At 40.6% G+C, this 72,089-nt stretch overlaps 1 protein-coding gene and 1 non-coding gene across 2 annotated transcripts; one reads left to right on the forward strand and one right to left on the reverse strand.

The window, feature by feature from the left end:
* Positions 1-38,194: 38,194 nt before the first annotated feature.
* LOC133779771 (uncharacterized) lies at positions 38,195-57,128 on the forward strand. The gene is made up of 4 exons (XM_062219686.1): positions 38,195-38,454; positions 52,654-53,152; positions 55,310-55,436; positions 55,572-57,128. The coding sequence occupies exons 1-4, from the start codon at positions 38,195-38,197 to the stop codon at positions 56,561-56,563; spliced, it is 1,878 nt and encodes a 625-aa protein (XP_062075670.1). The 3' UTR covers positions 56,564-57,128.
* On the reverse strand, positions 51,728-51,834 carry LOC133781166 (small nucleolar RNA R71). Its single transcript, XR_009869959.1, has one exon. It is a non-coding gene; the product is annotated as a small nucleolar RNA R71 (small nucleolar RNA).
* Positions 57,129-72,089: the final 14,961 nt, after the last annotated feature.

Below are 72,089 nucleotides of genomic sequence, written 5' to 3' on the forward strand. Positions count from 1 at the left end.
ATTATATTTTAAATTTAAATTATTTTCACTTCCTTATTCTTTCTCAAAATAATAAAAAAAATCATTTAAGGCATGAACCAATGAGGGTTATGGGTTGATATAGTTAGTAAGCATTGGAAATAAAAAAATTTCAATCAATACATAGAGTACTCATAACAAAAAAACATAAAGGAATAAAATGTCATATGTAAAAATTGTCAAGTACATGGTGCCCCACCAATGGCATGAAACGAAAGACATGATAAAAGACCAAGAGAAGACTAACTAGGGCGAGGAGTATCATCTGAAAGACCACCCTGAGCCTCGGCAGCCTCACGAGCCAGACACTTCCTAAGCTTCTTTGCTTGCGTCTTCTCGTGAAGGAAATCCAAGTCCAGATCTTTGTTGGACTTCCAGATCAAGTAGAAGCAAGAGAAATTTGTCTCTAAATACTCCTCTCGAGCCTTGTCCCAGGTAGCTTTGACCTCTTGCTCCTTCTCAACAAGACCATCCTTCCGCAATTGGTCCATGTACGCAATTAGCTTCTCTTTCTTAGCTTCAGACGGTTGGATCTGATCGGCAAATTTCCCCTCCATCTGGGTTATCCTGAGAGTCAACTCGGTCACTTCCTGCTGTTTGAGCTCCACGGTACTAGAGAGGGTGTTGATCTCTTCATCCTTCAAAGCAATGTCAGCATCCCTAGAGCCAAGAATGCGCCTAAGGTCCAGCACCTCTTGGCAGACAACTTCAAGCTCAAAACGAAGGTTGGAGAGCGTAGAGTTATACTCCATAGACTTATCACGGACATGAGAGACCAGCATCAATGCCTGCAAAAAAAACATACAGATAAACGTCAGCACACAAGCTAACGAGATAAGAAGATAAAGGACTCACACTCTGAATGTCAAGGAGTGACTTCGTTAGGATGGTGCTCAAGTCCTCATTCTTAATCCCTTTAAAAGTCATTGTCGTCTGCTCCAGATGAGACGCTCGGTCCATGATGGCGCCTAGGTTCCGTATAGCAGACTGGGTGGCTCAGATAAGTGAGCAGGTGCAGAACAGGAGGCACCCGCATCAATGAAGATGGGAGGAATCGGTGTAGGCAAAGATGGCTTTACCTCTGCAACAGGACTAGACGCCAAAGGATTCGAAGGAGGCACCTTGGGAGGAACCTCCATTATCGACTCAGCCTCAACCCTGGCCTTTTTATCCACTCGGACAAAATGACTGGCCTCAGTGGGAGTCGACCTCTGCTAGGTATGAACAAAACCGAACATGTCTGAACCTACAAAAGAAGATCAAATGTTAGAAGGATATTAAGCATAGATGAATCATAAAATAAAGGTGATAAAGTGTCGAACCTTCTTATTGAGATTCGGGCTTGAACATAGTCTCACCAAAGTCATCTGAAGCAAACGATGAGTACGCGACAGATGCACCCACCTCATCACCCTCTTGTCCAGCTAGCTCAGGCAAAGAGGGTATCTCCTTGACATGAATAGGTCCTGGGGAGTCTATGGCGTTCACAGGCTCGGGATCATCGTAATTCGGAACATCGACTATAGTAGGAGGAAACAGCCCGACCTTCCTAAGGTTCTCTAAAGTAATGAGGGTCTTGACATTCTTCTCCTCAAGGGTCATGAAAATCAATGCCTTGGCCCTAACTGTCATAGTCTGGGTCAAGAGTGGTCTATAAAAAGGCCCAACGTGCTTAAACTTGGAGTAGTTGGCCTCTGCGTCCTTAGTGAAGAAATAATTGTCAGCATATCAAAACACCTTGCTATTTCCAGAGATCTCTTCCAAGAAGGTTTTGGTACCCTCGCTCATATAATGGTGGAAATGGAAATACCCCGAGTTGCACTGAGAAGGGTCCGTCTTCAGGTCAAATAAGTAGTGGATCTCGTGAGGCACTAGAGCAGCCCATTTTCTATGGTGATAGATAATGTACACCGCAGATAACACCAAGATCGCATTGGGAGCCAATTGAGAAGGACTAATACCAAAATAATCTGCAATGCTACGGAAGTATGGATGAAGAGGAAGTAGGGAGCCAGACTTGATGGCTGAATGTATCCAAGCACACATACCCAAAGGGAGGTCCTCAGGTCTGTCATTTGGACCATGGATAGTGTTATCCAAAAAACAGGCACGAATGACATGGCAAGTGATTCCCGGACATGTGGCTGACACTTGGCAGAATTCTGCTAGGGTATCGACCAGAAGACAAATTACAAGCAGTAGGCAGCCGAAACTTACCTGCGACGAGTATGGTCGCAGGTTCCGCATGCCTCATGATATTTTTATAAAGATCTTTATCAATTCTGAAATTGACTCCCATGATTTCCTGAGTATCCGATTATTTAGGAAAGAATATCTGTAACAAATTCATGTAATCCCCCTTGAGCCTATAAATAGATAAAGATAGCTCAAGGAAGGGACTTTTGGCTTTCGAATTATTTGAGACTAGAGTGATTCTATTTGAGATATTGTCTTGTTCTTCAGAGGTTGGTGAAACTCATTGAACCACTAGTTATTTGATCACTCCTTTGAATCATATATCAATAACAATTCAAGTGGATGTAGGCTATTACCAGATTCTGGGGCCGAACCACTATAAACTCTTGTGTTCTTTATCATTTCATCATCACATTCTTTCCAACGTGTCTTTCCCCATCAAGCAAATTTGACTCTATGTCAGTTGGCCAAAATCAAGGTCAACATTCTGGTGCTTTCATTGAGAGCTTGATACAACATTGTTGAGAAGACCAATGGCGAAAACTACCAGGAAAACTAGACAGGCGGTCGGCGCTGCACCATCTAACACGCCTCCTCCTCCTCCCAACGTGGCTGAGGATGAGCCACATTTGGAATTTGATGAGGAAGAAATGGATGATGCGACGCTGAAAAGTACCCTAGGGGTATTGCAGGAGGAGCTGGCCAATCTAAGGGTTGACCAGGAAAGTGCTGCCGAAATCATGGCGAGGCAGCAACAAGAAATTGAACGGCAGCACTTGGAGCTGAGTGAAAGGCAGGCGGAGATGGACCGTCGCCAGAGCAAGGCCATGGCAGCCCTCGAGGCAGCCTTACAATTTGCTAGGAATCAGGCTGCACCTACCTCGCAGCCTGATCAACCCGCGAATGGGCCACCCCACAGGGGTCCCAATCCTAGCCTGCCTATCCAACCCTCGAGCCCCCAAAGGCCCGAGCAGCCACCGGTGCCTCAGGATGATGTCCCGCTAGGAGACCCTGAGGCACAGCCTCTGTCCCAGACTGGTCGCGGAAATCCCCCGCAGCAGAGGTAGAATAGGACCGGGCAGCAGCCTCGCAATCCTAGACGCCATAAGGGCGACGAGCCAAACCCTCCGAGCAGAGGACAGTATCCTCCTGGCAACAGGAGGAACTCAGAGTTAGGCTCTGCGGTCCGAGGCCCCCCACGGCATGGTAATGCACGGGGACCTAACGACCAACGCAGACCACCCTCTAACGCTCGGGAGGTTCCAGCCCGGGAAGACAATCGAGGGAACAATCGATCCCACCATAGCCAATCAAGATTCAGAGACGGCCATGGTTATAATGAGGCCGACTCAGGCAGAGGAAAGGTCGGTCGGAGGAATGAAGAAAGAGGAGGAGGCAAAAGCCAGCCACCTCAGGATGACCAACCCGACAGACGGGACACTGAGGGGCAGCCCAGACAAAATAACGTCTTCAACCGGCTCGGAGCTAGCGAGCAGCGGAGAAGAGATGAGGACTTAAGAGATATACTCAATGATCGCCGCGAGCGGCACGGCGAGTATGTCCCCCTAGCACCAGAGGCCACGACGATTCCTAGCGCTGTGCAGGCCCAGATAGATGCCCTCAACTAGGCAGTGCAACAACTGGTCGGGGGAAGAACATCTTACATCGACCACGACAGGAGGAAAGGCACTCCTTTCATCCAAAGGATAGCTATGGCAGAAACTCCTAGCAAGTTTAAAATGCCTACGCTTCCAAACTTTGATGGGTATGGTGACCCGGTATCTCACATCAACAAGTTTGAGATACAAATGGACATTCAGAAAGTGTCTGAAGACGCTCGATGCAGGATCTTCCCTGCAACACTTTCTGATGCCGCACAGGAGTGGTTTTTCAAATTCCCTCCTGCAAGTATAGTTTCCTGGGAAATGTTTGTAAAGGAATTTTATGGATAGTTCTACGCGGGTCGTGTGCACCCGACTGAAGCAAACCAACTGGTTGAAATACGCCAGCAAGATGGAGAACCACTGAAGGACTACGTTTAGCACTTTATGCGAGCAGCTGCTGGAGCAAAAATAGTGGGAGACGAAGGAAAGATGATGGCCATAACCGCAGGGGTTAAGCGCCGCACTCCTCTTTGGAACAGCCTCTAAAAACATGGGGTTAGAACTACCCAGGAATTCTTGGATCAGGCTGATCGCTACATCAAGCTCGAAGATGCCATCGCCGACGAAGGAAAACCCCCAGGCAAAGATAAGGGGACCGCTGAGGCTGCCAAAGCCGCCAATGGGTCCAAGCCAACGGAAATGGCAAAGGCAACGGGAATGGCAATGGCAATGGCAAGAATGGGGGGAAACGGCCACACAATGAGCCTTCTACTTCTGACAATAAATGAGCCAAGGGTAACCGTTATGAACCTCGGTTCACTAACTATACTGCCCTAGTTGAGTCTCGGGGAGAAGTTTATCAGGCCACGAGTTCCAGCGTGCCTTATAAGAAGCCTGCCCCCATTCGAAAGGATATTTAGAAAAGAGACACTACCAAGTTCTGTCGTTATCATAACGACTACGGACATGATACCAACGAATGCAACCAGCTGAAGGATGAGATCGAGTTTCTCATTAGATAAGGACACTTGAGAAGATATATACGGGCCTCGAGAAATTCCCAACGAGAAGCTCCAGGTGGCAACGAGCAAGCGCCCACGCACCAACGCTCGCCATCTTTGCAGCCTGACCCCGTAACTGGCACGTTGTTAACCATCTGTGGAGGCCCGCACCTCGCAGGAAATAGCAGAAAGGCCAGAGAACGATATGCTGGGACTCTACGCCACGACCAGGACATCGAGATGATGACTGTGGATGACCGCGCGCCGAAAAAGGCTCAATCAGAAGAAGGCGAAATAACCTTCTCTGATGGCGATGCCCAACATGTCCGGTTCCCACATTCCGATCTGCTGGTCATGGATATCCAAATGGCCAACATGATGGTAAAGAGAGTGCTGGTTGATACAGGAAGTTCGGTGAACATCCTATATAAGTCTTCACTGGAACGCATGAAGTTGTCCGTAAAAGACTTGGAGCCCTGCAACCAAACGATATACGGCTTCTCTGGTGAGGGGCACTCCCCCGCAGGAGCAATCAAACTACCAGTGATAGCAGGTACAGCGCCTGCTACCAGGACATTACTCGCTACTTTTATAGTAGTCGATTGTCCTTCGGCGAACAATGTCGTCATTGTGAGGCCTATACTGGTTGATCTACGGGCTGTCACCTCTCTGTGGCACTTAGCCATGAAATTCCCGACAGACGCAGGGGTAGGATGCGTGTTGGGAAACCAGAGGGAGGCCAGGGAGTGCTACAACGCCTCAGTCACAAAGGCGAAAAAGGGAACGTCAAAGAGCACTCCCTCAGATAGGTTGCAGATGGCAATTGATACACAAGCCCAATCCAGTGATGAAGTCACCAAATAGGGTGTTGCCCAAAGTGAGGATAGAGATTTAGATCCGAGCTTTGGGGATTTTGAAGAGAACGTTGGACCCGTCGAGGACCTGGAAGAGGTCCAACTTGACGAGAAAGACCCGACCAGAGTCGTAAAGGTCGGGAAAAACCTAGAACCAACCACGAAGCATGCACTGGTGGAATTTTTGCAGAAGAACCAGGAAGTCTTTTCCTGGTCGCACAAAGACATGGCTGGGATAGACCCTGCAGTTATCAGCCATGTCCTGAACATAGACAAGAGTTTTCCACCCGTGCAACAAAAAATAAGGCTGCTCGATAAGGAACGATCGAGAGCCTTAAAAGAAGAAGTTGAAAGATTAAAGGAGAATGGGTTCATCAGGGTGGCGTTTTATCCATCATGGGTCTCTAATCCAGTACTGGTTCCCAAGCCTAACAGCAAATGGCGAACCTGTGTGGATTTTACAGATCTCAATAAAGCCTGCCCGAAGGATTGCTTCCCACTCCCAAGGATCGACCAGTTGGTCGATGCTACTGCAGGACACGAGATCCTCTCCTTCATGGATGCATATTCTGGCTACAATCAGATTAGAATGCATCCCCCTGACAAGGATCACACCAGCTTTCGGACTGATACAGGCTTATACTGTTATAAAGTAATGCCCTTCGCACTGAAAAACGCAGGTGCGACTTACCAGCGGTTAGTTAACCACATGTTTAAAGAATTGATCGGAGTAAACATGGAGGTGTACGTGGATGACATGCTAGTAAAGTCAAAAAAGGCGGAAGGACATGTGAAGGATTTGCAAGAGTGTTTCGATGTATTAAACAAATACCAGATGAAACTAAATCCACTCAAATGTTCCTTCGGAGTTGGATCAGGGAAGTTTTTGGGGTTCATTGTTAATTCAAGAGGAATCGAGGCCAACCCCCGACAAGATAAAAACCCTGATCGACATGAAATCTCCAGAAAAGATCAAAGATGTACAAAGTCTAACTGGGAGGATTGCAGCCCTAAGTAGATTTATTTCAAAGTCAACGGACAAGTGCGTCCCTTTCTTCAATCTACTTAGGGGCAATAAGAAATTTGAATGGACGGGGGACTGCAAGCAAGATTTTCAGACCTTGAAAGCCCATATGGCACAGCCTCCTATTTTATCGAAGCCTATCGAAGGAGAAACTTTGTTCATCTACCTGGCGATCACTGAAGTCGCTGCTAGTGCGGTACTAGTACGAGAGGAAGAAGGCGTACAAAAAGCGGTTTACTATGAAAGCAAAAGGCTGATCGGAGCAGAACTGAGGTATCCTCCCATCGAGAGGTTAGCATACTGTTTAATCTTATCCTCAAGGAAGCTACGTCCTTACTTCCAAGCCCATCCCATTACAGTCTTAACTGACCAGCCCCTTCGACAAGTCCTCCAAAAACCAGAGGCGGCTGGGCGTTTATTAAAATAGGCAGTCGAATTGGGGCAGTTCGATATTACTTATTCACTATGAGCAGCAGTAAAAGGACAAGTCTTGGCGGATCTTATTGCAGAGTTCATCGAACTCCCGGACAGCGAGCAGTGCGAACAGCCTAGAGCACCTGAGCCTCAAGCTGAAGCTCCTTCGTGGAAGTTATTCACAAATGGGTCGTCAAACGAATCTCACGCAGGAGCAGGAGTGATCTTGATAACGCCAGAAGGGCATCGATTTCACTACGCCATTAGGTTCGACTTCACCGCATCAAATAATGAAGCCGAATATGAAGCACTCCTCGCTGGATTAAGAATGGCAAAAGACATGAGCATAAAGGCACTGGATATTTACAGTGATTCACAGCTGGTAGTGAAGCAAGTTCTAGGGGAATATCAAGCGCGAGGCCTAAAAATGGTGGCCTACTTAAACAAAACTAAAGACCTGTTAGCCCAGTTCATGAAGTATACCCTCCAGCAAATACCGCGGGATCAGAATTCGAACACAGATGCCTTAGCCAAACTCGCGAGCGCGAAAGATGCTGATACTTTGAACATTGTGCCAGTAGAAAGATTGAGTGAGCCAAGCATACGAGCAATTGAAGCCAGTATGGAAATCCGAATGGAAGACACATGGATGGCACCTTACTTGGAGTATCTGACAAACGGTGTACTACCGGCAGATAGAAACAAGGCCAGAACTCTTCAAAGGCAGGCTACTAGGTATATACTGGTCGATAACATTCTCTACCGAAGGGGATATTCCATGCCACTGCTCAGATACATTACACCAGAAAAAGTTAAGGAGCTAATGAAGGAAGTACATGAAGGCTTCTGCGGGGATCACGCTAGGGGGCAAAGTTTGGCAAAAAAGATTCTAAGGCAAGGCTATTTCTGGCCGACTATGAACGAAGATTCAATGGAGTTTGTACGAAAGTGCGATAAATGCCAAAGATTTTCCAAAATCCCACGCGCAGCTCCAAACGAGTTAAAATAGATGCAGAGTCCTTGGCCTTCTGCAGTATGGGGTATAGACTTGATTGGATCCCTACCAACGGGAAAAGGCAGAGTGAAGTACACAGTTGTGGCAATCGACTACTTCACCAAATGGGCCGAAGCTGAACCACTCGCTACCATAACGACCAAGAAAGTTCTTGACTTTGTCATCAAGAACATTGTTTGCCGATATGGTTTGCCTCGAAAGATTGTCTCAGACAACGGAACCCAATTTGATAGTGACTTATTCACCGACTTCTGCGAAAGGCGCGGGATTATCAAAAGCTTTTCTTCAGTCCCGTATCCACAAGCAAACGGACAGGTCAAAGCAGTGAATAAAACGCTTAAGGACACCCTGAAGAAAAGGCTTAAAGACGCTAAAGGAGCATGGCCAGAACAGCTGCCTGAAGTCCTCTGGTCGTATAGAACTTCTCCCCAAACAGCGACAGGTCATACCCCGTTTTCCTTAGCTTACGGATATGAAGCCATGTTACCTGTCGAATTAGATCCCCCCTCACATCGACGCATTACATACGACCAGGGCCAAAACAGCCAACTAATGATGGAATCCCTAGACTCAGTTGATGAAATACGAGAAAAAGCCCAACTCTGAGTTGCTACGTACCAGCAAAAGGTCGCCCGGTAATTTAACTCAAAGGTAAAAGAAAGGAAATTCAACGTCGGTGACTTGGTGATACGACGAGTTTTCTTAAATACCCGCGACCCCACTGTTGGAGTACTCGGACCTAACTGGGAAGGACCTTACCAGATTGAAGAAGTCCTTCATCCGAGCACCTACAAACTTGCACGCTTAAATGGAGATCTCGTTCCACGCTATTGGAACGGTGAACACCTGTGCAAGTATTACCAATAAACAGTCCTTTTTAAAGGACTAGCTTGTATTAATTTTTACTTTTTACAAGTTTTGAAAAAGGGTTAGCCACGTTGTATGGATAATCGCTTATAAGTATAAGATCTTTTCTAAGATCACTCATAAAGACATGATTAGTCCATTTTTAATATGAGATTATAAGGGACTGTGCGCAGCCGGTCATTCTCGCCAACCTTTGTGAATTTATTTTTACAAGTATTTGTTTATTACGTGTGTTGCTTTGCTGTATTATGTTATGTTTACTATCGAGCAATAATGTTCGCACAGGTCGTGGTCAAGGAAAGTGACTAAGGACCTAAAGCTCCTCAATCACTTGGGGGGCATATATGGTACATCGATAGCAAAGCATACCAAAAGGTATGTAAACACATGAACAAAATGAGTGAAAGCATGCTACGGTACTTAGAGTATTTTTCAAAATCTATATTTTGTTAAATCAAACCAAAGTACTATGCTAAGTTCGGTCATACGGACAGATGTTATAGTAAATGAAAATATTATAATGTCAAGAGGCAGTCTTTTACACCGCGAGCATCACTGCTTGGATGTAATTGTTCGAAGTAAACGGAAAGTTTGCTGCCCGTACAGCAAATTTAAATTTAAAAGTAAAAATTGTCTTTACAGTACGACCCGTGGGTCGTGTAATCGAAGAAAAATAAAAAAGAAAAAAATAAGTTTAAGGAGCAGGAGGATCTTGCTCAACATTTTGGTTGGTTGCATCATCAGCAACTCCTCCTTCCTCTTCGATTGCGGCCTGCTGGATGCTTGGAGAAGCGGGGATCCTTGCTCTTTCTTCTTCTTCAGCCAATCGAGCAGTGCAGCGGGCCAACTTAGCGTTCCTGGCATCTTCTGGAAGGTAGTTAAAATTGGTACCCCGGTTGTGTTTCCAAAAGTCGTAGAAACACCGAAGCATCGCATTCTTGTACCTTTCCAGATCTTTGGCATTGGTAAGCTTCAGCTGCTCTACTTAGCTCTCAAGAACAGCTATGGCCTTGTCCTTAGCAAGAAGCTCCTCCTTAAGCCTCTTGACTTCACGATATTGGATCCGACTGGACTCCTGAAAGTCATCTTTCTGATTCTTCAAAGCAGCCTGAGAAGACTCAACCTCTGCCAGCTTTGCCGCCATAGCATCCTTCTGCTGGGTGACCACCTCCAACTCCCCAGCGTGCCTGGCTTCTGCAACCTGAAGCTCCTCGTTGGCCTTCACCTGGTACCTCTCAATGGCCTTTACCCGAGCCTGGTCGATGGTAGCCTGGGCACGGGTGCGAGCGGCCATTGCAGTCATCATGGCCTATGGTTAAAGGATGAAGTTAGGCTACACTACAAAAAGGAGAAGTAAAATTCAAGAGAAAAATTGCTTACATTGGCAATTTCGTTTAGGGCCCTGTTCAGGATTCGATCGACCCCCATATTCTCCGCCTCAGCCATCGCATCCTTGCAGCGGTCGTACCTCACGATGTGTGCAAGCCGGTCCTTTGCTGCTCGCAAGGTGCGGTGTGAAAGTTTGGCCCCAGGAACTTCAGCTGGCTGGGACTGTTCTTTCGTGGCTACAGGTGTGGGATTCGTAGCAGTGGGCAGAATTCCCTTTTCAACAGGAGCCAAAGGCTGAGCAGAAGCTTGCCCAGTTGGTGCATCCTTGGAAGGATCTTCTGTTCGACCCTTCTTGGCAGGAGGTCCTTGGCTCGATTCGCCATTATGCCTCCTGGAGGTCTTTCGTTGAACCAGGGGGACTTCTACCTCCTCTTCAGTCTGGTACAAATCAAAGACGTTGGGAGTGGCCATCTCTGTGTACAAAGGAAAATATGCAGATGATAAGATAAAGGCGGATGAAAACTCTTGATAAAACAGAAAAGAGGTCACAAAGTTTAATACCCGAGCTACAACTACTGGTCGCTATACTACTGACTCTATTAGTCATACACTCACTATCTGGCACGAAGAAGTCTGGCCCTAGATTTGGAGTATACGTAAAATTTCTGTCCCCGTCAAACAAGTGACAGGGAATTGGCAAGCTATTTAAAAGCGAAATAACAGTACCGTTTTCATCGCAGGATTCATCCAGGTCTATAACAGACTCTGTTGCCTTTTATTTCCCCTTGCCTTGGGGCGCAGAAGGCCTCTCTGCGGAAGGATCGCCAGTGGGTTCCCTGATTGTAACCCCCGTCGACCTCCTTCGGGGAGGAGACACTGGGGGTTGCTGCTCGGGATCCCCCTCGGCCGTGGCATCTGCTACCACAGGTCCTCTTGTTTCATGGCGAGGAGCCAGGAGGCCAGATAGCCTCAGATTTTCGTCAGTAACCAGGGACTTGATGCTTTTTTCTGCGTCTGTCATCCCGGCCAGTGCGTTGGACCTCAACACCATGTCTGGTATTGGGGTCGGACGTAGCCATGGTCCTGAAAGGCAAAGTATACTTTAAGAAAAATGCAGAAAAGTTTGCTAAGGAAAAGTATCGACCAGAAAAAGTAGCATTTACCTCCTCGAGAGAAGGCCAGGTTGTTGGCGGTCATGTCCGGTGTGAGGAAGTACTCCCTACTGTACTGCCCCACGTTGGAGATATAAGCAGTGTCACTCAAGAACGTTCGGCTCGTCTCCTGGTGACAAAGATGGAAGAAGCCCGTCCCGTACTGTTGATGGTTGGACTTAAGGTCGAAAAGGAAATTGACCTCATGAGGGGTAAGTTCTGGCCATTTTTTAAGTTTATACAGGATATAGAGTGTGGCCAGCATTCTATATCCATTTAGAGTAATTTGAAAGGGGGCGACACCAAAATAGTTGGCCACCCCCTGATAAAAAGGATGTAGAGGGAGGATAGCCCCCACCTCTATGTGATATCTGGACCAAGCACTGTATACACCTCTGGGAAGGTTAGCCCTTTGGTCTGCAGCTGGAATTTTGAGATTAACCCCTGTAAGAGGATACTTCCTACGATAGTTGGCAAGCATCCGAGGAGTCACTTGGCTGGTCGGGGAGAGATACCACTCGACATCAGGAAGGTTTTGATGCCGAGGGCGGGCCCTGACTTGGATACGAGGGTCTGGGGCAGCATTTTCTCGACTACTGGTCGAGGGAACCCTAGCCTGTGAATCAGGCTGGGCAGGAGAGTTTGGGCTATTTTCGGAATCAGGTCTTTTCTTGCCTAAGGACTTAGAGCGGGCCATTTGAGGAGGTGATGGACCAGGTCTAGGAGAAGATCATGAAAATGGAATCTCGTGAACTCAGTCTGTCGGTTGTTCTTCGCCTTCGAGCAGCTGGGCAAGAAGATTTTCGTCGATGGGCCGTTCACCTCCCCACTAATCTGGCATTAAAGTCTGCAAACAGAAGAATGGGGAGGTGAGGATAGAGAATTTTGAAAGTTTTTAGAATAACGCTGGTCGAGTATAAAAGTTAAGCTTTTATACAGCAACATTCTAACAAAAAACTAAATTTTTTCACGCAAACAGTTTGAGAAACAGATCAGAAATGAAAGCAAAAAGTTTTTTGAAAAAGCTTTTTCAACTCCTCTTAGGGTGGGAAAAACCTAGTTTTTCAGCTAGCATAAAAATCGAACCTTTACTTCGGTTTTATGTCCTATAAAGTATGATCTCGACTATCAGACTAACTCGTAACTTTTTTCACCCACAAAACCCTCTACTGACATGCATTTCAACCCAGAAATAGATGAACTCAACAGTCAGTCTACAGAAGCATGCACTGCAAAAATATAAAGCATAAAAGTTCCAAGACTTACCAGAAAAAGATCGTGGAGATTAGAGAGAGTTTTCGGAGTTCAGGGAACTCACGGACTGAGTCTTGAAACGCTAAAAGACGGTCTCCGGAAGAAAATGGAAGCTCTGGTTTTAGGGTTTCTTGAAAGAGTAATGGCTTGCGTAAAAAGAAAAGGAAGACTTCGGAGATGCTATATATATTTTTCTGTGGCATTAAAAGGGAGTAATCATCAGCTTCCCCTTTTTCGAAGTATGGGGAAGAGTGATAGCCGTTGAAACGTTACTGGGGAAGCGAAAAGTCGTGATTAGACAAGAGTAGGTTGCTTTTTCAAAGAACACACGAAGGGTTCTGACAGGTATGGTGGGGTAACCGAAGGGTCGTTTCCTCAAAAGTTTATTTATTGATCGTAATAAATAAACTTGGGGGGCAAATGTTATCCAAAAACCAGGCACGAATGACGTGGCAAGTGATTCCCGGACACGTGACTGACACTTGGCAGAATTCTGCTAGGGTATCGACCAGAAGACAAATTACAAGCAGTAGGCAACCGAAACTTACCTGCGACCAGTATGGTCGCAGGTTCCGCATGCCTCATGATATTTTTATAAAGATCTTTATCAATTCCGAAATTGACTCCCACGATTTCCTGAGTATCCGATTATTTAGGAAAGAATATCTGTAACAAATTCGTGTAATCCCCCTTGAGCCTATAAATAGATAAAGATAGCTCAAGGAATGGACTTTTGGCTTTCGAATTATTTGAGACTAGAGTGATTCTATTTGAGATATTGTCTTGTTCTTCAGAGGTTGGTGAAACTCATTGAACCACTAGTTCTTTGATCACTCCTTTGAATCATATATCAATAACAATTCAAGTGGACGTAGGTTATTACCAGATTCTAGGGCCGAACCACTATAAACTCTTGTGTTCTTTATCATTTCATCATCTCATTCTTTCCAACGTGTCTTTCCACATCAAGAAAATTTGACTCCGTGTCAGTTGGCCAAAATCAGGGTCAACAGATAGTAATAGCACGCCAGAGAGGTCAATGGTCTTCCTTAAGTTCTTTACCTTCTCTTCAGTCATGTCAGAGGCAGCCCCCTTGAACCACACAACCTCGTAGTTAGCAGGGTGAGGCTTCTCAAGTAGTTTCCATATGATCTCACTGGCCAAGGTGGCCCCAAAATCTGATAAATGGAATTCTTTTTGTCGTCTATTCTTCTATTGCACAGCTGACAAGACTGTCTTTCTCTTGGAAGGAGGGTGAACCACCTTAGGCCAGAATCTGTGAATAGAACACTACTGAGGATGAGTAGCATGACGATGAGAGCCCTCAGTATGTTCTCGCTGAGAAGAAGAGTGATGGGGAACCCGACTGGTATCCTAGTGCAAAGGGTGTTGTAATGAATCTCGCTGACCTAACATATCCCCCTGAGAAGAATGACTTCACTGAGATGTGCCTTGAGGGTCGTGGGGCGTACTATTCTGAGAAGAGATCTGAGAAGAGCCAGGTGAATAGCCTTGAGTAATGTGCCTGACAATATGAGGATCATCTTCGGAAGGTTGCCGAGTTTTCTATTTTACTCTCGCCATTGGGCTATACCTTTTCAAGAAGTCTTCCTCACTGAACAAATATAAAAGCAGAGCGAGGGAAAATCCTTTTTTTCCTCTCCAAGAACTCCTGGGGAGTACGCTCACTTACAGACTTGTCTGACGAAGAGGAGTTGGACATGTGCAACAAAGGAAAAATAAAGAGTAAAGCTAGTAAGTGAACATAATAAATCCAATAGCCAGGGGCATATCCATGAACTAAGGAGCAAAAATGAAGAAATTGGGGAAAAAATCTATATAGTGGGTCAGCCTAGTGAAACTAAGCTTGGGCCGACCACCCTGAGTCCCTAAGTTTACAAAACGTGAAAGAAGGGGCATAGGTGGTCGGCCTACCACCTTAGGCCGACCATCCTAGGGATGCAAACTTTAGAAAAATGCTAGAGGACTAAAATTCAAGTCTCCAATAAATTGTACAGTACAAGGAAGACCCCAAAGAGATCAGTAAAGGAGGAGAAAAAAAATTTAGGTCCCAGGTGGTCGTCTTATGCTTGAGCCAATCACCCTGGATCCCTAGAAGTTGCCCAGGGGTGTGGTGGTCGGCCCATGATGTAAACCCTAGGGTGCTCGGCTTATGATGGGTATGTAAACTTGGAAATCGCTAGAGGAACTTGATGTAAACCCTAGAAGAGCATGAGGAATACGATCTAGGCTTGGATTTAAGCCCTGGAAATCACCCAGCTAAGGAAACCTTAGGGGTAGTCGGCCTAAACTTTAATCCCCTAGGCCTGGAAATTGCCCAGCTAAGTAAACCCTAGGGGTAGTCGGCCTAAACCCTAATCCCCTAGGCCTGGAAATCGCATATGGCAAGGGAAATGCAAGGGAAGTCCTAGAGGTGGTCGGCCCATGATGGAAACCCTAGGGGTGGTCAGCCCATGATGGAATTTACATCCCTAGAAATTGCCTATGCTAAGGTTCGAAACCCTAGAAATCGCCAGGCTAATGAATCTCAAAGAAGTGGTCGGCCTAGGGTTTTACAACCTGAAATCACCTATGTTAGGGTTTGGAACCCTGGAAATCATCCAAGCTAAGGAAATTATAGGGAAATCGTAGACTTGATTCAGACAAGTCAATTATTTTGGATCAAAATAAAACAAAACAAGGAGATTCAGACAGATTCCTCAAAGATTCAAAGTATTTCTTCTAAATCTCTGCACATTTAAATTAAATGATGTAAGGATTAGGAGAAAATACTTACCCAAATAAAGATTTGAGTTTGATGAAAAATTGGAGAAAACATGCTTGGAGAATCCTATAGCTGAGGCGCACAGAGCAAAGAAGTGATAGTTGAGGGCCTACTTATATTTTGAATACCATATACTTTTAGGAATTCAAAATCCTTGAAAAATATCTGGTATGGTTAGGATTTTAAATTCCTTGAAAAATATCTTATATTTTTAGGAATTCAAATTTCTTGAAAAATATTTTGTATTTTTAGGAATTAACATCCTTGAAAAATATATTGGTTTTTTAAGAAATTAATTTTCCTTGAAAAACCTAATTATTTTTAGGAATTACAATTATCCTTGAAAAACTCTTCATGAGCAAATTATCGATAGTTTTTAAAAGTACCACGTAATGTCCCGAGGGACATTGCTGTTAAAGAACTGCTACGATATGTTTCTCAGGCCATATCAAGTTTACCGTAATGTTGAACACATTACGATAAACTTGGGGGGCAAATGTTATCCCTCAAAAATCTAGAGATGACTTGGTGAATGAGAAAGCGGCACGTGGCATCACAAATCAGGGAAAAACAACGAAGTATTGAAAAAAGACTGATGAGCAAAAAAGATAGGTCCAGACCTATAAGAACTCGACTAGGCCTAAACCCCCTAAGGGTGGTCGGCCTGGCATTGTCCCCTAGGGGTGGTTGTCCTGACCCCAACCCCTAGGGGTGGTCGGCCCAAGCATTCCCAAGGACCCCTCAGGATGGTCGGCTCACCCTATCCTCCATAGGGTGGTCGACCTACAATCCCAGAGACACTTCACTAGGAAAAACTCACGCTCATTCAAACTAAGATCAAGGCCTAGCACCCAGAGGATCAACAAACATAGCACCCAAGCTCTAAAAGTTCGTCGAGCCTAGCACCTAAGTCTCATAGACCAATCAAGACTTAGCGTTTTCTCAAGAGTCTCAATCGTGTATTATCAACCACGATCCAGAGAAGACAACAGGAAGACCCACAATCTCATAATCATGGGAGGGTGGACATGTATCTCCATTCCAAATGATCGTGTACCAAACCACGATCCCCGCTCTTACTGATCATGCAACAGCCCCTGAGTACTATAAATAAAGAACCCATGGCTTCATTTCAAGGGATCTCTTTTTTTGGAATTTTTGGGATCGTTCTTTTTAACGAGTGAACTCTTCAGTTCGTATTTGTAATTGTCAATCGAGTGATTCAATACTAAAGACTAAGTGGATTAGGTTATTACTATTCATCAGAACAGGACTGAACCACTATAAATTTATGTGTGTTTGTTTAAGATATTTGTACTCTGTGATATTTTGTATTCATTCCGTTCAAAAAGTGTCGTATATTGTACATACGACCGTTGGCCAATTTCACAGGTCAACACACTTTTGTATCCAAACTTTTTTTTGGCAGCAAATATACTCACTATTTTTAAAATGTTGCACTATTATAGCAATTTTTTTTATTATTTTGAGAAATAATAAGAAAGTAAAAGAAAAATATAGGATTTTAATTATATTTTAAATTTAAATTATTTTCACTTTCTTATTCTTTCTCAAAATAATAATAAAAAATCATTTAAGATTTTCAAATTAATCAAAATAATTAAAACTTATATTTTTCCTTCACTTTTTTTTTTAAAAAACTTATATTTTAATTGGATGGTAAAATATTTTTTAATTATTTTAAATCATTTTTTTATTAATTTTAATAAAACATTTGTTAATTTTTAATTTAAAATAGTTATTTTGAGGAATAATAAGAAAGAGAAAATAATTTAAAATTTAAAAAATAATTAAAAACCTATATTTTTCCTTAATTTTATTATTATTTCTCAAAATAATAATAAAAATATAGGTATTAAAGTGCAACATTTTAAAAAGATTGAGTATATATATCGCCAAAAGAAAGTTTGTGTATAAAAGTGTAATATTTTGAAGACATTGAGTATATTTACCGCCAAAAAAAAAAGATTGGGTATAAAAGTGCAATATTTTGAAAATTTTAGGTATTTTAGCCGCAATTTACTCTTTTATAACTGATTTTGGAAGTTGTAGGTTATTAGATTTATGTTTTTCAAGTTAATTGTGATAATTAATCATTAAATTGAATTTAAATGAATTAATTATGAAAATGGGTATACTCACTGTTTTAATATTTTTTTTAGGGGCTGTAAAATAATTTTTAAAATGTGGGAAATGATTTTATTTGGGTTGGGTAATTAATCTATTATTTTTTATGCATTAAAAACATGCCTTTGCTATAAAAATCTTAAATATGATGCATGATTAGTATTTCAATATTTTGTAGTAATTTAAATTGATTTTTTGAATCATTTCAGTGTATAAGAAATGTCATTTTGAGTGTTAAAAATGATTTTTGGGAATTAATTGGTAATTTGTGAATAATTGGGGAATTATGAGGAAACTTTAAATATAATTTAGTTAATTATATTTTAAGGCTTAAAATTTACTTTTGAGAATAAGATAAGTCTTAGAGGTGGTTTAAAATAAATTAATTTGGCATGAGAAAGGTACTTTGGGCTAAAAATGGCATTTTATAATTGTTATGTAAAAAGTTTATGTATGAACACATGTTTTACATTAGAATGATTATTATTATCTAATTATAGGTTAAATGAAAGTCATGCATGATAATTATGTGATTTATGATGTGCTTGTAGATCTATTATCAAAATTAGGTCATGTATTGCTTGAGACTGTGTTTGTTTTGATGCTTGAATGCATTTTGAATTTCGATACCATCTTCTGAGTGTTTAGGGCCTCGGTTGTGGCAAGGAAGTTCAACAAGAGGGTTCTGAAAGTGGAATAGATTGTCATGAATAAGGTAAGAAGAGTGGACATCTGCGTACAGGGTGTATGTCTAAACATACAACCTTGTTTTATGGTTTGTTATTTTATGAACTTATGTATTGTGATTGGTTATATTATAATAACATTGTTAGCATGAGAATAATGATAGGTTGGCTCGATAGTTGATATGCTTGAATGATAGAATATAGGAGTGTTCTTTGTAAATGTTGCTTGTGTGAATACATAACTTGCAGGTATTATCATCGATGAGTACAATTCATGGTAACGAGATGCCCAATGGGAATGCCAATTGTGAGTATAACACAAGGCAGAGAAAATTACATTTAATGTCTAATCAACATGGATGTGCGTTGATTATCGTATGTGAGTACAATGTGCGATATGAGAGCATAATGTATGTATGTGAGTACAACACACATTGAATTTTTTTACTGTGGTATGGTGTTTATATCGTATGTGGTTAATTGTGAAGTTATTATTTATGCTTATGTTATCTGGTAAAGGGGGTTATGTCCTACATAGCTCTACTTACTGTGCGTTAGCTCACAGGTACTTTGTGTGCAGGTAAAGGCAAGGCAAAACAGTAAGAGGTGCGGGCTTGAGGCGTGGATCTTACATGTTCATGGCGGGCGGTGTTTTAAGTTCTTAAATGATTTTGGATTTGAATGTTTAATTTTTGGCTTTGGACTTTGAACAAATTACTAATTTCGTTATTGTTTTTATTTAAGTGCCAAACATTTTTATTTTAAACAATGAGATCTCTTGCCTAGTTTTATTTCAATAAATAAGTCTTTTTTTGTCATAAATATTTATCGATTTTAAAACGGACTTGTAAATAACGTCTCGGGAAATCGGAGCGTTACAATCAATGTATGCAAGTGCTAGGGCATATATTGAACTAGACAATAATAATAGAAAACTAGTTGCTACTATGATCAGGGAAGCAGCAGAAGAGACATTTTGGTTGTTCTACAATTAAGTTGATGATACATGTTGAAGAAGTATTATTTAAAATTAAAAAAATTTAAATCAAGAGGTTTGAAATGAATACAACAAAAGAAGTACTAAGTTTTTATTAATTTTGCAAACCTACTTCAAATTGCTTTTGTAGGAACATCGACCATATATTTTAAGTGTTGTGGATAAAGTGTAAAAAAAATGGAAGATTCAAGTTTATGTAGATCCATAAAAATAAAGGAGAAGAAATATAAGCATTTATCCTCTCTATTGAGGTGATGCAAGATGATAAACATGCTAGATTGTCAACCTAAATTCAAACATGATCTCAAACAACTTTTATCAATTTATGGGCAATGTTTTTATTATTATTAAATTATACATTTTATTGAATGTCTTTCTTCATAATGTATAATAGTGTTTAATTATTTAAAAACTACACAAACACGATATAGTTATTCAACTAACTAAAAATATTATGTTCATATTAATAAAGAACAAAAAACTTACCAAATTAATTAAAGAAAAAAAGATTTTAAGCAAAAAACGTGTATTAGACATTGTTTTCATATAGTATATATATATATATATATATATGCTTTATTGTTGAAGTCATTGATCTTTTTGCTTGTGGATTACTAGCGTGTTGCATCCGTATTCGCGAGCTTTGTGAATCGTTGTTTAACTTCTCTTCATGGTTTTACCCTTAATCTTCTGATCGATTACATGTATTTATTCATTATTGAGGTTGATTTGTCATTTCTCTGTTTAGAAAGGAAGCTTATAGTTTATTCCACGTTCATTGGAAACTGAATTGTTTTCTTTTATTTGGACTTAGTTAGAGTTTTATTGTAGGTTTGTATTATGTTGAAAATTGTAAAGTTTGATACTGATATTGATTTTTTGTGCTTGTAATGAGTTATGTCCAATGAATTTATTATGAAAATTGCTTAATCTTTCAAAAAAAAAATCGTTTTACATTTTTTTTTATAATTATATTTTGGGTATGTGAATATGAGAATCAATATCTAGTAAAAAAATTTTAAATAAGTTAAAGTCAAAGTTGATTTTCTTGTATTTATGTAAACAATCTAAAAAAATCTCATATTTTAAAAAAAAATGAATAATACTATGCTGCACCCTTTATTTTTACTAAATAGTCATTTGGCCCCTTTATTTTGAATTTTTTTTTGTACATGTGTTTTGTATATTGATTCAAAATAGTTCATGAGTCCGGCTTTGGTCAAAATATTTTTATTTTAAAAGGAAATTACATTTTATATGGGATTTTTAATAGAGTGTGCAAAAATATGGATTTTTTTCAAAAAAAGTTAATCTATGGCTTTTTTTAATAATTTTCACTTTTATGGGTTTATTTTCCCATATTTTTGTATAAAAGTTGGTTTATGCCATAATTTTACTCTTAATCAAATTTGGAAGGGTGTGTTTGTAATTTGATTATTATTTTTTTAGGTTATTTGTTTTTTTTTATTGTTTTTATATTACTAATTTTATATTAAATTTTTCTTTGGTTGTTTTGCAAAAAAAATTTGTAATATGAATTGTTTTTAAAATTATTATTTATTCATTATAAACATGTTTTTTTTAAGATTGTACGTTTTTTTTTTCAAATCCTGGGTAGGGTAACCAGTTACTTGATTGATCTTAAAAAAAATCCTAAAGTTAGGTTAAATAACATGCACTAGGAGGGGTAACCAGTTACCGAAGAGGGGTGACGAGTTAGTCATATTAAATATGAAAAGAAACATCAAATTTGAATGAAAAAATAGAAGAACACTTCATTAAAAAAGGAAAAAGAAGTAATAATGATTTTAGTAACATAAGTAACTAGTTACCATAAAGAAACCATAAATATACACACACCAGAGCGTGAAAGTAACAAGTTACCCTCAGAAATATACACACAAAGAACGTGAAGGTAACCAGTTACCCATTCGCGTTTTCATATTTTTATTAGTTTTCTTTCCAAATTTTGGTATTCCTATAAGTGTTACAGTAAAAAGAAAATGCTGAAAAAATTGATTTGAATTTTTTTTACATATATTGGAAAAAAACTATAAAAAAAATTACAATAATAAAAGATAATAAATAAAAAAAAATAGTAGAATAATTATGTAATGTTAAAATATATGTGTGAAAAAAAAAAAGAAATAGAATGAGAAAAGAATAAGTACAAAAATGAAAAGAAAAAAAACAAGAAATGATGAATGAAAAAAAAATAGATGAATAAATAAGAATGAAAAGAAGTAGAAGAAAAATAATGGAAAAATGAAAAGAAAAAAAGTATGAATAAAAAAATTGGTAGAAAAAAATGAAAAAAGAAGGAAGAAGAAAAAAAAATGAAAAAAAAAAACTCATATGTGTGAAAAAAGGAAAAAAAAAATGGAAGGAGAAATAAAAAATACAAAAATAAAGAAAAAATAGAATGAAAAAAAAAATACAAATGAAAGAAAAAATAGATAAATGAATAAAACTAAAAAAAATGAAAAAATGGAAAGAAAAAAAGATGAAGGAAAAAATTGGTAAAAATGGAAGAAAAAATAAGTAAGGAAAAAAAATAATAATAATAAAAAAATGATGGAAAAATATAAAAAAAATAAAAATAAAAATAAAATTACCTTCAAAATCAAAGAAAACATAACTATGATAAAAAAATGTGACATTTCTATATTTTAGTTAGCTACTAATTGTGTTTCCCATACTTTAATTTTTTCTTTAATAAATTTCCCATAGAAATTAAGAAAAGTATAACTCTCATATTTTTGCACATTGATGGTATAAAAGCCATATTTTTGAAAAATTCCCTTATTATAACCCTGTAAAGATCGATATTCATCGAAGATCCATGTGTTTCCCAAATTGATGACTTTATAAATAAAGCTTGAAGCATTTTTTCTTTTTTACTAAAATAGAGTTTACTATTTTCAACCAATTTACAAAAGGGAAATCTACAAAAATACACTAAAAGTTTAAAAAAAATCTGAAAAATACGGTGCATTACAAAAATACAGAATTTTTGGATAAAAACACGGAATGGCAAATTTGTAAATATGGAGTGGCAAAATCATAAATAAAAGCTGTAAAATATAATTTTTTGTGATCAACGTTTACAAACTTGTAAATATCTGTAACGTGTTTGTAAATAATATTTACAAAATCAGTTATAGAATTGTAGATTTTTTTTTGTTTTTTGGTAGATAAAACTTACAAACAAATTCGTAACTAAATTTTTTATTTTTGTAACTAACATTTACGAAAATATTTTATAGTTAAGAGATCATAAACAAAATATACATAAAAATAGTATACTTTTCCATATTGTTACAACATTGTACCAAAAAATTACATGAACCATCATATTTATGCTATACAACTTAAAAAAATTAATTTAAGATATTCATTATTTATAAAACACTTTATTGAATATAGTGGTGAAATACAATATTTTTTTTAAACAAGTTTTACATTTTTGTAACAACAATTTACAAAACTAATTTCACAACTAAATAGTTTATTTTTGTAACTCACATTTACAAAAATATTTATACATTTATTTAACATGATTATTACAAAGATTTACAAAACTAATTTTTTAACTTTAAATATATTTTTGTAACAAAACTTGGAACTTTGATTATATTATGATTTTGGTTTAACATTGAATGTTGAGACTTGACTAGCTATGATTTAAAAAATATATATAATATTTTTATAAAGAATAATAATATTGTGATTATCATTAACTGTATATTATAACATATAATTATTAATATTAATTTTAATTAACAGCATATTGTAACTTGTATAAATATTTATTTATTTTTTGAGTAATTATATAAATATTAATTTTAATATTAATAAATACATTCATTTTAAATAAAAATAAATTAATCTACTTTATTTTATTTTATTGAAGGTAGTAACTATAATTATTATTACTTTTATTATTATATTATTATTTTATATACCTAAATTCTTATTAAAAATTGAGACAAAAAGAAATAAAACAAAAGGTGAACGTATGTATATATATACACGGTTGGGGAAAGCTGTATTTTTATAATTTATTAAACATACCGTATAAAACGAATTTTTTTATATATTAGGGTGGGAGATGTAATTATTCCTTTACAAAATATAGATTCAAAAAAATATTTTTCTAAATGAAGATCCAAATAAGTATTTAGCACGAATTGAGGGTTCAAAATAATATTACCCCTTTAAAAAATACCATTCTCATGATATAATGAAAGTTCAAAGGCGAGTATTGGTGGAGTGATCAGGGACCATAGTCGTAATGTTGTAACAGATCGTGTTGGCAACAAAGCTTCAAGTGATTCTCGAAGGTTTGTGGTTGGTCATTAATAACAATTTGAAGAATATAGTGATTTTTTCGGACTCTTTACAAGCAGTGCAAGTAGACACTAACCTAGAAGACAACATTACAACCTTACTCCGCTGGGAGCCATTGTAGTCGATATTTAGAAGTGCTTAGGGTTTTGTTCCATATGTAATATGTCTCACATTTACATATCAGCTAATATAGTGGCTTATAGCCTTGCTTTATTTATTTTGTCTTTCCCTCCTCAATTGCTCAACTTCCCATGAAGGGTGTATCATGTTGTGAAAATTGATATGTGCAAGAGTTCTCAATCACAAAATAAGTAATAAAGTGATAAATGAGTATCGTCTCCACAAAGATTGAGCTGGCAATAAATTGTGCAAAATCAACACTTAACATCTTGGAACAAAATAATTGATAATGGTTTGAATTAAATTAAAAACTAAGCAAGAAAGTAAATAAAATAAGCAACAAAATTTAGCAAGAACATATTGATGAGCTAGAACTATCAAATCCTCCTAGAATGCAAATTTCAATGTAATGTCATAGAGGAATGCATTAACAATTAAACTTTGTTAACCGAAAATTTATAAATGAACATATGATTTTTCCAAACCTATATGCTATGGATTCTCAAAACTAAATTAGACATATTCTCATGCAAATCTAGAGTTAAAAATACTAATTAAGAATCAATTTCCCATGGGTCATGCAAGACAAATAGTATATCCCAATGTCATCTACAAATCATACTTAGCCAAGGCGATATTCATGCATCATTCAAGTATTTCCATTAATCCTATTGTTGTCCATGTTTTCACCAACTGACACGTGACAATCATTAGAGAATAATTAAGCTCCAAGGCAGCTAAGGAAGTCCTGATGAGCTCGCCTAGAGCTCCTCAGAAGGTAAGTCCTTCCCCACCTACGGTGATCCACCTCTGGAGAAGAATGTCCTCAAGTGAGTTACGCCTCGAGGACTATCATCGGGGTATTCTCGTCTCCTCTTCTAATCCAGTTCTTTAGGCTTGGAGTGTGGTCCTTAGGGACTGAAATAGAGTGGCAAGTATCATGCATAGCGACCCTGGACCATAAGCATCAGTATGACATGTTACTGTTCCCTCAAGTCGTGGTGTCGAGTCAGTACAGGCGACAAGCAGTATGTCTCACTACGCCGCTTGACATGGGAAAACATGCAGCTACCCTCTGACACTGTCAGGGGCTTGTTACCTCCAAAAGGTTGTGGGTTGTAACCTCGTAAATGGGCTCTGTGTGATACGCATGGGCCCACCACCTCCTTAATTATGGAAATGTGTGTTTATTGGCTTTTATGGCCCGATTAAGTGGGAATGTTTGTAATAAATCCCCATTAAGGGAATTAATTGTCCTCAACCTCTATAAATAGGGCTACGACACACATTGTAAATGATCCGAACTTTTTGTATTCAGAGCATTACCAAGAGATGCCTAAATTCCATTGAAGCTTGAAACCCTCAAGCTTCCTAAAATACTAATTCAATAGACTTGTAGACTAGTGTTAATTACTAACCTGAACCACGTAAAATATGTGTCTTCTTCCTATATTTTCTTTTAGTTTGTTTTAATTAGTTGATTGCGAAAAAGACAGTCAACATTTTGGTGCTTTCATTGAGAGCTTGAAAAAAGCTTCAAAGATTTAGCAATGGTGACTACTAGAAGAAACGCAACTGACGATGTCTCTCCTCCCAACGTCGCTCAGGAAGGAGAACCCAGTCGACCACCTCCACCAGCTAACTTGGAGGTGGTCCAGGAGGATGGCAACGACGAAGACGCCGAGTATGATGGTGAGGAAGGAGGAAACTATTATGAGAGTGACTACTCTCAGTACTTTTACACGGAGGAGCCACCAGAAGTGGTGGCCCTCAAGGGTCAAATTTCCTCCCAACAACAAAAGATCGAGGCCTAGGAGGGGAATATTACTGCCTTACAGGAGGTGGTTAACGTCATGAAGAGCACTTTGGCAGCTCAAGGGCTTCAAGTGGACCCTCATGGCGAAATACCACCTAGGAAGCCATCTGGCATGCCTCCCGTGCATCTAGCTGGAGTGCCACCTGCTCTGCCAGTGGGCGTGCTTCCCAGGCACCCCACTGACATGGCGCAAGACCCGCCAGCTAGCGTGCCACCCGTGAACCTCACTGGAGTTGGAGCCCCACTTGCGCCTCAAGATCTTGGCAAAGGGAAAGTTGAAGGGGATCCTTCTCGGAAGATAAAGAGGACTCGTCAAGACTCTAAGCCTAGGCAAGTCCCAAGAAGGGCCAGCGACCCACAAGGTCATGGTGCCTAAGGACACTGCCGGGCTGCTAGCGTCTGCAAAGCCCAAGGCCTTCCGCCCAGGTGCGCCACAACAAACCGTGCTAGGATTGGAGGTGGTATCCCGCCAGTGCCTCGTCAACCTCAAAGAAACCCCAGCCAAGGGGCCAACAGAAGAAACATCTTCGTCAACCGAGCACAAGGAATTAGCATCTCAGTTAATAATGAATACGTAGATTCTGAGGGGGAGACATAAGTAGGATACCCTGAGGATGGTGGTCACCACCACACACAGCCCAACCTCTGAGATGATCTGAATGCTTTCAGTCATAGAGCAACTCCCAAGGACTACCCCGAAAGGCGACAACAACTAGACCTCCGAGACAATCTTAATGCTCGAAGGAGAGAAAACCCGGCACAAAGTGCCAATCAAGAATACGACCCTCTCCACGCAGAGTTGGAGAGTTTTAAAGAGGATAATGTTTAAAATGGCCCGGAGACAAGGCCATGACTCAAACTCGGAGGATGAAGATGGGGAGCCTTGTGCTCCTCACATTGTAAAACCCTCGTTGCCTAGAGGCTTCAAGATGTCAGACATCACTCAGTACAGCGGAGGAACAGATCCCACCGACCATCTCTCGAAGTTCAACCGATTAATGTCAGTTCACTGCGACTCTGAGGATGCCAAATGCCACGTCTTCCCGTTGACCTTAATGAGACCAGCAGACGAGTGGTTTAAGAAGCACCGACCAAGATCCATCCATTTCTAGCAACAACTCTCCACCTCCTTCCGAAGACAATCATAGATGCTCAGAGGTAAATTTTGAGGTCAATGCTTTGGCCAATATAAAGCAAGGACCTCTCGAGACCTTAAAGCTTACATCAAGCGCTTTAAGGAGGAAGCAGCCAGGACCAAGAGGGTCAATGATGGCCAATTGTTGATGGCCTTACAAGTTGGCATCCAAGCAGGTTCTCTGCCATGGGATGATCTCTAGTGGAGAGGATGCCACAGGCTCAATGACTTCATACGTTGAGACTAAGAGTATATTAACTGGGAAGACACCCAGATCAGAGCACTCGAAGGACCAATTTCCTTTCCTGCTGCCAGCAGTCCCGAATGCGGTGGTTTCAGAACCCCAATTCTCGCCATACACTTCCATGCAAACGAGTGTCATGAGGGCACCACAATACAGCACGACCGTTCCAACAACTAGTTTTAGTACCGCTCCGTCCGACTATGGAGCAACTCCCACTAGATACAGAATTTTTCAGCCTGCATTCAGTGCTAGAATAACGGCTCCAGCCAAATCAGCAGCATCCAATGGGAGCAAACGGGGAGGAAAAGGTAAGGGCAAGAAGCCCAAAATAACTGGTGCACCCGAGGAAACAATACACTCCCAGTACTCTGAGTATACCGATTTGGTGGACACTCGGGAGAACATCTTCCTGGCCACGGAGCAGCAAATTCACTACCGGAAGCCTCAGCCTATCCGGAGGGATTAGGAGAGAATAGATTCTTTGAAATTTTATCGATTTCACAACGATGTTGGGCATCACACCTACGACTGCAGACAGCTTCGTGAAGACAGTGCGAATCTCATAAAACTAGGGCATCTCCACCCGTAACGCCCTAGTACCTTAGAGTCGTTACCATGTGATTTATGAATATGCCACTAGCCAAAAATTCCCATTTGAGTCACGGCCCAGCCCTAAAGGGCCACGACACGCCTCAAGCTGCGCTGCGGCACCTAAGCAAAATTCAAGGCTCCCCAAGCCTCAGAGTTCAAGAGGGTCGCAGTGCCTGATGAACAGGGTCGCGGCTCGAGCATTAAAACCTAGAAATCCCACCATTTTTCTGCATTTTCCCCCAAGCCTAAACCATTAAATCACACCCCAAACAACATCCAAACCTAGAATTAAATCTAGATTTCTCATCCACACATCCTAAGTATCACACCAACTCCAAAAATTATTCTACAAGCTCATCAAAACTCAAAACACATCTTAGAATTCAACCCTCATGCAAGCTTATGGATTATAGCACAATTCAATAGAAAAACAACAACTTAAAACCCTTACCTCGCTGAGAATTTCGACCTGGCCTAATCCTCAAGCACTTCAAATCTCCAATTCTTTAATCCCTTAGCCAAACTCCTCAAGAATTCATCAACATCTCCAACACACCAAAGAGAGGGAGAGAGAGGCAAAGTTGAGAAGAGTATAAATGTTTCCCGTTAGTTCGAATGTGTTGTTGGCTTAGGTCTATCCTAGCTGCCTAATGACCAAAATGCCCCTAAGTTTATCCTCAATCCTTTAATGCCACCAAGGGCAATCCCGTCACTTGCCACATCCCGCTAATTCCTCGAGCGTTCCTCTAATTCCCCATTTAATCCCCGACATACTTAACAATCGCTACCCGTTACCTGGTAATCCCAAATACACACTACCATTCCATAATATCCCTAGGCTCATCCCGAGCCGGGTACTCGACCCCGTTGTGACCATTTTACTATTCCGCTCCCTAGGAGCATCTCGGATCACATATCATAAATGTATCACCACAATATGTGGTATAAAGCATAACACACATATAATTCACATTTATGCCCACAACAAGCCAAAATTACAATTATGCCCCTATTAACCAAAATGGACTCACATGCATATTTAATTCACCTAAACATGCATTTCTAATCACATAATCATTTAATTCACATATTAACACAATTAAATCAATTACTGCCCTCCCAGCATGCTAATCAAGGCACTAAGCCTAATTAACGAATTTGGGACGCTACAACTATCCCCTCCTTATAGAAATTTCGTCCACAAAACTAACCTGAATAACTCGGGATAACGATCTCGCATATCAGTCTCAAGCTCCCAAGTCACCTCTTCCACTTTGTTGTTCCTCGACAACACTTTCACTAAGGCGATGGTCTTGTTCCGCAAGACTTTATCTTTTTGGTCTAGAATCTGAACCAGCTTCTCCTCATAAGGTAAATCCTTATCCAGCTCCATGTTCTCATAACTCAGAACATGTGTAGAATCTAATACATATTTCTGGAGCATGGACACATGAAATACATTGTGAACCCCCGATAAAGCTGGAGGCATTTCCAATCTGTAGGCTACCTCTCCAACGCGCTCCAGAATCGCAAAGGGGCCAATAAACCTACGGCTTAACTTGCCTCTCACTACAAATTGTTTCACCCTTCTCAAGAGAGAAACTCTGAGAAACACATGATCCCCGTCTTGAAACTCTATGCCCCTGCGTCTCAAGTCTGAGTAACTCTTTTGTCAACTCTGGGAGGCGAGCATTCGAGCTCTAATATTCTCAATCACCTCATTGGTCCTCTGAACTGCCCCAGGACCTAAATACTTTCTCTCACCTATCTCATCCCAATGGATGGGAAATTTGTACTTCCTCCCATATAGCATTTCATACGGAGCCACTCCAATAATTGCCTGATAGTTGTTATTATATGAAAATTCAATCAAAGGGAGATACTTACTCCAAGATCCCTCAAAATCCAGCACACATGCCTGCAGCATATCCTCTAGTATCTGAATCTTCCTATCAATCTGTCCATTTGTCTAAGGATGATAGGCGATACTAAACCGCAACTGTGTGCCCATAGCCTTCTGCAGGCTCTCCCAAAACTTGGAGGTGAAGGTGGGGTCCCTGTCGGATACTATCAACCTCGGAGGCCCATGTAGTCGCAAAATTTCATTCACATACAATTCAACATACTGCTCCACTATATAAGTTGTCTTAACAGGCAAAAAATGGGCTAATTTGGTGTATCTATCTACAATCACCCACACAGAATCATACTGTCCTACAATCTTTGGTAATCCAACCAGGAAGTCCATGGTGATGTCCTCCTACTTCCACTCCGGAATCCCTAAAGGCTGCAGCAACCCTGCTGGCCTTTGATGTTCAACCTTTACCTGTTGACGGGTCAAACACTTGCCCACATAATCCACTACATCCCTCTTCATCCCTGGCCACCAATACAAGGTTCTCAAGTCTTGGTACATCTTCATTGTACCCAGATCCAAGGAATAGGGAGTGGTATGAGACTCATATAAAATCTCTCGCTGGATACCAAAATCCATCGGAACACAAATCTGACCCTTAAACCTCAATAAACCCACCTCTGAAATAGAAAAGTCCTTAGCCACTCCAGCTAAAACATCCTCTGTGTGATTCTTCAACCAAGGATCATCCTTTTGTGCTTCCTTGATCCTCTCAAGGAGCATGGACTAAAGTGTAATATTGGCTAGCTGACCAACTACCAATTCAATTCCTGTTCTGGGCATCTCTTCAACTAACCTCTCTGATATATGCCTCGAACTAAATAGCTGTCCCGAGCCCTTCTGAATCAATGCGCCAGCCACCACATTGGCCTTCCCAGGATGGTATAGAATGTCATAGTCATAGTCCTTTACCAATTCCAGCCTACGCCTCTGGCGCATATTCAGATCCTTTTGGGTAAAGAAATACTTCAAACGTTTATGGTCGGTGTATATTTCGCACTTCTCACCATACAAATAATGCCTCCAAACCTTTAGTGCAAGTACCACCGCTGCCAATTCCAGATCGTGTGTGGGATACTTCTGCTCATACTCCTTCAGCTGCCTCAATGCGTAGGCTATCACCTTTCCAGCTTTCATCAATGCACACCCCAAACCCTACCTCGAAGTGTCGCAGTAGACTACAAACTTCTCATTGTCTGACGGAAGACTCAATACTGGAGCGGTGATCAGTCACCACTTCAACTCCTTGAAACTGTTCTCACATCTATCTGTCTAGACATACTTGGCCTTCTTACATGTCAATCATTGTAGTACCAAGTGAAGATGTTGCTCGTGCTCTGTCTCTGACTGAGAGTTTACCAGTATGTCATTGATGAATACGATCACAAACTTATTCAAATAATCCCTGAAGACCATATTCATCAAGTCTATAAAGGTTGTTGGGGCATTGGTTAATCCAAAGGACATACCAGAAATTCATAGTGTCCATACCTCGTGCAGAATGCGGTCCTTGGTATGTCATCTTCCCTAATCCTTAGCTGGTGGTAGCTGGACCAAAGGTCAATCTTGGAGAACATCGTCTTCCCATGTAGTTGGTCAAACAAGTCATTGATCCTGGGCAGTGGGTACTTATTCTTAATGGTCAACTTGTTCAACTCCCTGTAGTTGATGCACATCCTTAAGGATCCATCATTCTTCTTGACGAACAACACTAGAGCACCCCATGGAGAAAAATTGGGTCTGATGAATCCTAGATCCAGTAACTCCTGCAACTGAATTTTTAGTTCCTTCAACTCTACCGGAGCCATTCTATAAGGTGTCCTAGATACTTGCTCCGCCCCTGGGGCCAACTCTATGACAAACTCGATCTCTCAGTGCGGTGGCAACCCTGGCAAGTCTGCTGGAAACACATCAGGAAACTCGCATATCAATCTAGTCTCATTTGGTCTAATCGAAACAATCCTAGAGGTATCCACTATGTTTGCTAGGGATCTTATGCAACCTTCTTGCATTAGGTCTCTAGCCTTCAGTGCCAAGATCATAGGTACTCGTGGTCCACTCACTGTCCCCACAAATACAAAAGGTACCTCCCCTTTCGGTTCAAAGGTCACCATCCTTCGCTTACAGTCTATCGTTGCCTCATGCTTTGATAACAAATCTATTCCTAGGATCATATCAAAGTCGTCCATCGTTAGCTCAATTAGGTCTACAGACAACTCCCTACTATCTATCTCTACTGGTAATGCTTTAACCTATCTCCTAGAGACTACTAATTCTCCAGTTGACGACAAAGTACTGAATCCCATAGCATACAAATCACGAGGTCTACACAACCAATCTATCACTCTAGAAAATACAAACAAATGAGTAGCTCCTAAATCAATCAATGCAGTAAATGAAGAACCATCACTAGAAATATGACCAGCCACGACCGAGGGACTAGCCTTAGCCTCAGTCTGGGTCAAGGTGAATACTCTGGCTGGAGTGAGGCTGTCGCTCTTCTTCAGCTCTTCTTTTCTGGCTTGTGGGCAGTCCTTCCTCAAATGACTACCACTCCCACAAGTAAAGCAGCCTCTAACTCTGCACTCTCCCTGATGTCGTCGCCTGCACCGAGGACACTTTGGGAAACTCCTCCAGTTGTCTCCCCTACCCTAACGGCCACTGAAAGCACCCCATGCCCTCCTATCTCAACCAGGAGGAACAAAAGAATCTAGGGCCTTTCTCTTCTGCTTATTGGGGCCACTACCCCGGCTAGAACAAGTAAAAGGAGGCACCGTCCTCTAAGCTTTGCGCCCTACAGCGCCCTCTCTCCATATCTGATCTTCAGCCCCCTCAGTAGTAAGGGCCTTATCCACTACCTATGCATAGGGGTAGTCCTCAGATCTAATGTTATCTTGACGTCACAGGCTATCATGACGTTTAATCCTCGTACAAACCGATCCCTCCGTACCATATCAGTAGGCCCCAAGTCCGGCATGAACTTTGCCAACCGGTTAAACTTTAATGATACTCTGTAACCGTCATCCAGTTCTGAGTCAGGTTGACAAACTCATCCACCTTTGCAACTCAGACTACAACACTATAGTATTTCTCATCGAAGATGTCCTTAAATTCTTCCTAGGTCATAACTGCCACATCCCTCCTCTGGGACACAACATCCCACCAGATGAGGGTGTCTTCCCTCAATATGTAGCTGGCATAGGCCACCCTCTCATGAAATCCAGGATGGAAGAAGTCATATTCATCCACTACTCTGCCCGCAGTGGGTCTAGTCCGCCCTCAAAGATGGGAGAATGCTGCTTCCTGAACCTCTCATATAAAGGCTCCCACCTATATTCCATCACTGGATGGGCTGACACTGGTGCCACAGCCTGTGGAATTTGTAACCCAATGCCCTGGGGAAGGGCCTGTTGCCTCAACTCTTAGAGGTCATCTTCCGTTCGTTGAAGTCTGGCTTCCATTTCGACAAACAACTGTTGCCAATTCGATGGGGCATATGGAAGGTCCTGACCCTCGTTGTCGTCTTTGACCCTATGGCCGCGAACTTTGATCGATCGCCGAGGGATAACTGCAATATGCCTGCAATCAATTACACCGCACATTAGGCATGATAACAACATCCAAAAACTACCTCCCAATCCCATCACACATTCACAAACACAAAGTAACACATCGCACAAAGCACAAGCATATAGCAAATTAAGGGGTCGTGCCCTGACATCATGCATATATAAACACATTCATCATGCTCTATCTATACATTTAGGCAAATAGGGCAACTTAAAAAAGTGGTTAAGCACATGATTCATTTAATACCGACCAACCTTGGGTCGAGCTTGTCACTGGTAGTGAGCGACATGTTCGGTCAATCTCCAGGAACCATAAACCTTGACATGCTCTGATACTAAGTTGTAACACCCTACTACCTTAGAGTCATTACCATGTGATTTATAAATGTGCCACTAGCTTGCTAATCAAGGTTATAGGTTGAAAAGTGAAATTAAATTGAATAAAGACTCAATTAACAACATTGGTTATAAAAGATTTGGACATTCATTAAAATCATAAAAGTTATACATTTGGGATCCCAAAATACTATTTCAAAAATGTATTACAACTCAAAATGTAGATATAGTCGACCTAAGAGACAAACCAAATTACTACAACATATTTCCCCAAAATATCCCTGGCTGTGGCACCTAGGTAGGCCAAACATGTACACGCCACTCCACGCTCTCCAACTCATGGTTGGTCTACCTTTCACTTGCCCTTACCTGCACCATAGAGCACCCATGAGCCGAAGCCCAGCAAGAAAACTCAATGCATAACAAATTACAAATCAATTAAACAATATACAGCAAAATAATCAACAAACTAAACACATAACGGCCTAAGCCTACTCAGGTGCTTTACCAGACCCTTGGTTCGCGATCTTCACCGAGCGGGTGGATACAACACCCTTGGAGGGTCTCGCCCTAGAGTCCTGCACTCAGCATGCTTAATGTTGATTCTGGCCCTTGCTGTACCCGGCCTTCGCCTTTCCTAGCCTTCGCAATTATCAACCTTTGTTATTCCCAGCCTTCGTCGTTCATTCATAAGTATGCATGAAACAACATAGTATTCACAGATATTCACACATATATTAAACACAAATAATAGGGCCATGCCCTGTTCTATGGGCACAAACAATTTTCTTACATGTGTCTCGAGATGATTGACTAATGCGATCCTGAGCACGATCCCCTAAACCCGAGCCTTGACGTATAACCTAGTCACAATGCATCAATAATTAGATATCCATCAATCTCTAATCGATTAAGAATTTCGAATCATTATACTAGCCTTCGGGACCTCGAATTCTACTAAACCGGGTAGTAGAATCCTTCCAGAGCCTTAACATTTGGGTTCCTGAGCTTGAAACCCTCAAATAGCCAACAATTCCCATTTGAGTCGCGGCCCAGCCTTTAAGGGCCACGACGCACTCAAGTCAGAGAGCATGGCTCTCCCATTTGGGGAACATAGGTCGTGGCGCACCTCAAGCTGCGTCACAGCGCCAAAGCAAAATTTGAGGCTCCCCAAGCCTCAGAGTTCAAGTGGATCGCGGCTCAAGCCTCAAAACCCAGAAATCCCACCATTTTTTTGTGTTTTTCCCCGAGCCTAAACCATTGAATCACACCCTAAACAACATCCAAACCTAGAATTAAGTCTAGAATTGTCATCCACACAATCTAAGTATCACAACAACTCCAGAAATTATTCTACAAGCTCATCAAAACTAAAAACCAATCTTAGAATTCAACCCTCATGCAAGCTTATGGATTACAGCAGAATTCAATAGAAAAACAACAGCTTAAAACCCTTACCTCACTGAGAATTTGACATGGGTTAATCCTCAAGCCTCCAATTCTTCAATCCCTTAGCCAAACTCCTTAAGAATTCATCAACACCTCCAACACACCAAGAGAGAGAGAGAGAGAGAGAGAGAGAGATGGGAAAATATGAGAAGAATCTAAATGCTTCCCCTTAGTTCTAGTGTGTTGTTGACTTAATTCTATCCTAGTTGCCTAATGACCAAAATGCCCCTAAGTCTATCCTCAATCCTTTAATGCCACCAAGGGCAATCTCGTCACTTGCCACATTCCGCTAATTCCGTGAGTGTTCCTATTATTCCCCATTTAATCCCTGACATACTTAACAATCGATAAATCGCTACCTGTTACCCGGTAATCCCAAATATGCACTACGTTCCCCTGATATCCCTAGGCTCACCTCGAGCCGGATACTCGACCCCGTTATGTCTATTTCGTTATTCTGCTCCCTAGAACCGTCTCAGATCACATATCACAAATATATCACGACAATATGTGGTATAAAGCACAACACACATAATTCACATTTATGCCCTCAACGGGCCAAAATTACAATTATGCCATTATTAACCGAAATTGGCCCACATGCATATCTAATTCACCTAAACATGCATTTCTAATCACATAATCATTTAATTCACATATTAACTCAATTAAATCAATTATTTCCCTCCCGGTACGCTAATCAAGGCACTAAGCCTTATTAGAAAATTTGGGACGCTACACCACCAGTATGCCAGGGCAGCACACCCTGCTCAGGCGCCAGCCGCATTCATGCATCCGCAGCAAGTGGCACCACCTCAAGCTCCAATCCAAGTGCCTATAGCACCAAAATTGCAAGTAGCCCATGGACTTCCCCTGGTGAACGGGAGAGTATGGACTGTAACAACCCAAATTCACTAATAAGGCTTAAGGGCCTTGATTAGTGCGCCTGGAGGGCATAATGGGATTTTGTGTGTGACTTTAATGATTTAAATGCATGATTATGATTTAAAGCATGTTATATGACTATTTGACTATTTGAGATGCATGACTATGTGTATTAGTATGCATGTGGACCTGATTGTCTTACAAAGAGCATAATTGTAATTTGGCCATTTTGGGCATGACTGTGTTGATATCTGTGATCTGTGACTCGAGACGATCCTAGGATGAGTGGGTTAGCGGAAAAGTCAAAGCGGGAATTTATACCCGGCTTGGGTCAATCCTGGGGAGTTTAAATGAGAATTTGGAAATTATTAGGAACACTTGAAGAATTAGTGGGAATTTGGGTAAAATGACTAAAAGGGCCCTACATGGACAAAAAGGTTTAGAATTAGTGAGGAGGGCATTTTGGTCATTAGGCTTTTTAGAGATAAGTTAAATGAAGCTCAATACTTAGTGGGATTGGTAGAAAAGAGTTATAAGGCTGTGGAAAGAAAGAGAAAGGAAGAAAAAGAAAAGAGAGAAAAACAGAGGGGTTTTGTTTCAAGGAACGGTTTGTGGTTCTCCCACCATTTCCCTTCATTTTTCTTGGAGTTAAGCTCAGTGGAGAGCTAGGGTAGGCTGAGCATCAAGGATCCTAAGCTAGACTTGAGGATTGGCAAGGGATTAGCAAGAACACATCAGAAATTTGAGGTAAGTTCTTGGAAATTTTAGTTTTAGGGTTTGGCTGGTTTGAGCTGTGTATTTAAGCTAAATAGATGGGGATTTTTGGGAAATCAGGCCAAGATTGAGAAGGAGCAAGCTAAGGAGGTCTAGGGTTCAACTCAAGGTCGAATTTCCATCCACAGTATGATTTCTAAGTCCTTATCTTTGATGTTTGAATGAATTTCTGGGTTTAGGGTTCATTATGGTAGATCTTGAGTTTTGGGTTGCTTGAGCTTGGGGTATGATTTCTTGGGATTGGGATGAGTGTGAGGTGTTGATAAGTTTGTTTTTGGGTTTGGGAAAGATTTGGACAAGTTTGGGTTGAAATGGTTGAAGGAAATTGCAGAAAACGATTTTTGGGTGTGGCCTATCTGCAACTAGCGCTACAGCGCTAGTCTTTGGGTGCTGTAGCGCTAGGCCCTGTTTCTGGGGAGGTGTGGTTCTGCTTGTAGCGCTACAGCGCTCTCTTTAGGGCGCTGTAGCGCTGCACTGTTCAGAGAAAGGGGTTTTTGGGCTTTTGTTGAGGGATTTTGACCTAGGGTTCGGGGCTCGATTCCACCACTTTGTTTTGGGGATCTAGGACTTCCCGGGGGCTCGGGATTGGTCCCGAGGCTAGGTTTTGGACTTGAGGTTTGGTAATGACTTTGACTTATGGATTTTGCTTAGGTGAGCGCTAGGGCTCGAGTAGGATCGTGCTCGAGGAGTCAAGTGATCAAGGCTATCGAATTGAAAGGTAAGAAAATCGTAACACCTGAGAACAGGGCATGGGCCCACAGTGTTATTGCAAGGGCATGGCCCTAGATTGTATTATGTGTGAATTTATAACCTTAAATGAATTATTATATGTTTGAATGATTATTTCAAAATGTACTATATGTGTGATTATAATGAAATGAACGGCTGAGGCCGAGAGCAGCGAAGGCCGAGAACGGCCTTGGGGCCGGAAGTAACACTTAGCACATGGAGTGCCTATAGCCAGGGTGGGACCCAATGGATACATGAGTTATCCTTACGGTAAGGACCGAGACCCCAGGCTTTGGTAAGGCCTCTGGGGCGGCATGGCCGTGCTTGTTCAGTCTGATGGTTTTCCTATTTAGCAGTGGATTATATGTCAGTTATTTTCTATGCATATGTTATATATTGTATGAGTTTTCTTGCTGGGCTTCGGCTCACGGGTGCTCTGTGTGGCAGGTAAAAGCAAAGAGTCAGTCAACTGACCATGAGTATGGAGAACGTGGGGGCGGCGCGTACATGTTCGGCCTGGCCGACTGCTTTGGTTGGGGGCATTTTGTATATGGCTGTATTAACCTATTCTTTTGATAGTTAACCAAGTGTAAGTCTATTTTTGAGTTGTAAATATTTTGTAAACCTTATTTTGGGATCCCGAATGTTTGATACTTACTGTTTTCAATGAAACTAAGTATTTTCAAAGATTACAGCCTTAAACTCTGGTTTAGTCACACTTTTGGTTTTAGAAACCTCGTAGAGTCGGTTAGTTGCACAAATTTCCATTTTAAACTCACTTGGTAACGGCTCTAAGGTAGTAGGGCGTTACATGGACTATCTCTGGAGGACCCCACCTGAGGGGCACATCAAGGGGCTCACAAAATCTCTATGCACGGGCCTTGAACCGTGACGACAAAGTGTTAGCGTTAGCATAGCTCCCAGAACAAATGCATCAGATGACGGTTCAGGTCATCACCTTCTCTAAGGATGATGCTCAGAGAGTGCACTTCCCCCACCATGATCCTTTTGTGATCAAGAGCCAGGTTTCCAACAAGAACATCCTGTTCAAGTCAGCCTTCGAGAAGATTGGGATGACCATAAGTGGCATGTCCCCATGCACCTCCACTCTTTACGGGTTCTCAGGGGAAGGACTAAATTTGATGCGACAGATTAAGTTGGCATTTACACTTGGAGAAGTACCTCAACAGGCGTTCAAGTATTGCACCTTTGTGGTATGGACTTCTCCTCCGCTTACAATGCCATCTTGGGACGTCTAGCCCTGGTGAAGTTTGGGGCAGTCACTTCCATTCGCCACCTGTGCATGAGGTTTCCCACCAAGGAAAAAATAGGCACTGCTCTCAGGGACTAGAAAGAGGCCTGCCAGTTCTACGTGTCGCTGAAAGATCCAGTCATGGATATTGAACCAGTAGCCCTTGACTAGCCTCCTCCCAAGGAGATGGAGGTCCAAGTTGTTTAAGAATAAGGGGATTCCAATGAGTTGGACCCCATGGTTGGAGAAGAAATGGTTATCGAGCCCATGGAAGAGGTTGAAGAAGTCATCCTTGATGACTCATGTAACACGCTGGATAACCAAGGTCGTTACACCGTGTGATTATAAAGGTGCAAGACTTGCTAATCAAGTCATATAGTTGAAAATGTGACCCTAAAGTCGTAATTAGGTTAGGGTTAAAATATTTTGGTCATAAACAGGAAATTTCTCATTGAAATAAATGTTTAATATATGGGATCCCAAAATAGGTTTTAAAGGACAGTTTACAAAATTTCAAAGTTTATGTACAACCACAAGCCACTCTAATGGCAAAATGGGCACTGTAGGTTCTCCTGTCCCTGTACCATCCCTCGGCCATGGTGGCCGATCACCTGACTATGTACATTCTTCCCTAGAGCTCTCCAACTCAGGATTGGTCCACCTTGCCCTAGCCTTTACCTGCACCATGTAGCACCCGTGAGCCAAGGCCCACCAAGAAAACCATAATGCAAAGCATAAACTATAATCAATAGTCAAATAAATCATCAATCAGATACTTAGCAAACCACATTGTTCACATAATCAACGCTATCAATCTGCAAACCTATAATCAATCAACTAGGTAATAAACATGCCATAATCATCAGATTAATAACAGTAAGCATATCACACAATATCCAGGGTCGACACCCTTAGGCCGCACCCTCTGTTTATCCCACTCTCCGGATTGCTTAGGCCGAGCTCAGTGATTATTTACTTAACCTTAGCTACCAGTGGCCGAGCCGCGTCCTTGTGCGCCAGTATTAATTCTGGCACTCTTAGGCCATTTATTTCATGTTCACATGGCATAATACCATCGTACAACAATACATACAAGTATAGGGAACTCTTAGTCCCAACATAACCACATAACCGGGTGCAATTTTCTTACCTTTGATTCCGAGCACTTTAACTAATTGAGATGACCCTCGAGCACGATCCTGTCCAAGCCCTAGCGTACACCTAGTCACAACCGTAAAATAGAATCATCATTAACATTCAATTCTGTAACCCAACGTTGGAACCAATCCCAAGCTTTCGGGAAGCCCAATTCCACCAAACGGGGTGGTGGAATCGACCCCTGAGCCCCCAAGCAAAAACCCTAAGAAAAATACCCAAAACCCCTTCCTGGAGGCAGAGCAGCGCTACATGGTGGGCGCTACAGCGCTAGATTCAGAGACTCAAGCCCCCCAGAAGACGTGGCCTAGCGTTGTAGCGCTCCCTACCTAGCGCTACAACCAGCACATGCAAGATTTTCTGGGTTTTCCTTCGAACTTCCCCGAGCCAAAGCTCCAAAATCCTTCCCAATTTTCCACCAAACTCAAAATCAAGTCCTTAAACCACTATATCTCACCCAATACAACTTAACCACATCAAAAACTTAGCTAAAAGCATCATCAAACACAGAAACCCAAACTTAAACTCTAAAGCTCAAGAATACCATCTAAAACCAGAAAATCCAGATAATTAAGGTCAAAAATTATTACCTCTGATGAAAGAATCCGACCCTAGGTTGCTTCAATGTCCTTCCAAGCTTTAATTCTCAGATTCTCAAGCTTAGGTTCCTCACAACTTCATCCCAAACCCAGATTTTAGAAATCAAAATCCAAAACTCTCAAGAACATTAAGCAGTATTCAAAACCAGAAATTGTAGTTCTTCCCTCTTCTTGATTTCGAAATTCCTAAGGATTGCTAGCTGTAAATCCTCCTCCAAAGTTTGATTTTAGTCCCAAATTCCTCAAGAAATTCAGCTGCTCAACTTCAACTCCTACTTTCCCCTTTGAACCCTTGAACCAAATGACCAAACTCCTCAAGAAAAGCCTAAAACGTAAAAGCTAACTTCAGCTATGTTTATTTCATTTAAAATCTAAATGACCTTTCTACCCCTCCTTCTAAACACTTCCTTCCTAAACCTCAAGGGTAACCTAGTCATTCCACCCTTTGCAAAAATACCATTTTTCCTTTCTTATTTCACCAATACCACTAACACTAAGGTTACTAATAGTTACCACCTCAGCTAAACATTACTTGCCACAGTCGTGACTCTCAACTTGAGTCGTGGAACAGGATCGCTTCACGTCGGAAACACCGCACATAACATCAAAATCATACCCTCAATGAGTCAAAATTTACAAATATACCCTCATAAGCTAAACAGGGCTCACATGCATATTAATACTCGTAAACATGCATTTCACATATCCATATAATCATATAAGCATGCTTATCATATAATCATGCATTAAACCATATAAATCACACATAAACCAATTATGCCCTCCTGGCATACTAATCAAGGCCCTTAAGCCTTATTAGTGATTTTTGGGTCGTTAGAACTATCCCCTCCTACTGAGAATTTCGTCCTCGAAATTTTACCTGAATAACTTGGGATATTGATTCTGCATCACTGGCTCAAGCTCCCAGGTAGCCTCTTCGACCTTACTATTCCTCCATAACACTTTAACCAGAGGAATAGTCTTGTTCCGTAGAACCTTATCCTTCCAATCTAAAATCTGAACCGGTCGCTCCTCATAGGAAAAATCTGTCTGCAATTCCAAGTCTTCATACTTCAACACATGTGTCGTATCTAAGATATACTTTTGGAGCATAGAAACATGGAATACGTCATGAACCCCCGACAACGACGATGGCAAAGCTAACTTGTAAGCCACCTGTCCGATCCTTTCCAGGATCTCAAAAGGTCCGATGAATCTAGAGCTCAGCTTGCCCTTCTTCCCAAACCTCCTCACCCCTCGCAGTGGTGAAACTCGCAGAAACACGTGGTCCCCAACCTGGAACTCCACGTCCCTACGCTTAGGATCAACATAGCTTTTCTGTCTACTCTGCAAAGCAAGCATTCTAGCTTCTCGATAGCTTCATTGGTCTTCTAAACCATGTCCGGCCCTCGGCCCCAAATACTTCCTCTCACCCATCTCATCCCAATGAATGGGCGATCTACATCTCCTACCATATAACATCTCATATGGAGCCACTCCAATCGTTGATTGATAACTATTTTTTAACGAAAATTCAATCAATGGGAGGTACTTACTCCAAGATCCCTCAAAGTTGATCACGCATGCCCTAAGCATATCCTCCAACACCTGAATCATCCTCTCAGATTGTCCATCAGTCTAAGGGTGAAAGGTTGTGCTAAACTTCAACTGAGTCCCCATAGCCTTCTGTAAACTACCCCAAAACTTAGAGGTAAAGATAGGATCCCGGTCTGACACTATAGACTTAGGAACCCCGTGAAGACGTACGATCTCCGTTACATACAACTCTGCGTACTGATCCACCATATAAGTCATCTTCACTGGAAGAAAATGAGCTGACTTGGTGTATCTTTCCACTATCACCCACACTGAGTCACGAAGCCCCATTGTCCTGGGTAAACCTCCCACAAAGTCCATCGTAATATCCTCCCATTTCCACTCGGGAATACCCAAAGGCTAAAGCAACCCTGCAGGTCGTTGATGCTCAGCTTTCACCTACTGACAGGTTAAACATCTGGCCACGTGCTCCACCACATCTTTCTTCATCCCAGGCCACCAATACAACGTCCATAGATCCTAATACATCTTCGTGGTACCCGGATGAAGTGAGTACGACGTAGTATGAGATTCATCCAGTATCTCTCGTCTAATCCACACATTAGTCGAAACACAAATCCGATCCTGATACCATAGCAGACCAACCTCAGAAATAGAATAGTCCTTAGCTACTCTTGCTAAGACATTCTCTCTAACCTCCTGTAACTGAGCATCCACCAACTGGCCTTCCTTTATCTGCTCTAGTAGGGTCGACTGTAGAGTAATATTGGCTAACTGGCCCACTACCAACTCTATCCTTGCTCTAGACATCTCATCAGCCAACTCCCTCGAAATCTGAGTGGAACTAAATAACTAACTCGGGCCTCTCCGGCTCAATGCATCTGCCACTACGTTGGCTTTCCCTGGGTGGTAAACAATGTCACAATCATAGTCCTTTACCAACTCTAGCCAATGCCTTTGTCTCATGTTCAGGTCCTTCTGCGTGAAGAAGTATTTCAAACTCTTATGATCGGTGTATATCTCGCACTTCTCCCCGTATAGATAATATCACCACACCTTCAGTGCGAATACCACCGCTGCTAATTCTAAATCATGGGTAGGATACCGCTGCTCATACTCCTTCAGTTGTCGTGACGCATAAGCTATGACCTTCCCGTTCTGCATCAACACACAGCCTAAACCCAACCTCGACGCGTCGCAATAAACCACAAACTTTCCTTCCTCTAAAGGAAGACTCAGCACAGGTGAAGTATTAAGTCGCCGCTTCAACTCTTGAAAACTGTTCTCACACTTGTTTGACCAGACGAACTTCAAATTTTTCCATGTCAATTATGTCATCGGTGCAGCAATCTTTGAAAACCCTTCCACAAATCGTCTGTAGTAACCTGCTAACCCGAGGAAACTCCAAACCTCTGAGGCATTCCTTGGCCTCGGCCAATCTCTCACTTCCTCCACCTTAGATGGATCCACCTTAATCCCGTCTTCACCAACAATATGTCTAAGGAATGTCACTTCTGGTAGCCAGAACTCACACTTCTTAAACTTGGCGTATAACGGGTGCTCTCTTAACCTCTGCAAGACCTGTCAAAGATGTAGCTCGTGCTCTGCCTCTAAACTGAAGTACACTAAAATAGCGTCGATGAAGACAATGACGAACTGATCCAAGAAGTCCTTGAACACCCTGTTCATTAGATCCATGAATGTTGTTGGGGCGTTGGTCAAACCAAACGACATGACCAAAAACTCATAATGCCAATACCTCATTCAGAAGGTTGTCTTCGATATATCCTCGTCCTTGATCCTCAGCTGGTGATAACCAGATTGAAGATCAATCTTCAAGAATATCGTCTTTCCCTGCAGCTGATCGAACAAGTCATCGATCCTTGGTAGAGGGTACTTATTCTTGATGGTCAACTTGTTCAACTCTCTGTAATCTATACACATCCTTAGAGTCCCATCCTTCTTCTTCACAAAACAGAACCAGAGCACCCCATGGCGAAAAACTAGGCCTGATGAACCCCAAATCCAGAAGCTCCTGTAACTGTATCTTCAATTCCTTTAGTTCTGTCGGTGCCATTCTATATGGTGCCCTCGACACTGGCTCTGTCCCTAGCGCTAACTCAATGATGAACTGACTCTCTCGGTGTGGTGGCAGCCCTGGTAAATCCTCAGGGAACACATCCAAGAACTCGCAAACTAATCTGGTCTCCTCCAGCCCTGCAGGCAACACTCTAGTAGTATCCACAACACTATCCAGGAAACCTATACATCCCTCCTATAATAGGTCCCTAGCCCTCAATGTTGATATCATGGGTACGCAGGGTCCACATACCGTACCCATGAAAACAAAGGGATCCTCGCCCTCCGGCTCAAAGGTCACCATCTTCTTCCTACAATCAATAGTAGCTCTGTATCTAACCAACCAATCCATGCCCAATATCATGTCAAATTCCTCCATACCCAGCTCAATCAGGTCTACTGATAACTCCCTACCATCAACCATTATTGGTAGTGCTCTAATCCACCTCCTAGAAACTACCAGTTCCCTGTAGGAAATATAGTCCCAAACCCCGCAGTACAGTACTCACTAGGTCTACACAATCTATCAATCACCTTAATAGAAGCAAATGAATGTGTAGCACAAGAATCAATCAATACAGTAAATGGAGAGCCAGTGCTAGAAAGCTGACCTGTCACCACCGACGGACTAGCCTCGGACTCTGCCTGCGTCAGGGTGAACACTCGAGCTGGAGTCAAGTTGTCTACCTTCCCTGCTTCCCCTTTCTTCACTATTGGACAGTCCTTCTTGAGGTGTCCCACCACCCCCACACACATAACAGGCCTTAGCCTGACATTTGCCCGGATGGCGTCTTCTGCACCTCGTGCACTCTGGATAGCTCCTTCATGCATCACCGCTTCCCTGACGGCCACCCTGAGTACCTCGACCTCTCCTATCAGGGCCAGCAGCGGTCAAAGTGTCAGGGGTCTTTCTCTTTAGATCACTAGGGCCTTTGCCCCGACCAGACCCAGAATATGGAGGCACTACTCTGTGACCTTCTCGCCTTGCAGCATTCTCCCTCCAGATCTTGTTCTCCGCTTCCTCAGTGGTAAGAGCCTTCTCAACAGCCTGGGCATAAGTCGTCCCCCCAAGTACTGTTGTAATCCTCACATCTCGGGCTATCATTGCATTAAGCCCTCTGATAAATCTCTCATGCCTAGTTGCATCTGTAGGCACAAGATCTGGTGCAAACTCCGCGAGTCTATCGAACTTCAAGGCATACTCTGTAACTATCATGTTTCCCTGAACCAACCCCACAAATTCATTCACCTTTGCTGCCCTGATGGCAACATTATAATACTTCTGGCTAAACGAATCCTTGAATCCATCCCAACCCAAAGTAGTAACATCCCTTGTCTGTGATGCCACTTCCCACCAAATGCGGGCATCCTCTCTTAGCATATATGTGGCACAGGACACCCTGTCATGACCCTCTACCCTCATGATGTCCAGGATAGCGATAATCATACTCATCCACTGCTCGGCCTTTAGTGGATCTGGTCCCCCCTCAAAAGTTGGAGGATGCTGTCTCCTGAACCGCTCATATAACGGCTCCCATCTATTCCCAACCTACCCTGGTTGTATAACTAGTGCCACTATCGGTGGCACAATGGATGCAGCACTCCGTGACAGAGCCTTCTGTCTCAGAATTTGGATCTGTTCATCTTAGCTCTGAAGCCGGGCTTGCATATCTACCATAATCTACTGCCAGTTCTCAGGAACTGGCGGAGGGTTCTGGCCATGGTCATCATTTCTAATCTCAGACCTGGTGCCGACTAGTCGAGTAGATCATCTTGGACGCATAGATATCCAAGTTAATCTACAATCAATGACTCGGCGATCAGACTATGATGACAGGGTAACAATCTTTCCATGCATCACAATTGGAACACAACCAATCACAAGCAATCAAAATAAAACAGTTCATCCAAATATCCATTCACATGCAACAACAACGCTAATAAGCATGCCTCAATATCATCACACAACAGTGAAGGATCGGGCCCTATCAGTGTCTCATGCTCCCTATTAATCAAACAGATAACAACAATCATGGTTATTTCTAGTCATTTAAGCATATAAACATGTATACATAAATACCAAACCGTGAGTTAAGCTTGTCTTTAGCGGCAAATGTACATATCTAGCCAGTCTTCAGGAACCCTTAAACCTAGAACACTCTGATACCAAGTTGTAACACCCTGGATAACTAAGGTCGTTACACCGTGTGATTATAAAGGTGCAAGACTTGCTAATCAAGTCATATAGTTGAAAATGTGACCCTAAAGTTGTAATTAGGTTAGGGTTAAAATAATTTGGTCATAAACAAGAAATTTCTCATCAAAATAAATGTTTAATACATGGGATCCCAAAATAGGTTTCAAAGGACAGTTTACAAAATTTCAAAGTTTATGTACAACCACAAGCCACTCTAATGGAAAAATGGGCACTTTAGGTTCTCTTGTCCCTATACCATCCCTTGGTCGTGGCGGCCGATCACCTGACTATGTACATTCTTCCCCAGAGCTCTCCAACTCAGGACTGGTCCACCTTGCCCTTGCCTTTACCTGCACCATGTAGCACCCGTGAGCCAAGGCCCACCAAGAAAACCATAATGCAAAGCATAAACGATAATCAATAGTCAGATAAATCACAAATCAGCAATCAGATACTTAGCAAAACACATTGTTCACATAATCAACGCTATCAATCTGCAAACCTATAATCAATCATCCAGGTAATAAACATGCCATAATCATCAGATTAATAACAGTAAGCATATCACACAATATCCAGGGTCGACACCCTTACGCCGCACCCTCTGTTTATCCCACTCTCTGGCTCGCTTAGGCCAAGCTAAGTGATTATTTACTTAACCTCAGCTACTAGTGGCCGAGTCGCGTCCTTGTGCGCCAATATTAATTCCGGCACTCTTAGGCCGTTTATTTCATGTTCACATGGCATAATACCATCGTACAACAATACATACAAGTATAGGGAACTCTTAGTACCAACATAACCACATAACCGGGTGCAATTTTCTTACCTTTGATTTCGAGCGCTTTGGCTAATTGAGATGACCCTCGAGCACGATCCCGTCCGAGCCCTAGCGTACACCTAGTCACAACCATAAAATAGAATCCTCATTAACATTCAATTCCGTAACCCAACTTTGGAACCAATCCCAAGCTTTTGGGAAGCCCAATTCCACCAAATGGGGTGGTGGAATCGACCCCTGAGCCCCCAAGCAAAAACCCTAAGAAAAATATCCAAAACCAATATTTAGAGGCAGGGCAGCGCTACATGGTGGGTGCTACAGCGCTAGAGTCAGAGACTCAAGCCCCTCAGAAGACGTGGCCTAGCGTTGTAGCGCTCCCTACCTAGCGCTACAACCAGCACATGCAAGATTTTCTGGGTTTTCCTTCGAACTTCCCTGAGCCAAAGCTCCAAAATCCTTCCCAATTTTCCACCAAACTCAAAATCAAGTCCTTAAACCACTATAGCTCACCCAATACAACCTAACAACATCAAAAACTTAGCTAAAAGCATCATCAAACACAGAAACCCAAACTTGAGCTCTCAAGCTGAAGAACACCATCTAAAACCAGAAAATCCAGAAAATTAAGGTTAAAATTATTACCTCTGATGAAAGAATCCGACCCTAGGTTGCTTCAATGTCCTTCCAAGCTTTAATTCTCAGATTCTCAAGCTTAGGTTCCTCACCACTTCATCCCAAACCTAGACTTTAGAAATCAAAATCCAAAACTCTCAAAAACATTAAGCAGTATTCAAAACCAGAAATTGAAGTTCTTGCCTCTTCTTGATTTTAAAATTCCTAAGGATTGCTAGCTGTAAATCCTCCTCCAAAGTTTGATTTTAGTCCCAAATTCCTCAAGAAATTCAACTGCTCAACTTCAGCTCCTACTTTCCCCTTTGAACCCTTGAACCAAATGACCAAACTCCTCTAGAAAAGCCTAAAACGTAAAAGCTAATTTTAGCTGTGTTTATCTCATTTAAAACCTAAATGATCTTTCTACCCCTCCTTCTAAACACTTCCTTCCTAAACCTCAAGGGTAACCTAGTCATTCCACTCTTTGCAAAAATACAATTTTTCCTTTCTTATTTCACCAATACCACTAACACTAAGGTTACTAATAGTTACCACCTCAGCTAAACATTACTTACCACAGTCATGACTCTCAACTAGAGTCGCGGAACAAGATTGTTTCACGTCGAAAACACCGACATAACATCAAAACCATACCCTCAACGGGTCAAAATTTACAAATATACCCTTATAAGCTAAACAAGGCTCACATGCATATTAATACTTGTAAACATGCATTTCACGTATCCATATATGATAACTCTACAAAATAGAGTTATTTTACCACTTTTTATGTGATAATTGTTGTTTTGTTCTTGAGTTTTTAATGGATTTATTAAGTTTTAAAGTAATTTTGCGTTTATTAGTCTTATTGTAATTTTCTAGATTTTTATATGTTTTTATAGATATTTTATTGTTTTATGTTGTAATTTAATTAGTTGAAATTAGTGTTGTTAGTTGAATGCTAAAAATATGACTTTATTGAAATTAAATGTTATGTAAATTAAATTTTAATTAATATTTTCATGGAAGTTATATGATATATTTTATTAGTGGAAATATTTAATTTTAATTTAGTTTATGATTTATTTTGTAGGGAGTATGATATTTGATTGGTGTTAAAAAAAAAAGATTTAAAGTTGAAAAAAGAAAGGTAAAATGTGGCATTTTCGAGAAAGAAACAGAGAAAATTGGTATTTTCTCAAAGGCCCAACAGCTGCCCCAGCCCACTGAAGCCCACGCTGCCTTCCTTCAGCAGCATCTATTCCAAGCATCTCCTTCACGCCAGCCGTACGGACAAGCTTCACACCAGCCTTCCAAGCTCCAGACGCAGCCACGTGTCCCTGCCACCACTTCATCAACCAGCCTAATCACTGAAGCCTCAACCGAATCCCTCTTTAGCACATCACCACAAGCCCACACCTCCTCATTCGGGCCCAATCACACAACCCACTGCCCATCACTCCTTCAGCTCACTCATGCCAAACCGAACCACTTTGCCACAGCCACCAATATGGCTAAAAAACCATATTTGTTCCCAATGTCCACTTTTTTTCTTTTCACTAAAATATCAACTCACTCTTCCATATTTTTCTCACCTAAATAAACATTCCTAATTCATTTTTTTTACCCTAGCTTTTCACTAATCTTTTACCCAACCAAACATTTCATCTTTCCAATACTCTTACACTTACTCTATTTATCCTACCACTTCCCAACACAATTAAATTAATCAATTTATTTATTTCAATTTGATTAATTTAATATCCATATTTTGCCTATAAATAGAGTCTTGTAAGACCATTTGGGGGGCTCTTCTTCTTCATATTTTTCAACATCTTCTAGACATTTTTCTCTCTTCTTTTCACTAGTTTCTCTCTACCATTTTCATCTTTTGAAGAGCATGTCAAGTATGTTATTTTGTAATTTTTATCTAGTTATGAGCTTCTAATCTTTTTCAAAGGTTATTAAGATGATGATGAAGCAAAATGTAACTAGATAGTATTTTTTGTTGTATGTTGATTTCCCATTTGTACAACATTGTTTATGGATTTTTCTATCAAAGATATGAATTTTTCATCTATTATTGATTGTTAAAGCATATTACACTTAGTTCTTCATTCTGCAAAAATATGATATTCTTTGATTAAATTTTTTTCATTAAATTGTTCACATCTAATTCTTAGAGCATAAGTATCATATTTTGCCTAAACATAATCTCTTTGATTTTTTGTAGTTTCATTAGGTTGTAACACAACTAATGCTTAGAAATTATATCTTATATAAGTGAAGAAAAATCCTACCTTTTTGAAAGAGTAACTTGTGCTTGAATAGAAAATATATTTTGAAAAAAATATATTGTGTGATTTATTTCAACTATATTAAAACTTGGGAATCAATATACTTATAAATACTATTGGACTTGCATTTTGTGGATTCTAAAATCTTAATAATCTTATTTTACATATATCTTTTGAAAACCATTTTTCTATTTAATCTTAAATCTTTTTATTACTTGTTTTTTATTTTTCTAAAACAAAATCTCATCAAATATTTGGAACTAGGTTAGAATATTATTGCTTTGTTTGAAATAGTTTCTTTTGATGTTAGTCAACTCCCATGGGTTCGACCTCGTACTTACATGAACATTATATTCTGAAACGAATCGTGCACTTGCGAGTTTAAATATTAAAACACCCTCTTTGGGATTCAACAAGTTTTTGGCGCCGTTGCCGGGGACTTGCAAGAAAGAAACGGTCTTTCTACAAGGTAAGTAACATTCTTCTACTAGTTATTTTATTTTTTTATTTGCACAATTATCTTTAAAAAAAAAGTAAAAAAATATATATATATCTATAAAAAAAAATCGAAAAAAAAGAGTAAAAATCGAAAAAGAAAAAAAAAAGAAAGTTATACATATATTTATTTATATTGTTATATATTATATTATATATATATATATCTTGGTAGTTGATGGCATTTAGTGTCTCCTACTTACTTATTAGTTGAGTGCATTAGTGCCTCCTAACCATTTTTCTTTTTCTTTTACTTTTTATGTTTTCTTTAGTTGAGTGCATTTGTGCCTCCTAAATACTTGATAGTTGAGTGCAATTTTTGCCTCCTACATACTTGAGCAATCTATCTTTTCTAGTGATGGCATTAGTGCCTCCTAGCTTTTATTTTATTTTATTTTATTTTTATCTTAGTTGATGGCACTAGTGCCTCCTAAGATTATTATTATTATTATTATTATTATTATTATTAATGTTGGTTGATGGCATTAGTGCCTCCTAATTTTATTTTTGTTGATCATTTAGTTGATGGCATTAGTGCCTCCTAATTTTTATATAACTATTTACCATTGCTATTGTCATTTTTTTTCTCTTAATTATCGCATTTAGTTAGTTGTAATTTTATTGTTTAAGAAAATACTTGAAAAAAAAAACTAAAAAAACAAAGCTTGTTCTTTCAACATAAGCAATTTTTGCTTAAAGGAAATTTGACAAAGTTCCCATCCACGCTTATTAATTAACCTCGGGGAGTTGTTATTAAGTTGTGAGTAAGTGGAATCAAATAGGCCTGGGAACAAGTTAAACCATAAAAAAAAATCATAAAAATCATAAAATATATATACATATATAAATATTATAATTTCTTCTTGTTATAAGTATGCTCTGTGGTTGCGGTTCTAACTGATCTTCCACATCAGAAATTTGTTTCCTTGTGATTGTTTGTGTTACTTTGAGAAATTTGTGACATTGTATGCATCATTGGCATCGTAATTCAAAAAATCGTTTGGTGAAAAAATTAGTGTCTGTACGTGAAATTGAAAGTGTTTTTGAAAGTTTAAGCATAATGGAACAAGAACCTAATGTTGTGCAAGAAAAAACTCTTCTTGAATACTTTTCACCTATTTCATCTAATGCTCCATCATGCATTGTTTTGCCCACTACTAATGCCACTCATTTTGAACTTAAACCATCAATCATTCAATTGTTACCATCATTTTATGGTTTAGAAAGAGAGGATCCATACATGCATGTAAAAGACTTTTTGGAAATTTGCTCAACCTTTCGTTTTCAAAAATTTTCAGATGAGTCGGTTAAACTTAGGTTGTTTCCTTTTTCTTTAAAAGATAGAGCCAAAGCTTGGTTAAACTCACTTCCAACTGGAACCATAACTACTTGGGATCAATTTTTTAATAAATTCCTTGCTAAATTTTTCCCCATGTCCAAAACTGATAATTTAAGAAGAGAAATCTCCGAATTTTATCAAAAAGATAACGAAGAATTTTATGAATGTTGGGAAAGATTTAAAGATTTATTATTAAAATGTCCCCGCCATGGTTTTGAAAAATGGAGACTTGTAAAATATTTTTATGATGGTTTAACCCCTTCAAACCGACAAATGATTCAATCCATGCATACTGGAAAATTTTTAAAATTGCAAGGGCAAGAGGCTTGGGACGCTCTTGAAGAATTGTCTGTTAATTCACAACAATGGAATTACTCTGAGCCTAGGTCTAGAGCCAACCCTTCACCGAAAAGAGAAGGAAAATATGAAATAAAAGAAGAAAGTGATTTAAGAACATCATTTGATAAATTAGCAAGAAAAGTAGAAGCCTTAGTAATAAGTCAATCTATGAATTCTCATGTGCAACCTAAAAAAGATGTTTGTTCTTTATGTGCTAGTTCATGTCATAATGCTCAATCATGTCCTTCTTTTATTGAAACATTTTCTGAAGAGGCTAATGCTTTACATTCATATGCAAAACCTTCTTCTGATAGCCCATTTTCCAACACATACAATCCAAATTGGAGAAACCATCCTAATTTTTCATGGAGACAAAACCAACCACAAATGAATCAAGGAAACCAATTCCACATGCCAAATCCAAATCATGCCCAACCAAGTCAACCTTACCCTCCACAAAGAAAACCTTCCTTAGAATACACCTTACAACAATTCATGCAATCCACCCAACAAATCTTACAAAATCAGTCTCAATCCATTGCCAAACTCGAGACACAATTGGGTCAACTTGCTACTGCTGTAACCGAGAGAGAAAAAGGAAGATTTCCTAGCCAACCCATCCCAAATCCTAAAGGCCAATATGAAATAGGAACTCCTAGTCATAAAGAAGAAGTTAAGTCTATCTCAACTCTTAGGTCCGGAAAACAAATTGTCAAACCCAATTACATACCTCAAGTTGAAAAAGACAATAGCCAACCTCAAAGTTCCAACACAAATGACCTTTCAAAAGATGATGCTCAAATCCTTCCTTCCATCCCAAAAGCTCCTTTTCCACAAAGATTAATTCCACTCAAGAAAGGCAACCAATATAGTGACATCTTAGAAGTTTTCAAACAAGTAAGCATAAACATTCCTTTCTTAGATGCCATTAAACAAATTCCTGCCTATTCTAAATTCTTAAAAGACCTTTGCACTGTTAAAAGAAACACAAATGTTCCAAAAAAGGCGTTTTTAACTGAACAAGTTAGCTCCATAATTCAATATAAAAGCCTTGTCAAGTATAAAGATCCCGGTTGTCCAACAATTTCATGCATCGTTGGCGATCATTTTATTAACAAAGCCTTACTTGATTTAGGAGCTAGTGTGAATTTACTGCCTTATTCTGTGTATAAGCAACTAGGTCTAGGAGAATTAAAACCAACTTCTATAACACTTCAATTAGCCGATCGTTCAGTGAAAATCCCTAGAGGTATTGTAGAAAATGTTTTAATTAAAGTGGATAAATTCTATTTTCCTGTGGACTTTATTGTTCTTGACACTCACCCTGTTGAAAATGCTCATGCTCAAATACCCATCATTCTAGGTAGACCATTTTTCGCTACATCTAATGCAATTATCAACTGTCGTAATGGTGTATTGAAATTATCTTTTGGAAACATGACTGTTGAATTAAATGTTTTTAATGTTGCTAAATCTGTTGAGTGTGAGGAAGTGCATGAAGTTAACATGATAGAGAGTATGTGTGAAGATGATGGAAGTGACTTACTTGATTTTTGTGAAAAATACTTTGGTATGAACTTGCATATTGATGATTTTCATGATGAAGTGAATTCTTTGTTAGAGTCTATACCCTTAAATGAAACCAAAGTTGAACCATTTTCACCCTTAGATCATGTTCAATCAATTTCTGAGTCTCCAAAGTTAGACCTTAAACCTTTGCCAGAAAATTTAAAATATGCTTTTCTAGGAGAGTCTGAAACCTTGCCTGTTATCATAGCATCTACTTTAGATAAAGAACAAGAAGATAAATTGCTAAATGTCCTTAGAAAACATAAAGAAGCCATAGGTTGGAATATTGGAGACATCAAGGGAATTAGCCCATCCATATGCATGCATAGAATCCATCTAGAAGAAAATGCTAAAACCTCTCGGGAATGTCAAAGAAGGTTAAATCCAAATATGAAAGAGGTCGTTAGGGAAGAAGTACTTAAACTGTTAGATGTAGGTATCATTTACCCTATTTCTGATAGTCAATGGGTTAGTCCAGTTCAAGTAGTGCCTAAAAAGTCTGGGATCACAGTTATTGAAAATGAGAAAAATGAATTAATCCCTACTCGAGTGCAAACGGGGTGGAGAGTGTGTATAGACTATAGAAAGCTAAATAATGTTACTAGGAAAGACCACTTTCCTTTACCCTTTATTGATCAAATGCTTGAACGTTTAGCTGGTCATGCATATTATTGTTTTCTTGATGGCTATTCGGGATATAACCAAATCCCTATTGCCCCTGAAGATCAAGAAAAGACTACCTTCACTTGCCCTTTTGGAACCTTTGCATATCGTCGCATGCCTTTTGGTCTTTGTAATGCTCCTGCAACTTTTCAAAGATGTATGATTGCAATATTTTCTAATATGGTTGAAAGAAATCTTGAAGTGTTTATGGATGATTTTTCTGTGTTTGGAAATTCTTTTGATGACTGTTTGCACCATCTTTCTCTTGTTTTAATTCGTTGCAAAGAAAAGAATTTAGTTCTTAATTGGGAAAAATGTCATTTTATGGTTAAAAAAGGAATTGTTTTAGGTCATGTAATTTCATCTGAGGGAATAGAAGTTGATAAAGCAAAAGTTGACCTTATTTCAAAACTTCCCCCACCTAAAACAATAAAAGAAATTAGATCATTCTTAGGCCATGCCGGTTTTTATAGAAGATTCATAAAAGACTTTAGCAAAATTTCACGCCCATTATGTCATTTGCTAGGAAAAGAAAATGCTTTTGTCTTTGATAATGATTGCCATGTTGCCTTTGAAAGATTGAAATCCCTTTTGACTAGTGCACCCATTATTCGCCCTCCTGATTGGAATATTCCTTTTGAAATAATGTGTGATGCTTCTGATTATGCTATTGGTGCTGTTCTAGGACAAAGAATTAACAAGTTGCCTCATGTAATCTATTATGCTAGCAAAACTTTGAACGATGCTCAATTAAATTATTCTACAACTGAAAAAGAATTGCTTGCTGTTGTGTTTGCATTGGAGAAATTTAGGTCTTATTTGTTAGGATCTAAAATAATTGTCTATTCTGATCATGCTGCATTGAAATATCTCTTGTCGAAAAAAGATGCTAAATCTCGCTTAATTCGTTGGATCTTGCTTTTAAAAGAATTTGATTTAGAGATACGAGATAAAAAAGGTTCTAAAAATGTTGTTGCTGATCATTTGTCTAGAATTGTTGTTGAGACTAATAATGACTCCACCACTATAACTTAAACTTTTCCTGATGAACAACTCATGCATATATCTTCTTTGCCTTGGTATGCTGACATTGTGAATTATTTGGTCACTAGTGAAATTCCTTCTCATTGGTCTAAGCATGACAAATCTAAATTTTATTCTGAAGTGAAAATTTTCATGTGGGATGACCCTTATTTGTTTAAATATTGCCCTGGTCAAATAATAAGAAGATGCATTCCAAACTGTGATCAACTTAAAATCATATCTTTTTGTCATGATCATGCATGTGGTGGACATTTTAGTGGTAAGAAAACTGCTTTGAAAATTTTACAATGTGGATTTTATTGGCCTACTATTTTTCATGACACTTATGTTTATTGCAAATCTTGCGAACGTTGTCAAATGTTAGGAAGTGTAACTAGAAGAAACATGATGCCTTTGAATCCTATCCTTATTGTTGAAATATTTGATGTTTGGGGCATTGATTTTATGGGTCCATTTCCTAACTCTTTTGGTAACTTGTACATTCTTGTTGGTGTTGATTATGTGTCTAAATGGGTTGAAGCTGTTGCATGCCACACAAATGACCATAAAGTTGTGCTTAAGTTTTTAAAAGAAAATATTTTCTCCCGTTTTGGCTCACCACGTGCTATCATTAGTGATAACGGTACACACTTTTGTAATAGATCTTTTGAGCATTTAATGAAACAATATGGTATTACACATAAAGTCACTACACCTTATCACCCACAAACTAGTGGTCAAGTCGAAATATCAAATAGGGAAATTAAGCACATCTTAGAGAAAACTGTCAATCCAACTAGGAAAGATTGGTCCTTAAGACTCATTGATGCATTATGGGCATATAGAACTGCATACAAAACACCCATTGGAATGTCCCCCTATAGACTTGTGTATGGAAAGGCATGTCACTTACCCGTTGAGCTAGAACATAGAGCCTATTGGGCAATTAAGCAATTGAATTTTTCCTTAGACAAAGCAGGTGAGAGAAGAAAGCTTCAATTAAATGAGTTAGAAGAGCTTAGGCATGATGCATATGATTATTCCAAAAAATATAAGGATCGAATGAAGATTTACCATGACAAAAACATTTTGCGAAAAGATTTCTCTCCTGGTCAAAAAGTCCTTTTATACAATTCTCGTTTGCATCTCTTCCCGGGGAAGTTACGCTCTAGGTGGGTAGGTCCATACATTGTTCGCACTGTTTTTCCACATGGAGCCATTGAAATTGAAAATCCTAATAATGGTAATATATTCAAAGTGAATGGACAAAAATTGAAACCATTTTTAGAATTAAAAACTGCTAAAGTGGATGAAATCCTTCTCGAGGATCCTATTTACCATGGTCCTTGATCGCTCTCATCAATTATTGGTAAATGTGTGTTTTATTTATGTTTTAGGTTAACTTCTTGTTTTGATTTTTGTTACCTTTTTTGTTGCACTCTTGACATGCTCCATGATGAGGTACGACCATTCTAAACTCTAAACTCTTTCACGCTTCAATTTATATTTGTATTTTGATACATTGAGGACAATGCATAAATTAAGTTTGGGGGTAGTGGGTTTATATGGTTACTTCTTTCATATGTTTGAAAATGGTAGAATTTTTTAAAAAAAAAACAAAAAAAAATTCGGGCCCACAAAAAAAAAAAACAACCGAATCCCTCTTCAGCACATCACCACAAGCCCACACCTCCTCATTCGAGCCCAATCATACAACCCACTGCCCATCACTCCTTCAGCTCACTCATGCCAAACCGAACCACTTTGCCACAGCCACCAATATGGCTCAAAAACCATATTTGTTCCCAATGTCCACTTTTTTTCTTTTCACTAAAATATCAACTCACTCTTCCATATTTTTCTCACCTAAATAAACATTCCTAATTCATTTTTTTACCCTAGCTTTTCACTAATCTTTTACCCAACCAAACATTTCATCTTTCCAATACTCTTACACTTACTCTATTTATCATACCACTTCCCAACACAATTAAATTAATCAATTTATTTATTTTAATTTGATTAATTTAATATCCATATTTTGCCTATAAATAGAGTCTTGTAAGACCATTTGGGGGGCTCTTCTTCTACATATTTTTCAACATCTTCTAAACATTTTTCTCTCTTCTTTTCACTAGTTTCTCTCTACCATTTTCATCTTTTGAAGAGCATGTCAAGTATGTTATTTTGTAATTTTTATCTAGTTATGAGCTTCTAATCTTTTTCAAAGGTTATTAAGATGATGATGAAGCAAAATGTAACTAGATAGTATTTTTTGTTGTATGTTGATTTCCCATTTGTACAACATTGTTTATGGATTTTTCTATCAAAGATATGCATTTTTCATCTATTATTGATTGTTAAAGCATATTACACTTAGTTCTTCATTATGAAAAAATATGATATTCTTTGATTAAATTTTTTTCATTAAATTGTTCACATCTAATTCTTAGAGCATAAGTATCATATTTTGCCTAAACATAATCTCTTTGATTTTTTGTAGTTTCATTAGGTTGTAACACAACTAATGCTTAGAAATTATATCTTATATAAGTGAAGAAAAATCCTACCTTTTTGAAAGAGTAACTTGTGCTTGAATAGAAAATATATTTTGAAAAAAATATATAGTGTGATTTATTTCAACTATATTAAAACTTGGGAATCAATATACTTATAAATACTATTGAACTTGCAATTTGTGGATTCTAAAATCTTAATAATCTTATTTTACATATATCTTTTGAAAACCATTTTTCTATTTAATCTTAAATCTTTGTATTACTTGTCTTTTATTTTTCTAAAACAAAATCTCATCAAATATTTGGAACTAGGTTAGAATATTATTGCTTTGTTTGAAATAGTTTCTTTTGATGTTAGTCAACTCCTATGGGTTCGACCTCGTACTTACATGAACATTATATTCCGAAACGAATCGTGCACTTGCGAGTTTAAATATTAAAACACCCTCTTTGGGATTCAACAATATAATCATATAAGCATGCTTATCACATAATCATGCATTAAACCATATAAATCACACATAAACCAATTATGCCTTCCCGACATACTAATCAAGGCCCTTAAGCCTTATTAGTGATTTTTGGGTTGTTACAACTCTAATCCTAAAAGAAAAACTAAGGTCAGGAGGAACCTCAAGGCTGAGGTCCAAGAAGCTTTGGTGAAATTTCTCAAGGAAAACCAGGATGTATTTGCCTGGTCCCACTCTGACATGACGAGCATTGATCCCATCATCATTTTTCACGCCTTGAATATAGATCCAAATATTTCCCTGGTGCACTAAAAGGGGAGGACTATAGACCCAACTAGGGCAAAAGCTTTTAAGGCAGAGGTCGGCACACTTCTCACAAATGGTTTCATCTGAGATACTCAATACCCTAAGTGGTTGTCAAACCCAGTCCTGGTGCCTAAGCCTAACAACACCTGGAGGACATGTATCCACTTCTCTGACCTCAACAAGGCATGCCCAAAGAATTGATTTCCTTTGCCAAAGATCGATCAGATGGTCGACGCTACCTACAGGTATGAGCTTTTTTCTTTCATGGTCGTTTACTCGTGGTATAATCAAATCTACATGGATGTCACAGGCCAAGAGCACACCAATTTCCAAACAAACAATGGTGTCTATTGTTATAAGGTGATGACTTTCGGTCCCAAGAATGTTGGTGTCAGTTATCAGAGGTTAGTAAACTAGATGTTCAAAAACTAACTTGGCCAGAACATGGAGGTATACGTTGATGACATGCTAATGAAGTCAAGGATAGTGTCCAACCATGTGAAAGATTTATAGAAAGCACTCTTACCCCTTCGCAAGTTCGGGATGAAGTTGAATCCCCAGAAGTGCACTTTTGGAGTAGCCTCTGGGAAGTTCCTGGGGTTTATAGTCAGTGTCTGTGGAATAGAGGCTAATCTGGAGAATATTAGAGCCTTGATAGAGATGTCATCCCCCGAAAGCACAAGGATGTGCAAAGCCTAACTGGTCGGATCGCAGCTCTTAGTCGTTTTGTCTCCAAGGAAACTGATAAGTGCATTCCCTTCTTCAACACCCTCCGATGAGGTCAAAGGTTTGAATGGATAGAAGAATGTGAATAAGAATTCCAGCAGTTGAAGGCACACATGGAGAATCCTCCCAAATTTTCAAAGTTTGTAGAGGGGGAACCCCCCTCCTTTACATGGCTTTCTCCGAGAACGCCATAAGTGTTGCCTTGGTCCGTGATGAAGGTCATGTCCAGCACCCTGCCTATTACATGAGAAAAAGACTCCTCGGAGCGAAGTCCAGATATCCGCTCATGGAGAAGTTGACTTTTTTCCTGATGATAGCTTCTCGGAAGCTAAGTCCCTACTTTTAGGCACATCCTATCAGGGTCCTCACTAACCAGCCTTTAAGGCAAGTCCTCCGGGAGACTCCTCAAGTGGGTGGTCGAACTGAGTTAGTTCAATATCACTTACCATTTGAGGACAGCCATAAAAGAACAAGCACTAGTGAATATTATTATTGAGTGCACGGAAACACATGGGAGACCCGAGGAGGCCCAAGTTGTCGGGCCCATACGAAAGCTATTTATGGATGGGTCCTCCAATGAGAATGGTGCCTTGAGGATTGGCTTTGGTGCCTCAAACAACGAAGCTGAGTATGAAGCACTTATTTAGCTAAGATCCAAGAGAAGCTACACAACTTCAAGAGGTTTACCATCTGACAAGTGCCACAGGAACATAATTCTAATGCTATGCGCTGGTCAAGCTTGCCACCACCAAGGATACAGAGTTGATCAATGTGGTCCCAATAGACAACTTGGCCTCTGCAAGAATTTTGTCTCCCGAGGAGGTAGAGGTGGTCCAACCCCAAGACGGTTGGATGGAACCAATTGTGAAGAACCTTGTCTCCAGACAGTTACCGCAAGACAAAAAAGTGGCTCGGAAGCTACTTTACCAGGCACCTTGGTATGTGATCATGGACAATAAGTTTTACAGACGAGGATATTTGTTACTGCTACTTCGGTGTGTGTCCAAGAAGGAAGCCAAACTCATTCTCTAAGAAGTGCATGAGGGCTTTTGCGGGGACCACGCTAGGGGGCAGAGCCTCGCCAAGAAAATTTTGAGAGAATGGTACTTATGGCCCACGATGAATGGAAATTTAATGGATTACATCAAGAAATGCGACTAGTGCCAACGTTACACCAACATCCCGTGAGCTCCTCCAAATGAGCTCACATAGATGACAAGTCCTTGGTCCTTCACTGTATGGGGCATTGATATAATTGGATCCTTGCCCACATGAAAATGAGGAGTAAAGTATGCTATTATGGCAGTCGACTACTTCACGAAGTGGGTCGAGATCGAACCTCTTACTACGATCACCTCCAAGAAGGCGCTGGACTTCGTCATCAAGAATATTGTTTGCCATTATGGGCTCCCGAGGAAGATAGTCTCCGACAACGACCTGCAGTTTGACAGTGAATTGTTCACTGAACTTTGTCAAAGGCACGGAGTCATGAAGATTTTGTCCTCCATAGCTCACCCCTAGGCAAACAGACAAGTGGAAGTGGTCAACAAGACACTTAAGGCCACTTTGAAGAAAAGGCTAGAACAGGCGAAAGGCGCTTTGTCCGAGGAGTTGTCGCACCACTGTTAGGACCTCCACTAGCCATTCACCTTTCTCCATGGCCTACGATTATGAATCCATGCTCCCAGTTGAGGCAGCAATCTCCATGCACCTAAGAGACACTTACAATCCGACCATGCATCATGATTTACTTTGAGAATCACTAGACCTTGTGGAAGAGCTCCAGGAAGCCTCACATCTTCGTGTAGCATCCTACCAAGAAAAACTGGCTAGATATTTCAACTCCAAAGTGAAAGATAGGAAATTTAGGGTCGGAGACTTGGTGGTTAGAAGAGTTTTTCTGGCAACCTGAGATCCAGGTGCCAGAGTATTGGGCCCTAATTGGGAAGGCCTATACAAAGTCAAAAGCATCATGTGTCCTAGGATATACAAACTGGCCCGACTGAACGCGGAGCTAGTGCCCCACGCCTAGAATTCTGAGCATCTTTGTCGGTATTACCACTAATATGAGCAATGTATTTTCTAAATTTTTTTGTCATTTGTAGCCTTCGAGCACATTAATGGAAATCGTGTGTACAAAACACGATGGATGAAATTCAGAGAATTTGCTTGTATTTTTTTATTTTAATTTTCAGTATGTTTATTTACATTTGCTGCTCGAGGAGTACCTACTCACTGGCCTGGACAAGTGAATACAGACCAGTCTCTAATCACTTGGGGGGCATAGTTGGGTCACCTCGTAAGGTAACCACTCACAAAGCATGACCAAGGGAAATAAGCTTATCATAAGCGGAGTAAACCTAGTGTCAACGCTAGCAAGAACGAAATAACCTAGGGAATTAAGCCTAATAAGAGCGGGGCAAACCTAGTGTTATAAAGATCTAAGTAGCCTACGGGCGAAGAACTCGAGTTATCTCTCGAGGACTATGTGCCCGATGAGCAATAATGCAACGTCCCAAATCACCTAATAAGTCTTAGGGCCTTGATTAGGGGTCAGGATGGCAATTTATGGAAATTAATTACTTATGCGAGATATATGTGTGTTAATATGTGATTATGTGAGTTATATTATAATATGACTAGATATGCATGTTTAGGTGTATTAAATATGCATGCGGGCTCGTTTCTTATTAGAGGGGAAATTTTCATAATTTGGCCCATTTGGGCATATTTGGCATATATGAGATATATGTGTGAGACCACATTATTATGTGGATATATTTGGGTTACTCAGCACGAGACGATCCTAGGGAGCAAGTTAGCAGGAAAGTCACAATAGGACCCAATACCCAACTTGGGGTGAGTCAAGGGGTATTTTCGGTATCTAGTACATTATCAGGTTATTGGGAAACGGGAATAAATATTCGAGGATATATTTGGAGTTAGTGAGAATAGGAGGGAATATAGGGGATTTTGAGCAATTTTCCCTCGGGGACGTTTTTGGTACCCCGAGCCTCGGGATTTGCTTAAGGTTACTTGAACCTCAAGTAAACCACACAAAATACAAAAGGCTCAGCAAACACATAAACTCTCATCGCTTCCTTCTCTTCCAAATGACTCCATATCTCTCCCTCACTCTCTCTCAATTTTAGGTGGATTGTTTGAGGAAACTGAGGGGAATGATGGGTGAAAACTTGGGAATTTGAAGGCTTGAATCTAGGATTGGATTAGCTACAGCTAGGAGGATTTAATTCACAGCTAAGGTAAGCTATAGACTCTGTTTTCCACTAAATTATGTTTTGGTTTGGTTGTTCTTGAGCTTTGAGGCTCAAGGTTATGAATTTGAGTTTTGGGTGGAGTTTTGAGTGTGTTGAGCTGGGGTTTTGTTGCTGGTTTGATGTTGAGGTTGTACTGGGATATAGTTCTGGTTTTGGGTATGATTTGGGGTGGTTTTTGGTTGAGTTTAACTAAAGAAAAAGTGGAAAATTTGGGTTCGAAGGGTCACACCGCGACCCATGTGAACCCAGGGCCCAGGTGAGTCTCTGTCTCGGAGGCGCGCCACGACTCTTAGGGGCAAGTTGCAGCCCGTGTTTGGAATTCTTGATAGGGGGCTTTCTGTCTGGGAGGCAACCCATGACCCTTAGGGTCAAGTCATAGTCCAACTAGGCAATTTTGACCATAATAGGTTTTGAGTGAAGAGAACTCAAGCCTAAGGGCTTGGGATCGATTCTACTACCATGTTTAGTAGAATTCGACGTCCCGAAGGCTAGGACTCGGTCTGAATGCCTTTATTTGCTCGTTATTGACTAGATTCTATATTATGGTTGTGACTAGGCTATCACTAGGGGCTCGAAACTAGGATCGTGCTCGAGGGTCATTCTTATTATACTTTGCATTCAGACTTGAGGTAAGAAAATTGCACCCAATACGTGATATATGTGATTAAAGTTGGGCCCAGTTGTTGATTATAACTATGAATAGTGCTTGGCCCCTGGGAATGAACATGATTTAGGTTATGCTTGAATGTTCTCTGTCTGGATAATTGTTTAATGAATGATTGCCTTGTTTGCATAGGTAGGGCTTGGCCCGTTAAGGAACATGGTTATTACAATGTTTGCATTTAATTGATGGTGTTATATAATTAATATGTATGCATACTTGCATTGTCTGAAGTATGCTTACCTGTATTAGTATTTGTATTTGTATCTGAATACCTGGCTTAGGGCTTGACTTATTAGTCAAGGGTGACAATAGCGCGCTGCGCGCTGGTCGAAAGGCTTAGGCCCAATCAGGAACGTACTATAACATTGGCCGACCCTATGGTTGTTGGAAAACAAAGTGCTTGGATAGCTCTATGGCTAGTTACTCAGAGCTAAGGGCAAGAGCCCCAGGTGACTCTATGGTCAAATAGCTAGGGCATAGGGCCCCAGGTTGACCCTATGGTCATCTATTGAGGGTAGCAGACCTCAAAATGATCCAAGTATCATTTATTTGTAATTGTATGCATGCATGAGTAGATTATTACTGTTTGGCATGCTAGATGTGTATTTGGAATCTGTAATTAATGTTCATGCACATGTTTACGTTTTCTTGTTGAGCCTTGGCTCAGGGGTGCTATGTGGTGCAAGTAAGGGAAAAGGAAAGCTAGACCAGCCATGAGTTGGAGAGCTCAGTGGTGGCATGTACATATGCATCTGCTCATCCATCACAGTCGAGGATGGTTCAAAGGAACTAGGGTTGTAACCCTGATTTTGCTGCTTAGGCCAGCTGGTTGTAACTTTTGATTTGTATATACCCTTTTAAATGTCTGTTGTAATATTTTGGGATCCCATGTACGTATTAAACTTTTAACTGAAAAATTTTAACCCTAACCCTTGACATTAACCTTAGTTACACGTTTATGACTAAATGACTTGATTAGAAAGTCTGACACTATTTAAAGTACACAGTGTAACACTCATGTATTAGGAGGACGTTGCAAATAATGAGTTCCGGACTTCCAACAAGTGAATAAAAAATGAGTCACCTATACTCAGACTCAAGCCTCGAGTTGCCAGAACTTGAGCATCATAAAAACCTAAGGCAACCTAAGGGCGGAGAACTTGACCTGTGTCCCGATGAACATGTGCCCGAGGACTGGTAATGACTTCCCAATTTCCAAAGGATAAAGAATAAGAACCTGAGTCACATGCACTCGAAGTAAGCCTAGAGTTACCATGAATTTAGCAAAAGAGACCCAAGTCCCCTGGACTGGACTCACAAACACCCAGTGTGACTTCCCAAGGACCAAGTGACAACAAAGTAACACTGAGTTCCCGTATCCTAAGTTAATTTGGCCTCCTAAACCCCGAGTTGCTCAGGACTCGAGGACTAGCATTAAGTGCTCACACTTGGTGTCATACTAAAGTTACTTCCAAGGACTAAGTGCTCGTGAAGCAACATCGTTAAAAGGGCCAAGGAACTAGTGGGGTCGGCAGGACCCAAGTCGCCAAGACTTGAGCACAAGTCTCTAGTTGCACTAACTAGGGCAGTTAAGACCTAAGTCTCGTAACTAATGTTCATATATGGTGGACAAATCTAGGTTAAATAGAAAAATATTTTTCGTGATGGCAAATTATGTTAAAAGTTGAATGCAAAACCTTGTAAATTTTAAGACCAATTTGTATAATGACTAAACGCTAATTAATGTGTTAAGTGTTAAGGCAAGGAAGGTAAGTAAATAGGGCAGGCAAAGGCTACTTTCAAAATTATATACAATTGTGCTTGGGGGCTTGGGCATTAATTTGTTTATACCCAAAGGAAAGTAGCATGCATGCCTCTTTACAAAATAAAAAGAAAAATTACAGGTCTAACTCACCAGGAGGAACCTTCTCGATGATGTCAATCACGGGGTCGGTCTCAGGGACTCGACCCCCCTCCATGGCTGCCCGAGCAGCAGCATCCATAGCCTCATCCGCACAAAGCCGCTCCTCAAAGAGCAACTTTGTGTTGGGGTCATCTATGAAGGCCAAGTTCATTTCATTGTTGCTCAGCCATCCAACGTAGAGAGTGTCCTCCGCCAACACGTCAGCCTCCTTGTTAAGGGTGGAGACTTTGTCGTTGAGCTCCCAGACTTGCCGTTTTAAGTCTTCCACCTCTGAGACAGCTACTTGTGCCCTCGAAGCTGCTTGCGTGGCTTCTCACTGGGCCTTGGCACCGTCGTCCGCGTGCCTTGAGGCCTCCACCAAATCCTTAGCAACTTCCTCCTTGGCAACCTTGGCCTCCAACAAGGCCACTCGAGCCTCCTCCCGGGTAGCTCGAATCTCCTCCCGCGCTGCCCTAACATCCTCCGATGCTTTGAGAACGATCTCCTCCATAACCTTAGAGCAGTTGTTCGCCTCCTCCACCAGCTTAGAGGAAGTGTCCTCCACCGCTTAGAGCTTGGACTACTCCTTGGCTAGTCGGTTCTCCAACCCGGAGGCACGAGTCATCTCGTCTTCGTGAACCTTTTGAATATGGGAGTGCTCCTTGAAAGAGACCGACTCATCCCGGGCCTCTCTCAGCTCAATGGACCTCATGTTTACGATGTCCCCCAGCCATTGACACATAATGGCAGCTTGTGTAGTGAAGCAGAGTTAGTATACAACGTACTATTATACTATAAAATCAAAACAAAAGCAAGACCAAGGCTTACCCAGGCTATGGCATGACGGCAGGAGGCGATGAGGGCAACCTCGATATCCCCTCCAACTCTGGCATAGCAGTGATAGTGCATCTCAAAAAGTGAGTTGCTCAACCCATGCGGAGTCTATTGTGGAATCTCCCTCCAAAGAGGGACTCCAGCTCTGCCCGACCAAAGGAGGGAAGTGGGGTTTGACTCTGGGGAGGCTTGTCCTCGCGAAGGTACTCTATCAGTACCTTGAAGTCTTCCTCCCCTTGCTCCAATTGGGTGTTGAAATTTTTAACCACCCTCTTTAACCTCTCTAGTTTTTCCCCTTGTAATGTTTTGGGAAGATAACAAGTCGAGGAGTATTAGCCGAAGGACTGCTAGACAGCTCAAGGGACGGAATGTCACTTCCCGTCCCTGAAGTCCCCTCCTCGGGGATAGGATATCCTCTACAGAGGTTGATGACCAATGGGTCCACCATCATCGAGACTTCCTCTCGTGACAATGGCCTCGGGGGAGTAGTCGTGGGAGCAGCTGCTAGAGCTGCGAGGACCACTGGAGCTGCAGGAACAGTCGCTGAGGGTTCAAGCACTAAGGCTGGTACTGAAGGGACTTGGATCTACAAGGGTATCTGTACCCTTTGTTGTTTGGCATGAATGGAGTCTGCCAAACCCATTTGACTGCAAAAGATGACAAAATCGTTAGTCTTTGTCAGCAAATTTAACAGGAGACACATAATGCATGTAAAAAGCACAAGGGCTAGTCCGAAGCAGGTGAGCTCCTCGAGAGGCCCACAGTTAGATGGCTCCTCTAGGTGAATGATGGAGAGAGAAATTCCCTCATTAGTCTACCCATCTCATGAGTTGTGTTCATCTCATATTGGCAAAACCATCTCGCGTGCAAAGACGTCACGTCGTCCAGTGGCACAAAATCTTGGGGTGTAACCTTTTCTTCAGGTGGTGGAGGTATGCGTCAATCAGGTCCTGATAATCTTGAAACTCCTCTGAGGTCTAATGACGGTCTGAGGTCTACTCACACCGGAGGATCAAAGGCGAAACCCACACATGCTCAAGACTTACTCCCTCTCCTACTTTTCTAGAATAATACAAGGTGATTGGAGATTTACCTTGGTCAAGAGACGAGGACTCCACCCCTGCCTGGAGCTCCTCCTTGAGCTCCTGATCCTCCCAAGCTTCAACAGCTTCTCAGATAGCTAGATCGTTCTCGACATGCTCCTCTTGCAACCACTGGTTATACTGGATGCAGGCCAGTCCGTCTATGTACTCCTTGTGGAGAGTTGCGTCTTCTTGAGACTAATTGGAGTTTTGGTATTGGGAGAGGTCCACGTTGCCCAAGTGTTCACCCTTCTGAAGGAGTCCAAACTCTTACAATTTAGCCTCTGTCACCAGGAATTTGAGCTCTATCTCCTCCTCTAGAAGACTCTTCATTTCTGGAGGCGATCGTCGTACACCACAACATATGGAGTTCGGCGAAAAGGACATGTCAAGAGAAAACTCCTAAGTATGAGAAAACAAGTGGCACTAGAGGACCAATCGAAAAGGTGAGATACTTACTGTTGTCCATATTTTCCACCAAGAACACGTGGCATTGTCAAATGGGCTTCATGAACTCTCAGAAGAGGCCTGGGCCCAACCAGGGCCCAATGAACAATGAGCAACCAAAGCCCTGAAGGCCCAGACCCATCCTAGGTCCAATAACTGGAAAATAACCCAAGTATAACGAGAACCCGGACCTGAGATGAAGGCTCAGACCAACTTCATGAGAGCACACAATCCCCATCCTGATCATTATGGCGGACGGTCCAGTCCAAACGACGGATCCCACCATGTGTGATCTAGATGGAGTTCCGAGTCCATCCTCACATTTCAACTAGCTACCAGGATATACCCTTCAATCCGTCATCACTAACTGATGTCCGCCTTGGTAAATGAACCCAGACCATACGTCCTGGTAGAATAAGAACAATACGTCATCTAGCTAATGTGTCCCCGAGAAATCCGGTAGTTGGTCTCCTCAACTAACCTGCAAAAGGGATACGCACAGAATGTACAATGTTCCTAGGGATCGGTACTGCCACTACTTGGAACAGATCCTGTCCCAGAATCCCCCTGACGGCTCACGCGCACCAGTCCATATCAATGTACAAGGGACAATTGTAGTGCTAAACCACGCTTAAGTCGGCCTAGTGGGCCCAGATTAAACACTCGGTAATCATATTATCTGCTTGTATTATAGCTCCATTAGAGGGTAATTATGCTTATATTTTTATTGGGCCCAAATTAGTCCGGCCCAAACTACATGGACACCTATAAATAAGGCCATTAGTGTACTGTAGCAAGGATCCGACTTTTTCATGCATGAAAAAATGCTGCTAGACTTGCTGAAAACCTCCATTGTTAAACTCTTTAAAGCTCAATACAATTGACTTGTGGACTAATGCTCAATAACACCCCAACCATGTAAAAACTTTGGCTTTATTTATTTCTTTCCTTTCTTATTAGCTCTAATGTCTTAATATATTTATAGTTTTCAAAAATCTCGGTAAACACTTACCAATCCTGGCGAATTCAAGGAGAAGGTTCGGGTTTGTCCACGTAGGAAAACCATTTGTGAAGAAAAAATGGTCATTGTAGTTTCGTGTGTGGCTCTCATTGTGGCAGGGAGCCTCATACACCAAGTCTGGATGGGTGTACTTCATTAGGGTATAATACCCATCAAACTGTGTCTTCCGGGGGCAAGCCCGAAAACTATATATATACAGTAGCTCGACTAGAGAGGGCACGGGCCAGTTCCTCCTACGGAACAAGACATGCAGTTTGGCGAGGACCCGATAGCTGTTCGGGGACAACAAGAATGGAGTTATGCCGATGTACTTTAGAAAGTCAATGTAACATTGGTGCAAGGGTAGCGTCGCCATTGCTTGGAGATGTGAATTGCTCTAGGTCCCGATGTCATTCACACTTCGGTGCACTCTCTCCATCTTCCGGGGCATGGGCACTAGGATGTCCCTGTTGACCCCATAATGGGTTATGATCCGGTTCAGCGCCCGTGGTGTTTTAACTTGCTAAGGAGATGCTCCACCTCAAACCCATCCGCCTCATAGCGTGGGATATCAGATATGGGGCCCTTGTTCACGTCTTCCTTCGAGGCACCATAATGCCCTAGCCTCTCTGCCACGGGAGGCTCTTCTCTCACTACTAGTGTCCGACTCTGCTTCGGAACCGATTGTCTTCTCTCCTCCGGTATCTGACCACCTTCTTTGGACATGGCAATAATCTTGTGGTCGAATGCGTAAAATCTCTACTGGTGGAGTTGATAAAGCTCCTCAGACATCTGAAACAAAACCAAACAGTTAGCATCTTGACCAGAAGAAAATAGGCCAAAACATGAGAACCCCTAAGACAACTGCTCGGAGAGTGGAGGAGAAAGAGAAGTCTAAGGGACTGGAGTGTCCTTGAAACCCTAAGTAGGGCCCCGAAGAGCACTACCAGAACTCAAGAATTTCACCAGGACTTGGGAATTTTCCAGAATCCAGTCGAATGCCTAGAATGCGAAAAAACACTAGGAAGCCTAAATGGTTCATTTCGGCTAATTAGCACAAAAATGGACCTAAAGGACCGAAAAGAGGTCAAAGTTACCCCTAAATTCCAGAAATCCTAAAAGCCTAAGCATGCAACTACAAAGCATCAAGAACACCCAAACAGAAAAAGGATAAAAGAGGCTTACTCGAGATGAACTTCCGATACGTATTGTGTCATGCATGAACTCAAAAATACATCATATCATTGACTCAGAAATAGCTTGCTTCACTCCAGCCATCTAGGATCACAATCGAATGAGTTGTGGTGCGAAATTTAGTTTTGGATTGATGAAGAGAGTTGGGTGAGCTTTTGTTATGGGAAATTTCAAATGCTGGTGTAAGAAGGAATGGGAGGAAAATTTTGAGTTTTATATTTGAGAGCTTGGGGGGAAGCTACTCCTCCCTGGTCGTTTATCACCTATGGAGTAGGCACTCGAGCATGATCCAATGGTCACGAATATCAAGGCACAGATTGTGATCATAACATGGGAAAAGGACACCTCAGGTACAGGGCGAAAGGACACCTCGGGTACAGATTGAACGTCTTGGGAACGAAAAAGACTCCTCATTAATAGTACCAATTGATGGGCCCAGCAATGGAGAGTCGACGCGTGGTGTCACCTTCTGGTAGGTCTGACGCCTCAAAAAGCCCAAATATCTCCCCCCGAGTCGTCCCTTGAAATTACTCCTCTCAGTCTAAGTCTCCACTGTTCAAGGACAAGTGAAGACTTAGGGGGAAAATATTGTCCGTGTTTTCACTAACTGACATGTGGAAATCATTAGAGAGTAATTAAGCTCCATGGCATCTAAAGAAGTCCTAGTGAGCTCGCCCAGAGCTCCTCGGAAGGTAAGCCCTTCCCCACCTGTGGTGATCCACCTCTGGAGAAGAATGTCCTCAAGTGAGTTACACCTTGAGGACTATCACTGGGGTCTTCCTATCTCCTCTTCTAATCCAGTCCTCCAGGCTTTGAGGGTGGTCATCGGGGCCTAGAATAGAGTGCAGGTGTCATGCACAGTGACCCTAGACCACAAGCATCAATATGACATGTTACTATTCCCTCAAGTTGTGGGGTCGAGTCTGTACAGGCGACAAGCAATATCTCTCACTATGCCACCTGACATGAGAAAACGTGTAGCTACCCTCTAACACTACTAGGGACGTGTTACCCCAAAAGGTTGTGGGATGTAACCTCATAAATGGGCCTCATGTGATACACATGGGCCCACCACCTCCTTAATTATGAGAATGTGTATTTATTGGATTTTATGTCGCGATTAAGTTGGAATGTTTATAATAAATCCCCATTAGGGAATTAATTGTCCTTAGCCTCTATAAATAGGGCTAGGGCACATATTGTAAAGGATCTAAACTTTTTGTATTAAGAGCATTGCCAAGAGTTGCCTGAATTCTATTGAAGCTTGAAACCCTCAATCTTCCTCAAATCGTAATACAATACACTCGTGGACTAGGGTTAAATAATAACATGAACCACGTAAAACTTGTGTCTTCTTACTACATTTTCTTTGAGTTTGTTTTAATTAGTTGATAGAGAAAAAGGCAGTTAACACCTATTTTTTTCCAAAATCAAAATTACCTAAATATTAAACATCCAATTGGTGATCAAGAAAAAGTAAGTAGAAAATATTAAACATCCTTAAATGAACAAAACTTTCATCTCTAAAAACATTCATAAAACATCAATTGAAATTCATATTCTAGGGCTCATTAAAAGTTCTAACTAGTAGAAATTAGTTCATGCTCAAAACCACAAAAATACTAAAATTAAATCTATCTGTGAGTATAAAAAATACGAAATAAGAAAGTAAAGAAAAAGTTCAAAAGTAAAGGATAAATAAGGAACTAAGTAGATGGTCATTCTTCGTCCTCCCTCTCTCTCATGTACTTCTTCACTCCTTCTTTCTCTTCATTTTTTCTTGGGTATTTTCCCTAATGGCTGCCAAAGATTATGAGTGTCTCTCTAAAAATGGTGTTTGCCCCCTTTTTTAAGACACTCCCCTCCTTTTTAAAATACAAGCGTACCAAATTAAGGAAACCCTATTTCTCCTTCCTCCGCATCTTTTCCCTTTCTTCTTTTGGGAACACCTTTAAATATGTTCCCGCTAGCTTTCTTTTTGTCACCCAAGTCATATGCTACCTTTTTAAATCATTTTGGCCAGCTAGAATACTCTTAAAAACGTAGTCATTTGCCTCCATATTGATACATCTTTTTGTTTTCAACAATTCTGCACTTTCAACCTTTAATTTTCAACTTTCATTTTTGCTCCAAACTTTCAAAATTGGCTTTGTAAATCTTTAACAAAAATTAGAGAAATTTAATTTTTTTTTTCATAATTTTAATATTATATATCAATCCTCTACAAATAGATTTCACTTGTAACAAAGATATGATTAACTTGAATTTTAACAACTAAAAATAAAAACCATCCCTCTTTTTCATAAAAAATTAAATTTAAAAGTGTAATAAATAACTCTAAATCGTACAATTATCATATCCTTTGTGGTTGAGAAAGGTTGTGTGGGATGATTTTTTTATTTTAAAACAATCTTTTCCTTTATCTTAAAAAAATGAAAAAAGAAAGAAAGAAA

This window comes from Humulus lupulus, chromosome 5 (assembly GCF_963169125.1).
Source record: "Humulus lupulus chromosome 5, drHumLupu1.1, whole genome shotgun sequence".
Taxonomy (NCBI): Eukaryota; Viridiplantae; Streptophyta; class Magnoliopsida; order Rosales; family Cannabaceae; genus Humulus; species Humulus lupulus.

Coding starts and splice junctions, on each gene's coding strand:
- LOC133779771 (XM_062219686.1), top strand. CDS start 38,195: ATGACGGTTCAGGTCATCACCTTCTCTAAGGATGATGCTCAGAGAGTG. Junction 38,455..52,653: donor GTACCTCAACAGGCGTTCAA/GTATTGCACCTT, acceptor CTCAACTCTTAG/GTCCGGAAAACAAATTGTCA. Junction 55,437..55,571: donor AAGATGCATTCCAAACTGTG/ATCAACTTAAAA, acceptor ATGTTTATTGCA/AATCTTGCGAACGTTGTCAA.